This window comes from Sarcophilus harrisii, chromosome X (genome assembly GCF_902635505.1).
Source record: "Sarcophilus harrisii chromosome X, mSarHar1.11, whole genome shotgun sequence".
NCBI lineage: Eukaryota > Metazoa > Chordata > Mammalia > Dasyuromorphia > Dasyuridae > Sarcophilus > Sarcophilus harrisii.
In genome coordinates, this window is record NC_045432.1 from 25,691,816 (window position 1) to 25,763,904 (window position 72,089).

A 72,089-nucleotide genomic window follows, 5' to 3' on the forward strand; every position below is an offset into this window, starting at 1 on the left:
TCCTGATATTTTTTTAATACCTGAAGGTTCAAAACACTTGTATCACACGCACTGAAATCTAGAGGGGAAAATCGCCCCCATGTAACTCTCACCATGTCACAGAGGCTCCTAGATGAAGGACTCAGAGCCTAAGAAACCAGCTAGTCCCCTCCCCTTGTTTTTCAGAAGGGGAAACTGAGGTCCAGAGGAGGGAAGGGACTTGAGTCCACAAGTATTTATTAACAGACTAATAGTCTGTTAGTTAATGCTGGAGAATCAGAAACAAATAATGAAAGGATCCCTACTCAAAATGATCTTGTATGCTAATGGGTCAAGATCATAGAAAAATAGATGTTTATATATATTATATATATATATAAAGTGAATAAATGCTAATGTATACAGAGTAGTTATATACAAGCTTGTTTTGGGGGAAGGGCACTTGTAACTTAAGGTGTTTGAGCAAGATCTTGTGTAAAAAATGTTGTGGCGCAGCATAGACCACCGGCCCTGAAGTCAGGAGGGCCCAAGTTCAAATCTGGCTTCAGACACTTAACACTTCTTATCTGTGTAACTCTGGGCAAGTCACTTAACCCCAACTGCTTCAGAAAAAAAAAAAAAAAAAAGCTATGCCTTGTATTCAATGCAATGAGGTTACAGTGAGAAGGAAGTACGGATCAGACAAAGACAAGACATGGAGTATCACGTGAGAAGAACAGAGAGAAGACCAGGATTTCAGGGTACAGGACTAGGAATGATGTCTGGTGAAGCTAGAAAGAGAGGGTAGAATCAGATTGTCTTTGAACTTGTCTCCTCTGATTTCAAATAATTATCCTCACTGGAAAGAGGAGGCACATGATCAAATACAGCCCCCCCCCAAAAAAAAATATATATATATATATATATAATTATTATATTATATATATTCTATTATTTATTATATAATTATATTTAATCTGTTCATTAGATATTAAAATATATATTTAAAAATTTTGGAAGCTTTTGAAATGCTACATAAATGTTAGCTAATATGTACCCAAGCTTGCTCTTGGAGAACTTGACATTTAAAGCAACCCAGGGTACCTTTATTTAAAAAAAATAGCAAACCTGCAGTTTATGAATCTAATTGAACTTTACTCTTAAAAAATTAAACACAGCAGTGATGGCTGTGGGGGCCGGGCTGGAAGCAACACCAGAGTTCTGGAGGGCACTGGGATCACCAAAGCTCTTGGACTCTGAATCTATTACACAAATTAATTCTTATTTTATTTAACCATTCCCTTATTGTTGAATATTTAGACTGCTCTTAGTTTTTGTTTTTGCAATCACAAATCCCAGCTATTAAGATCTTTGAAGCGATAGCTTTTTTCCTTCTTGATAACTCTCTCATTTCCCACAAAGAATGTGATTATTTTTGCAGCCTTTACTAGGTACTTGCAGATAGCTTTGCAGAAAGAGGCTGTGAGCTGATAACTCCAGCCACAAGCAATGAATGAGTCTGCCATTTCTCCACAACTGCCACAGCATTGGGTTCCATTGGTTTTCATTATTTTTGCCAATTGGATGGCTATAAGATGGTACTCTCAAAATTGTTCTCATTCACATCTCTGATTATTAATGAAGTTAAGCATCGCATTAATAACTTGGGTTCCTTTTAAAAATTGTCTATTTATAACCTTTGCTTTTAATCCACTCGTGACCAGAAGGTTCTACCTTCAAGTTCTAACAATTCCTCAAACAGAACCTTTAGGGTTATGGAAATGCTGGATCCCTGTGGTTCTTCTGAGCAGCAGAAGACAAGAGACTTGGAAGCAACAGATGGTGATACTGGAGTCGGAAGTCCCTGCTGCCTTCCCCGTCCCCTCAGGCCATTACCAGTAGCTTAGCCGTAGGGGAGCTTTACTGTAGGGGAGCAGTGGTGGGAAGAAAAATGGTCCTTGACCATATTGGAATGATTTTTCCCCCGCAGGCACATTTTTACCCATGGGAGGGATTTTTCTGGTACTCAGTCATATGCATGATGCTATAAGCATCAGTAGACCTTCACCAGCTGGTATACCCAAGAACACCCCCCTCAGCTTTATGTTTTATTGTTTCTGGGGAGAGGGGATGAACACTACTTAGGGTTTCCCTGAATTGGCTTTTGGACACAAGCCTTTTTGTAAAGTGGGGACCACTGGTACAAGATACCCAACTCGGCACATTTCTGCGAGTTAAAGTTTAGTGGCCCCCCCCAAAAAAAATTATTTTGCTAAGTTAAATCAGTGGATTGCTGTTTTACCTTCATGGATATGTCATGTCAACTTAACCTTCCCCCCTCTTCCCAAACTAAGGCTACTCCACAGTATTACTGTGGACTCCCAATTGTACTTCAAGCCAACATGTCTGACCCTTTTCAGAGCTCATTTCTATGAGCCAGCATGTTGCTTCTGAACTGTTTAGTCTATACCAGGCACCCTAGAAACCTTCACTATGTTCCAAACATTCAGGGTAATTGTTTCACACAAAAGCATCTCTGATTACCTGGTTAGACAGGTTGATCATTTCTTTCTCACCTTTGTTCCAAGAGAGAAGCAGTCTTCTTGGCCACTTAGATTAATGTCGTTAATCCTTGCCCAATTCTTCCATTAAATCTTTTGAAACTACCTAGGACAAATCCTTGTAATCTCCCTGGCCCTCGGTTTCTTCTTCTGTAAAATGAGGGGTTTTGACTCAATCTAGGCCTCCAAGAGCTCTTCCATTCTAGATATAGAATGCTATGATCCAAGAAGGAAGGGGACACATTTGAGAGATGGGGAGGTGGGAATCGATTGGACTGGGCAAACAGCCAAAGATAGCTCCCGAGTCTTCGATTCTGGGTGACCAGTAAGATGGCGCCATCCATATGAACACAAGGGGACATCTGCTGGGGAGGGACAGACAGAAATTTTGAAGAGGTGGGACCTCCAAACAGTATTGTCCGGTTAATGGTTAGCGCTACTGGACTAGGATTCTAGAGAGAGATCCAAACATAGAAATTTTAGAATCTTCAATAAAGAGGTGGTGAGAGGGGATGACTGTTGAACTGAGAACCATGACATGAAGTCTGCTTGAGCTCTCTCAATTCAAGAGGCCTTGTTCCTGCCATACCACCACCACTCCCATAGGTCTCCCTCATCTTGAAACCCCCTCTTTTAAAAAAAAAACATTTATCCCCTCTATTTACCTATTTTATTTATATCCGTCCTTTTGGAGCCTAACTAGTTTCCAAAATTGCCAGCGCCTTGGCCATTAACTTCTTTGGCTCAGCTCAGTGGTTCAAACAGCTGAGTGGCCTTCCTTGAACCTCTGGCCCTTGTCATACGTTTCTTCCTACTCTCCCCATTTCCTGCCTATCTTTCTAACCTCTCCTTTTAAGATTATTTTATCCTCTTCCCTTTCTGGTACTTTCCCCCTTCCTCCAACCCTTTTGCACCTTTTTTAAGGACCAGTTGTGTATTTTCTTCCTTACAGTTAAGTATCACTACGTGGGCAAGCTGCTGAAGGAAGGGGAGGAGCCCACCGTCTACTCGGATGACGAAGAAGGTCCCCAGGATGCCAGGGAGCGAAAGAATGACTAGAGGCTACGTGGATGAGATCTATTTTTGTATGTCCCAGCATCATTTGTAATTTCCTCTCGTCTCACCCTAGTCGGCTTTAAGTCCAGCCTTAGCAAAGCTTTGGATGTGTTGTTAATTGTTTTTTAATCATATGAAATTCACTAGTTACCTTGATCACTTTAGCTCTCCCCATCTTAGACAATGCATGATAAACTTTAGAGAACCCCAAAGTAGAGCACTTACAGAAAGTGAAAAAAATGGTAATCCTGTTATATTGTTATTGTTGTTGTTGTTGTTGTTGTAATTGTTGAAACTCATAGCATAATGTAGACCGAAGAGCTTTTTAGTGCCAGGTGAGAATGTGCTTTTGAGGAGAGGTTGATACCAAAGCAACCAGAAGGACCCCTTGCAAAACAACTCTCACATACCCACCAGTAAGAGCCCCTTTCAAGCGTGATCTCGAGACAGCAAACATCCCATTTTCCAATTAGACAGACTGCACGATTTCGGTTTTCTCTACTTCCAAAGCCAATCTGCAGTGTTACAAAGGTTTTAATATTGCTCCGAGGTGGCCACCTAGGACCAGAAGGAAGCTTCAAAGCTTGGCTCTCCTTTCACTGTGCCATCCAGACTGAAAGGGAATCCATGTGAAATGTTGTTAATTAACTCTTAGTGGGGAGCAGGGATTACTCCTTAAGCTTCCTGTTTCTCTCCCTTTATTGGACCATTTTAAAGAATTCTTAAGAACAAATCTTAACATTCCCGTGCCCAGCAGAAGAGAATGGGACAAGTCCTTTCTTCAGCAACAAGTTCATTTAGAAACAGCTTGTTAGTGGCTTTCTAGACTCTCCCGGGCAAGCAGCTAACAAAGTCCCCACTCATGAATACTCAACAAAATGACAGGAATGGTTCCCTGAGCCCCGTTGCCACGGCCCATGTTCTCAGTCCACTTCTTTCTCAGCCTGGGAAAAAAAAAATACTCCTAGTAAAAGAGGCCAACCTTGAAGGTAGATTTCCTGCCTCTTCTTTTAAACAGAATAAGAAAAAAGTGGCTTTTTTCTGTAGTTTTAAGAAAAAAAATTAATTTTGAGTATGGTCCCTCATTGTCAGTCACACCATTTAGGATTGGATGCTCATTATCCACTTCAAAATGGTCACTCAGAAAACTCATTTTCAGATTTTGAATATTCATCGTGTCTCAAAAGCACTCATTTCACCAGGAAGACAAATCATCGAGTACACAGAGGTTAATAAAATGGAGAAGGAAAATTTAGGCAAGCTTTGGAGGGGAGGGAGAGGGAGCTTTTCAATATAATCTAGATTGTTGGGCTTTCATGAAGCAGTGAAGGAAAGTTTTTTGGGAGCCCTAATGGATGTTGAACTGAAGGCAATTGGAGGGATGGTACGCGCAGACCCTGAGCACTAAGAAACCCATGAGTTTTTTGGGAAAAAAAAAGTTTTTTGTTTTGTTTTTTTCTCCCCACACAATAAGGCCTCCAAGCACTTGTGCCCATGTGATCCTAGATCAGTCACTTAATCTCTTGATGCTGCAGGCAACCCTATAAGTATCAATTGCAAAGAAGGTATAGACCTGTATTGATAAAGAGGGGGTTTAGCCCCCAGTTTGGATGTTTCTTTTCTAAACTCGATGCCACAATTCCCCAAAGTAGAAAGCGAGCCCAAGCATTCTGCCCAGTGCTCCTGGAGTCTCCCTGCCCCTCGCCGCAGAGCGCTGCCTCTGATGGTAAATTCTCCTAAAATGCTGTCATCTTCTAGGTATTGGTGGGCCACTATCCTAACCGTGGTAGTGCCTCCAATGGGTGTCCAATGGAGACCTCCCTCCATGGATTAACCTTTTCCTTTTCAGTTTACTGCCCGTATTCACAAAGCCCCAGCCCTCTCAGGTGTCAGACACAAAGGAATTGGATTGTCATTTTAGAAACCATTGTGTCGTTCCAAATGCTACCACTTTCTTAGAGTATCAGCAGTGAATGAATTTGATGTTCTGGGGAAAACTATCATTTCTCTCACAGTGCCTTTTGGTCAAGGGTACCCTTAGACTGGATATAAGGAGGTTGGTTCATGCTTTCAGGAGTCCCAGAAAAAAATCAATTCTCTTACCCAAGGTCTCCCCCGTGAGTGAGGCAGAACTGGGACTCCAGCCCTACCAGTCTTTCAAGCCCCAGTCATCTGTTCTTCGCTCTGCAGGAAGTAGAGACATACCTTTCTGTTCATCACCCATGAGTAAGAGCACACACTACTAACCGGGACTTTAAAATACACTCTTTGGACTATACTTGTAGTTCTTTGATCACAGAAAAAGTACAGCCACTGGAAAAAAAATGAGAAAACAAAAACAAAAAACCCAGGTGTGGGGAGGAAAAAAAAAAGTTCTGGGGACAAAAGGCCTTCGGAAAAACATGTCACCTTACAGAGGCAGCCGGCCCGCCGGGGTGGGGGAGGGAATTTGCTCTAGTGGAGTTCTCGACACCGATCAAATCCCAGGTCTGGACCGAAAGCAAAGCACACACCTGAAGCGTGGGGAAGGGGCACTTGTCAAAGCATTGCATGAGCAGCTTCAAGTGACCGAAGCAAGCTGGTTTTCTTAAAGCCATTTACTTTTGTCAATTGTGTAATGGTTTTACCTCAAATCAGAATGAAGTGCTATTGTCATTAAATAAAATGGCTCGATGTGGTACTACAGCTCTTCAAACTGCTTTCCATGCCTTTTTTTTTTCATTAACTCTAAAGATGGTCTGGGCCTCCTTTGCACAAATAACATGGTAAATAGTTGAGTGAAAGTAAAGGTGGCATCCTCTCATGTCCACAGACCTCATGAGATCATCTGTGGTTAAGAATCGAGTTCAAGCCATTTTACAGAAGAGGAAACTGAGCCAAAGAAAAAATGACTTGCCCATGGTCATGAAAAAGCTTCTAGCTCTAGAGTTAGAACAGACCTCTGAGGCCATCTAGACCATGAGCCCCTAATCCTTTGAGGTCAAGGATCAAATCTTGGGCAGTCTGTCTGGAGAAGGAATACACAATTGGAGGATGGTAAACCTCAGTTCAGGGTTGGTGAAAAGAAAGAATATTTTTCCCATCAAGAGCCAGGTTAAGAACCCCTGCTCTAGCCCAACCCCCTCGTTTTGCAGAAGTGAGCCCCAGAGAGAGACAAGCTTGCCCCCAAGGTCACATACAAGTTCCTGGGGCTAGAAGGCACCTCTGAGGCCTTTTACTTCAGTCCCCTCTTTACAGAGAAAGTCACTGAGTCACAGGGAAAATTACTTCCCTACAGTCACCCAAAAGCTCCCAGCCCTCCAAGTTAGAAAGGATCTCTCAGACCTTGTATATCAGTCCCCTCTTTTTGCATAGAAACAAATTGAAACAGGAAAAATGACTTGCCCAAAGACACACAAAGCTAGCTCAAGAGCAAGAAGGGACCTATGAGGCCTTTTAGTTCAGTCCTTTGTTTTTACAGAGAAGGAAACTGAGACACAGGAAAATTACTTGCTAAAAAGACACAAAAACTCCAACCTCAAGAGCAAGGAACCTTTAGTTCAATCTCTATTTTAACAGGGGGAGAAATTGAGGTCCAGGAAAAAATTACTTACCCAAAGTCACACAGAAGCTCCATAGCTCTAGAGTTCCAAGGACCTCCAAGGAGTTCTACTTAAATCCCCTCTTTTTACAGAGAAGGAAACTGAGACGCAGGACAAATTACTTGCTCAAAGTAACACAAAAGCTCCTAGATCTAGAGTTACAAGGGACCCCGGAGACTGTAGTTCAATCCCATTTTCACAGAGGTGGAAACTGAGACACAGGAAAAATGACTTGCCCAAAGTTCAACCCCCTTTTTCTACAGAGAAAGAAACTGAGTCATAATTAAAATACCTTGCTTAAAGTCATACAAAAGATCCTAGCTCTAAAACTAGAAGGGACCTCTAAGACCTTTTAATTCAATCCTCTCTTTTTATAGAAAAGGAAACAGAGGCACAGGAAAAATTACTTACCCATAGTCACACAAAAGCTCCTAGCTCTGGAGCAACAAGGAACCTCTGAGGCCTTTTAGTGCAATACCTTCTTTTTTTACAGAAGAGGAAACTGAGACACTGGAAAAATGACTTGCCCAAAGTTCAATCCCTTCTTTTCACAGAGAAAAAACTGAATCATAGGAAACTTAACTTGCCCAAAGTGACACAAAAGCTCCTAGCCCTAGAACTAGAAGTGACCTCTGAGAACTTTTACTTCAATCCCCTCTTTTTACAGAAGAGAAAACTGAGACAACAAAAATTACCTGCCCAAGGTCACGAAAGCTCTTAGCTCCAGAGTGGAAGAGACCTCTAATTGCTTTTAGTTCAGTCCCTTCTTTTTACAGAGAAAGGAACTGAGTCACAGGAAAAAGGACTTACCCAGAGTCACCCAAAAGCTCCTTACGCTACAGCTACAAGGGACCTTTAGGACCTTTTAGTTCAATCCCCCTTTTTTTTACAGAGGAAACAACTGAGTCACAGGAAAAATTATTTAACCAAAGTCACCCAAAAGCTCCCAGCTCTAGAGCACCAAGGGACCTCTGAGGCCTTTTAGAGCAATTCCTTCTTTTTACACAGGAGGAAACAGACACAGGAAAAACGATTCCCAGGGTTCAATCCCCTCTTTTTACAGAGAAAGAAACTGAATCATAAGAAAAATGACTTAAAAGCTCCTGGCAGGACCTATGGGGCCTTTTAGTTCAATCTCCTTTTTACAGAGAAGGAAACTGAGACACAGGAAAAATGACTTGCCCAGTCACACAAAAGCTCCTGGCTCCAGAGCTAGAAGGGACCACTGAGGTCTTTTAGTTCAGTCCCCTGTTTTTACAGAGAAAGTTACTGAGTCACAGGAAAAATTACTTCCCTAAAGTCACCCAAAAGTTCCCAGCTCTAGAGCAAGAAAGGCTCTTTTATATCAGTCCCTTCTTTTTGCATAGAAACAAACTGAAAGGCAGGAAAAATTACTTGCCCAAAGAGACACAAAGCTAGCTCAACAGCTAGAAGGGACCTCTGAGGCCTTTTAGTTCAATCCTCTCTTTTAACAAGGGGAGAAATTGAGGCCCAGGAAAAATTACTTACTGTAAGAGTCCTTTAAATGGGCGGCCACAGGGCAGCAGGAGGTCTGAGGGGCCTGGAAGTAATTTTCTGTGGCTAGGGACTGCCCCATGGCTGGGATCCTGGCCATATCGAGGTGGTTTCTTCACGAAGAAAGCCCCCTCACTGGTTGCCTGTGTGTGAGATCTCCCAGGTCCTCTTTAAGCCCACTGCGGGCAGCAGGTCGCTCTCTTTGTCCTGGGGTAGCCGAGCCGAGTGCATGGATGGCCAAGAGAGGTAAGGAGCTTGATAGTGAACACGTGGGGTCTTCAGGCCAGGTGTTCACTGGGAAGTTAACAAGTCAGGGTGTTATGTGAGCAGCTATAATAAAGGCTTTAAGTTTGCACGTGGCTGTGCTTGAGCACGCTCTAGGTTATTAAACTACCATTCAAGAAATCGTGGCCAGAGGCCTCTGAAGAGGCCACTTGGTAGAATTAGTTGACACTGCAAAGGTCAATGGCCAGAGGTACCCTGCCGCCCTGGGGATTAGGAGAGACTGGTAATAGTAAATGCAACGATAGCATGTTACAACTTACCCCAGTGTCACCCAAAAACTCCTTGCTCAAGAGCTAGAAGGGACCTCAGAGGCCTTTTAGTTCAGTCCTCTTTTAATAGGGGGAGAAATTGAGGCCCAGGAAAAATTACTTACATAGTCACCCATTAGCTCCTAGCTCTAGAGCTACAATGGACTTGAGGACTTTTTGTTCAAGGCTCTCTTTTTACAGAGAAGGAAACTGAGACACAGGAAACAGGATTTCCCCAAAGTCACACAAAAGCTCTTAGCTCCAGGGTAGAAGGGACCTCTGAGGCCATCTTGGCCAGGAGCTCCTAACCCTTTGGGGGCATGGACCCCTTGGGCTATCTGTCTGGAGAAGGAATACACAACTGGAGGATGTGAAACCTCAGTTTAGCGTTGCTGAAAATAAAGAATATTTTCCCCATCAAGATTTGTGGACCCCCTGCCATCCGAGCCTGGGCCCCCTGCCAGTAGAGCCCAGGTTAAGTATCCCTGCTCTCTCCAACCCCTTCATTTTGCACAATAAGTAGTGAGCCCCAGAGAGGGGACATGCTGGGCCAGGGGCACGTACAGGCTTCTGGGGCTGGAAGGGACTCAGGGACCATGGAGGCCCATCTCCCCCCTTTAATAATGAGGAGGCCAGGGACCCCTGGATTATACGATGTGCCCGGTGGGCCCAAAAGGAGTCCCCTCCGATGGGCTGAGAGCCAGAGCCCAGCAGAAAAAGGAGAGTTCCTGCTTTGGGCAGGTGCCGGACTGTGGCAGGTGCCCCGGACTGTGGCACGTGGGAAGGTCACTGGGGGGGGCAAAAAAAAGAGCACCTGGGAGGTCAAGCAGCTTGCTCAAGGCCACATGGCAGGTAGTGGAAGAGCGGGATTAGAACTTTGAGTCCTACTGGCTCTGGAAGCCAGCTCTCTTACCACTAGACCATGCCACCTCCCACAGAAGCAGGCACCAAGACTGGCCTTTACTGCCGAGGCTGCTGATGCTGCCGATCGGCCCGGCCTGTGATTTGCTGAAGATGACATCAAGCCTTCCAGACCCGGGCCGGAGGGACCTGGGCAGGCAGCGAGGAGTCCTTGGATCCTTAACTCTCGGTGTGCCAACGCAGCTGGCACACGGGCCGCCCGGCCCCAAAGCCCCAGAGGGCCACAAGCCAAGGGCTGCCTGTACCGAGGGAGGGAGGATGGAGTGGAAAGCACAGGGTGTTCCCTTTGTTCCCCATTCAGGGTCACGGGCCTCCCAAGTCTCTTAAGAGGCCCTGCCTGATAGGAACCAGCACCAAGACTCTCTACCCCTTTGCTAGCCAGACTGCCATTTTGGACACCGGATCTTTTGCTCCCCAATGTACCATAAATTGTCTCTCATGAAAGCTCCTACAAGAGCTAGTGTTTCTATACCATGGTAAGGTTTCCCAAATGCTTTCACACTCAACTAATTTCTTATTATGCCCCTGGACCAAATATCCCCTGGAGTCACTACAAGAAGCCAACCTGGCAGGGGGCTCTTCCAACTCTGACCCTACTTCCATTAACTCTGATAGTTCTGAAACATCAAAGGCAAAACTCCAGGTTGCACAATCCGAGCAGCCCAGCTTCCCTCTCCCACCCCTCTGCCCTTGTTGTATTGAATGAAATACATGTTAACAGTCCAGAAAATAATATGGGAATCTTTATATTTTATTTAGGAAGATAAGGAGTCATATAAACAGCATTTATTACCCAGTCATTAATGTCTGGCCATGATAATGTTGGAATCGCAATGTTCTGAGCAATATAGAATACAACGTGGAACTGGATTCTCAGACCTCAATCAACTTTGCCGGACATCTTCCTTTTCGGCTTCCAGAATGCCTTTCTCTGAGTGAATTCTGATTCTGGGGGAAAGCCCTTAGGTTTAAAACCAGTAATTGAAGAGTTCCCCATACACGTTTCATATAAAGGAAGGATCCTTCAAATGACCTCCTAATATTTGTGACACAATCTCTTACATGGGAAGAGATCAGTTTGCTCCTTTTATATGTAAACAGAACTGGCAATTGGGAGGGGAAAAAAAACTCTCCAAAAACTTTATCCCCAAGTAGCCAGATCCCAGGCCTTCAGAAATGGGTTTGTTTCACTAGTTTTCTGTCACTAGGTATTACTTCAAGCTAATAAACTGGATTTAAATATTCTCAGAGCCAACAAATTCTTAAAAGTCCATTTATGTAAACAACCTTAAAAGGTGAGAATACATACAATCGGCAAGTGTTAATGAGCTCCAGGTAATTTTTTTTCCTTGGTGCCTTTCGCCAGTGGTTGAGAGGCAGTTTTTCTACTTGTATTGTGTGCAGACTTTAACTCCAAGTTTTTCCAGTATTCTTGGTTATATTCTTTAAAAATCAAAAAGCAGGATACTAAGAAAATGTTAACAATTTATATAATGGCTCAAAAAGGTGGCAGGAGCCATGCAATCACTGGAGTTCAAAGCCAGGCAGTTCTAGCATTATGTCATCTCAGAGAAGTGATTTCTTCTCTCAAGGCCCATTTCCTCATTCTTAAACCAAATTTATGATTGTCTAAATTCAACCTTGTCTGGATCCCTTTCCCTTTCTGTTCCTGGGAAATGATGGAGGTGGTAAGAGATGACCTCGGAGGTCCTTTCCATCTGGAAATCTATGATCCTCAGACTCAAGGTCTCTCTCAGCCTGAAAATCCTGTCATTCAAAGTAAATTACCATGAAAAAAAAACCACTCAGAATCACACTTGGTTTTAAAAGGGCAAAAACACAAACGTGCTAATATGGGGTTTTTTATTATATTTTATTTTTTTTTCAATTAACAAGCAATTTTATCTCCTTCCCCTCCCGCCCCAACCAAAGAATAACAAAAAGTTCCTGTAACAAATATGCATAGTCAAGCAAAACAAATTCCCATATTAAGCCCAAAAATATTCTGACAGTAGGGTCAATGTCCCTTACAAGTTCCCCAACCTAGGATTCTTTAACAGAAGATTTAAAACACTTCTACTATTTTGCAGGGAACCGGCAGGAACACATGTGAACGTGTTTCATAACGCTATTATCAACCAGAAGTTAACTTTTACAATTTCACTTGCTCCATTGGGGGGAAGGTATGATGGAATGGAAAGGGGCTGGACTTGAAGTCAGGATAAATCTGGGTCTAAATCCCTTAGAGGGATTTCACTAGCTGTGGCTCCGGGCACATCATTTCTCTCTGAGCCTCGGTTTCTCCATTGAAAAAAAAAAACGAGAGAGTTGGATTCAATGGCCTCTGAGACCTCTTCCAAGCTCAAAACCCGAATGGCTGATCACCACCCTTTTCTGACAGCACCATGGTCGGAAGGTCTTGGAAATCATAGACCTCGGGTTAAGGAACACATGTAAGCAAATCTGCAGTGGCCAAGATTATGCAAAGCCTAAGACAGGTATACTTCCTCGGCCAACTAGGCCATTTGTAATTATGCAAATTTGCTCCTTCCTCGCCAATCAAGTCCTTTGGCTATTCCAGGATTGTGGAGTACCTCCACCATGGGTTGAAAGGATAAAGTGACAAACCTAAAGCTTTGGGTGTCTAAGCACAAAAGAAGGGGATATTTAATAAATCCTTAAAAGAATGGGGAAAAACTCAAGAACTCGCTATGTACAAAGCACTTGTTGATTGACAATTCATGGGATTTTTATAACTGGTAAAATTATTCATTCTTTTTACTGATGGGAACCTTCATAAGACATCAAGTTAACAATTTATTAGAAATAGCCATAAGAAAGGTGCTACAGATACATTCTGGTTTTTCCGTCAGCACCCAGAGGTCACTTTTTTTTTCCTACCTGAGAAACTTGAGACGTGCAAAGCAAACTGAAAGCACGCTGACCCTATGGCGCTAAAGCTTTCAGTATCTTTCATAAAGAGTCACCATTATGACTGTCATATATTTAAGAGGTCAAACGGAAAAGCTAACATGGTGGTAATTCATTAGAGCAAGAGGCAGAAGGTGGAGCAATTCATTAACACTACAGAGGCTTTCCTAACCCACCACCAAGATGAAAAGATATCAAGAAACTCAACTGACAGTATTCTTAAGGTTCACGCCTCACTTTTGTGGAGCCATCGGATTTCTAAAGAACAGAATGTCAAAGAGTGAACCTTGTTTTGGTTTTTCTCTCTGCGCCGCATTCTAAATAGTTGACCTCAAACATAAGATAGAGGGAAGAGGAAGGAGCAGAATGGAGCAAGTACACAACACAAAACCAGTATTTTTACTTCTGTCTGGGCCCCACAAGTGCTTACAAATGGAGGGGGGGGGCGGTGTGTGTAAAAGAATGGGGGGAGGGAGGAAATGCTACAAATGAATACCTTAGCACCAATTCCATGATATTAAATCACTAGGCAAAAAGCCAAGGACTTCATGGGTGGGGTTTCATTGGAATGCCCTCCAACACAGCAGATCACTTCTCCATAACTTGAGAGAAGCAGGAGAGAATCGCCAATCTGGGGGCTCAAGAGGTGACTTAAGTGACTAGCCCTTGGTCATACAGCTAGTAAGGGGCAGAGGCCATATTTGAACCACCCAAGCTTTCCGGATTTCAGGTCCAGCATTTTTATCTTATCTTATCCTTTGTTGTGCTACACCTAGACTAAACTCCTTTTATACATATGCTACATTTGGAAAGAATGTAAGCTCTTCATTTCTGTCTGTATATCTAACACCAATACTCTGAAGCACATGGCCCAGCTTAAAAAATGTTTGTTGTTTGATTGCTATGGCAATTAAAGTTTCATTTCAGAAGCATTCAGTAGCAAATCTTTTTATACCCATAAACTTTGTATAGAAAAATACTCTGAACCAGATGACCAAAGAAACAACATATTATCACAATAAATGTAGCTGTTACAATCTCTTTAGCGCAACTGTACAAAAGATTGTAAATAAAAGCAGAAGCCAAAGAGGGTAGGTTTGACACTAATTCACACAAAGTCCCTTGACAAAAGACAAGCTGTATGAACTTTCCAAGGTATTATGAAAAATAGTAACTCCGTCTGAATGTTAGCAGTCATTCCTGAGCCTAGGAGAACATGGAAAGGCACTCGATACACAGGAGGGATTTGAAAATTTGACAACAGATCACATCCAGTTTGCTGAGTCATTCAACAAAAAGCCAAATTGTACACGAAGAGCAGCACGTTTTTCTCATCACAATCTTATTCAACAACACGATAAGCGCGTACATACATTACAACATATTCTCGGTTGAGTCCTTGTTGAGTCACATAGCTATACATTGAAATATTTTAAGCCACCACCATGTGGTTCTTAATGCAGAAAAGTTGGGGTATTTGGTAGTTTTGAAGGATTTCCTCCATGATGAGGTACCAGACATCACACAGGCCGCTCAAGAGAAGAGGATCCATCTCCATTTCCACCGCCCATCTCCCCATCGATCCCCAGAGAAGGCCCGGTTCAAGAGTCGGTCACATTTTGGGGTTCAAACAGTTCAGGCTACCGGGGGAAAGATGGGATCCTCGTACGCTTCAATTTAACCAATTTAGCAGATATTTCTTAAGCCCCTGCCACGTATGAGGCTTCATACACGAGGCTACTGAAATGAGGCAGACCTTGCTCTTAGGGAGCATGCAGCAAAATTGGCTGGGGGGATTTTACACACGAGAACACAATCTAATTGGCTGGGGTGGGAGGTCAAAGCACACCGAAATCTTACTGGGTGGATAGGATGGGAGCACGTATACACAATCTCATTGGCTGGAGGGGGAGCACTTTTAGAGAAATAATTATAATACAAGACAGAATATAGAAATTCAGGTAATGTGCTCTTATAGAAATTCACCAGAATTTTCAATCAGGCCTGTTTTAAAAATAAGTCCACTTTTTCAAACCTGGCTTGCTATGACTTCTGAGCATAGAATAGCATTTATGCTTCAGGTTGTCTCTGATCTAGTCTCTAGCCTCTGTAAAATAAATGGTCTCCGACCATTTATTTTCAATTGTTTAAGCCAAGTATGATTTTGTAGGAATTATTTTTATCTCCTATGCTTGGAGTACCCAACTTCAATATATCATATATATGCTGCAAAATTCTTAAAGTCATAACTATATGATTCTGGGGAAGGGTTCAACTTTAAGCAGCACCAAACATGTAATGCAATAAAAAAGTTCCCATTTTGAGCCTACAGATCCAAAAAATCTTAACATGTTTCCATCTAGAAAAACTCACCAAGGACTCAGACCCGGTCATGTTTTTCCATGACACCTCAGGATAACAAATGAGGAGGCCTTTAAAAAGCAAAGCCTGGGACACTGAATGATTTTTACAGATTTCATTCTCGACTCTAAGCAAAACAAGTATACAAACTTACAAAGTATTTTGCTCTTCTTACTCTTTCACTTCTCTGAGTCTTCCCCTCAATTTCTCAAAACAGCATTCGAGCTGCCCTTAGACCTCAGAATGGCTGAGTCCTCAGCCAGATTCAGGTCATCTAGGATCCAGTTGCTTAGTTCCCACTGCCAACTTCAATGCAATTTTGTTACCTGCCTTCACATTAAGACACGTCGCAAGCAGCAGATGCTACTGCCAGGTCCTCGGAGCTCTGTTGTCCCATTTAAACCTCCAAGCACATTAGTCTTCCTCCCTAGGAACTTAGTCCTTTGGTCTGATGTACTTCCCCGCCCCCCAACACACTGTTTTTGTGTTTGAGATGTTTCTGAACGTGTCATCTCTTCCCTGGGTCTGAACACTTAGCAGGTGGCACCCAGGAAAAAGCGGAAAAATTGGAAATGAAATGAATTGTCACATTCTTTTTCCACATGTTGTCCCCAAAGGAATGGTCCATTGATGACTGTGTGTTTGTTCTCTTCTGGTACCTGTCCATAAAATGTTCAAAATCATTTTTTCAAAATCACTATTCAAAGTGTGATTCTAGCTCTTTCTTTTTTTCATTTGACCATTCTCTGCCAAGAAGAAACACAAAAAGGTACCAGACGTTTTTAAGCTCTAGTTCTTAACCTGGGGTCCACAAATAGATTTTATAGAATCCATGAACTTGGATGAGGGGGAAAAAATCACATCTTGATTTTCCCTAATTTCTAATGGAAATTTAGCATTTCTTTTCAATTATGAAAAAAAAGTTAATGGGTTTCACCAGACTGCTATCAAATGGCTCCAAGACACACAAAAAGGCTAAGAACTCTGCCATATGCAAAGATCACGCTTCTTGATTCATAAATCATTTTTGACCAAATGGGAGAAAACAGAAAAAGATCCCCAAAATTCATAGCTGTTGTTTTGAGAAGAACAAAAAATAATGTGGTAAGGACACTTCCCTACTCGGCAAAGTTATATTTGCACTTTGTTGGACACTCTATTGAAGGTTCAATTAAACTATTGAACTGCTCACTCTTAGCTAGCAGTGATCTGCAAGTACATCTTAGAACTATCCCCAAGCCTTACTAATATATCTGCTTTCATCACAATAAATGAGCTATACTAGATGAAGGGTTAAACTGGTCACAACTAAAACTTTTAAGTGACATCTTGCCATCTAGCTGATGAATTCCTAAGATCTTGCTTTGTGTTTTGTTTTTCTCTTCTCAAGTCATTTACCATTATGAAAAAAATGGGTGATTGAGCCCAGCGGCTCTCAAAAATTCTTCGGTTTAAAGACTGAAGATTTCTTTTCGGAATCATTTTCAGAGGAAAGAAGATCTGGACTGTCACAACTGGTGGGACAATCACTGGAATTTGAGGTTCCTTCTTTCTGTTTAACACATCTGTTAGAGGCTCTTATGTCTTGATCAAACTTCAGCTCCCAAGGACTAACTGGAGGCTCACAAAAATTCTTGAGTAGGGGGATAGTAATGCTTTGTGAAGATGAAAATTTCATCTTGGGTTCCATCAATTTCTTCTCAGGTTTTCTGATAGGCCATAAGTCGAAGTGATCTGGTGCAAGGAGGTCGTCGTAAAAATCGTCTCCTACGAGTGACTTTCCCTTCATTTTTCGGGCGTTTCTCTCAATACCATTGGTTGCAAATTCATCTTTGGGCCCTGAGTATTTTAATTCATTCATGGACCTCTCTACTTTTTTCTTGAGCTTGGATCTGAAGGGCTTTTTTAAGCCACTAGACTTTGGGCACATGCCACACTGGCTACATCTGTTTTCTCGGTCAAAGGCAATAATTTCATCATAATTGTCTGAGCTCTCCTTCACCTTCATCAACTTGTCTCTATTTGGAAAAGGGCTTTGAGGCTCACTGTCTTCACTTACTGTTTCGTTAAAGCAATCAGAATTACTGCTAATCTCTTCTAAAAAGTCTGCTACCTCATAAGGAGTGCTAGTAAGAGTGATTTGAGAACTCTTTCTCTTAGCCCGATACTTGGGATCTTTGATGGAGCTAACATAGGAATTCTGCCACTGATATGGGTTTTCACCCACATCACATGCAAAATCTTCAATTTCACTGCTTGACTCTATGTAACGGCGTTTAAGTGCCCTTGTGAATCCTTCAGCATAGCTTGTGTCTGGATCCTCTCTTGGTCTGGGCCTTGACTCCTGATGGGCAAACTTCCACTGCTGATCATGCTCTGGAGTCCAACTGATCTTCTGCCCATTTTGCATGATGTTACTGTCTGACTGGTTCGAATTGATATTTAGCTCTGTTCCAACGTCACGGACCTCTCTTTGCCATCGAAATTTGCTTAAAGTATTCTTTGGGTCTTCATAAAAACGGGCATATTCTGAAGGTTGGTAGTAATTTAACAGGTAGTAAATAAATTCCTCAGTTTCGTAGATTTTCTCTTTTCTGTTACGTTTTTCTTTATAGACTTTAGGGTTAGAGGATGTATTCCATACCCGCCAATCTTCTTCATCATCTTCTTCTGTTTTAACAAACTGTATTACCTGGCTCGGGTCTTGTTTAATTGTGATCTGTAAAGAGTTTGAGTGAGAGATAAAACTGTGCTTGCCTACTTCAGATAACTGATCAGTGTCTTCTTCACTTGGCTCATTTAGAATCATTTTCCCCATCAGAAAAGAAGGAGATTCAAAGAGTTCATTCCTCTTCGTAGTTTGGGGAAATAGAGTATTTATATTCGTAAGAGACCTTTTTTCTAACATTCTCTTCTTTGTCTCTTGGAACAGGGAATTTAGAGGGTTTGTATTTTCTCTCTTCGATGTCTTCACCTCAGACTCCAGAATGTACACTTCTTCAGTTTTAGGGTTCTCCATCTTCTGACTGTTAACTTTTCCACTTTCCTTTGAATTAAAATGCTTTAAAAACAAGCAAAAAAAAAAAAAAACTCAGATGAAAACACAGCAAAAAAAAGTCTCAAATACAGTTTTAATTTCTTTTCATTGAGCTACTTGTTATCAGAGCTCTGACTACATTCAGCTCTGTAGATTATAGAGCCAATAAATAACGTTAACAAGACTTAAGTACTACAAGATTAAAGAGCTAGATACTTGGTACCTAAAAGAGAATTAATTACTCCTTGGCTATCATAAAGAAAGATGAAATCAAAGGTCATTTCAACTTTGTCAGAAAATATCTATGTCTGAGACTAGAGCCTATCAGTTGAGGAATGGCTGAACAAATCGTGTATGTTAATATAATTAAATGTTATTGCATTGAAAGAAATGACAAGTATGCAGAATTCCAAGAAACACAGGTTTACATGGTGTGATGTGCAGAAAACTAAACTAGAAGAATCATGTCCACATTAACCACAGCAATGTAAATAAGGCTAAAAGTCAGCTAAATTCAGACTAATTGCAGCAAAGACCAATCTTGGTCCTAGATAGTAAATACCACTTATACTTTCCTCGTCTCTATAGAGAGCTGGGATACCACTGTATGGCATGCCGTATATTCTGTCAAATGTGGTTAATTGTTTTTCTTTTTTAAACAGGGAAGAATTCAAGGAGGTATATCAGGAAATGACTGGCATGAAAACAAGGCATCAATAAAAACATTTTTAAACATTTTAAATGTTTTTTAATCATGTTTTGACCTTGTCTTTCCCTATCTGCAGCCCCGCCCCCCCTCCCCCCACTGGTTAGTAGGCTCCAGACTTCAAATATAAATGGAATTCTTAAGAGATGTTTTGGTGCAGTGGAAAGAGTACAAATTGTAACTGGGAGACCTTAGTTCAAATCCTGGACCTTCCACAAAACAGATGTGGAACCCGAGACAAGTCACTTCATCTATCCAAGCCTCAGTTTTCTCGTCTATACAATGAGGATAATAACTACTACACTACTTGCCACAGACCTGCTATGGGTCATTGCCCCATAAAGCTCTGGTTTCTAGATAGTGGCAGTAGCACTAATTAGCACTGCTAATGGTAATATCATCTGCTCTTGGGTAAGTCTCTCCCTTCCTTTGGCTCTCAGTTTCCTCCTCTGTAAAATCTGAAGGAATCTGGGTTGTGCTTATTTAATATCAGAATGATTAATTTTGCATAATTATTACTAATAACAGCTAGAATTTATATAGCTCATTAAGGTGTGCAAAGTACTTTTACAAATGTTATTTCATTTGCTCCTCAGAACAATCCTAGGAGATGGATGCTATTATTTATGGATGAGGAAACTGAGGCAGACAGAAGTGAAACGACTTTGCCTAGTGTCACACAGCTCATAAGTGTCTGCCTAACTCTAAGTCAGGCCCCCTATCCTAGCTGCTACTCAGCCAAATTTGGGATCTCTGAATGTCTTTCAAAGTCCATTGCTAGAAAGAAAAAAAAAAAACATAAATGGAACTTTGTAAAACAAACAGCTATATAGCAGGCAAAAGGTCAGTCTGATAAATGGAAACAGAGGCTCCATATCTGAACTCTTCACAGACTATAGTGCTGTTTCTCTTCTCTAGTATTGGGAGCAATAAGTGGAAACCCTAAAGAAACTCTTCTTGATGGGAGACCTCAGAAAATGCTGGGAGGGAAGATTATTTTCCATTTTAAATAAATACAGATTCTCATCCCATATTCCAGTTACTGTTTACATGAATTGAGTTGTCAGTAGCAGCTTAAAGAAAGCTTCACTGAATTCAGCATGGTCTTCAAATGGATCCTATTTGGAAGGGACCACCCAGGTTCAGTAAAAAGGGGTGTCCCATTCAGCACAAGGGCTTGCTGCCAAATCTAAAGACGGACTGTGAAATAATTCCACTTAGCAGCACCCTTAGCAGTAGAAGGGTCCCTTCATGCCTCAAGACCAGCAAATATTCTCTTGCTCCCCCCACCCCCCATTCATCATGGGAACCGGAATTAGGTACCTGAGTTTTAGCTTTCTTTTTGGGGCGCTTCTCCTCCTTTAGTTTCTGCTTCTGTTCTTTCCGTTTAAGCTTGCTTTTCCTCTTCTTTTCTCGAAGCTTCTTCTCATCATCTTTTCGTTTCCTAGGTAACAATTAAGATGAACAAGCCACAGGGTATTTCTCTAAGGGCTGGAACTGAGATATCTGGCATCAACAGACTATACTAACCAAGAAATGTCAGGTCCTGGCACTATCCGACTAGGATGAAGAATGTACACATGGAGGAATTTGTAGGGGGCTCTCAAAGCTCCATTCTCAAGAAATCCCTTTAAATCGTTCATGGGGGAAGCTATGCAATCATATCTGCTCATCTTTAGCTGCTTCTAATATTCAAATTCTCTTCTCTCACTGCATTTACATGTTCTTTTTCATTGATGCTTGTGAAAATATCTCTAGAAAAGAGGTTCTTAACTTGAGATCTATGAGTTTGGTTTTTTTTTAAATATTTTGATCCCTCTATTTCAACATAATTGGCTTTCTTTGTAATTCCATATGTTTCAGTTTATGCATTTAAAAATGTGAGGCTTTATCAGACTGCCCAAATGAGTCCGTGATCTCCCCAAAGGTCCAGAGAGTGCTGGGGGAGAAGTGATTCCTATTCTTTGGAATAGCCATTTTACAATTCCTTTGAGTTGGACACAAGATCCTCAGACCAAATTGAATGTCATATGGTTTTTTACCAATGGAAATGACAAGAAAGCAGATTGCATTAACCTTGGGCATTTGCTACTGCATTGTAAGGATCACTGGGCCTTCCCATCTTCAACTGAACCCTTCTATATGTGTTGCCTTCCCTATCAAAATGTGAGATCCTGGGGCAGCTGGGTGACACATTGGATAGAGCACCAGCCCGGAAGTCAGGAGGATCTGAGTTCAAATCTGGTCTCAGACACTTAACACTTCCTACCTGTGTCACGCTGGGCAAGTCACTTAACCCCAATTGCCTCAGAAAAAAAAAAATTAAACATTAAAAAAAGAACATGAGATCCTTCAGACCAGGGACTACCTAGTTGTTTTCCTATTCCTATCCCCCAGCACACAGCACAGGACTTGGGCAAGAGCAAGCACTCACTGTTTTTCATTCATTCTTTAACACCAAAGTCTCCCAGCAGCTCTACCTATGACCAATAGCTTGCCCAGCTAAATCAATAGTTTCTCCAACTAGATCAGCTCCTGTCCCTACCCCTCTTTTCAGGTAGGAGAGCTAGTCTTGAACAGTGCCACAGTGCTCCTTACTGTCATCTGTAGCAGCAGAGAACTGATGGCCTGGAGCTCCATAAAAGACATCCATTTTCCGACATGGCCAATGTATGGATCTGCTTTACTTGGTCATTTTTATTTGTTACAAGGAAGGGCTATCTAGGGGAGGAGAGGGACAGTGATGGCAAAAAAAAGAATAAGATCAAATCAATAAGATGTTTTTAAAAATACACAAAAGAAGGGAACATCAACCAGAATGATAGCATTGGAACCACTAGCTTAGATTTAATATATACTTTAAGACAAACTACTTGGAATAGAGATTCATAGATTTATATATGATCCTCTTTATATATGAACTGTTCATGGTTGCTAAGTTGATAATAATGAAAAAGGAAATTTATTTTCAAAAAAAGTTATTTAGGAGACTTTTTTTGGATATGGTCAATGCAGGAATTTTTGTTGTTTGATGCTACATCTTTGTGGCAAGGAAAAAATAGTTTATTTGTGCCTCACAAAGGAGCCATAGCACTTTCTAGTTAAGCACTACCTCAAACATTTTTTAAAATTTCATGAGACAAAATCACATTTCCATAGAGCAAAGCTGTTTTTATAAATAGTATTTTTTTCCATGCATCTTGTTTATACTCCTGCATGTTGATATTGTCTCCCCGATAGAATACAATGTGCTCTGGGAGCATAGGAAAGGCTTCTGTCTTTGTATCCCCCACATTTGGAGGAGTAATGGACACATAGTAGGTACTTACTGAATGCTGACTGAGTGAAAAAAAAGGTAAAACTATAGAAACAGAAAAATGAAGAAAAATCTTTACTATCCTTGATGAACAAGGAAATACACTCAACACATCAAGAATTTAAGGGTCATTGACTTTTCTTTAGCATTCAGTCAAAAGAGAATCCCAAGAGAAGTCTTTTGAGAAATCTGTCCAAACATTACTGTTTCTGTTCAAGTTCTTTTGACAAATTGAACTCTCCTGGGACATTATAGTCAACTAAATGACTGAGATAAAGTGTTTAAAACAGAAACCTCGGCAAAAATGGTGTGATATGTAAAAGGAAAATGATCTTCTAGCCTCCTCTTTCCTCCAGGCAAGGCCCACTGCAATCCAACTCTTATGCCAGGCCTGAAGTTTATGTGGATTTTTCAAAAATTTAAGATACCATCAAAGGTTCAGTTTGCTAATCCCCTCCCCTTCAAAAGCAGAAAATAAGTTACAAATATTGAGAGAGCCTAAAGAATGAGAATGACTCCTTAGTGCCAAATAGGGTACAAACAGAAGAACTGGCCTAGAATGTCATGAGTCTGTCTACTTCAGTCATCCAAAAATTAAGCCTGATTTTGCTCAAGACTCCAAAAAGATAAATCAACAATGTGACCAAGGCCTTGTTCAAAAGCCTGGCAAACTATGTTTAGTTGGAAACCCCTCTGGGCTGATCTTGAAGCTCCTTGTCTTGACTAGGTTTCTGGCAATATTTCTCTAAAACATCTTCATTTTGCAGCGACCCTAGGTGACTCATTATCCCATTAAGAAAAATAAGTAGAAAACAAAGAAGAAATGACAAGAAATTGTTGTAAAAGATTGAAAGAGATCAAGGGAGAAGGGATAAAGAGGTGAAAGAGCCTGATTCTATTCATATAAATCGTGGGAGAATAGATTTTCAGATTTCTGATATTTCAGACCTTCCTGACATGCTGTTGGGGAAAACCAATTCCCCTTCCTAAGGAACCTGGGTCCATGTGAAAAATACTGATAGGTTCAAGAAAGGAGAAAGGTTCTTGAACACCAAAAAAGTAGCCCAGACAACAAAAATGATCCCAACACAGAGGTGGCCAATAAGTCAATACTTGTGGGCCTTATGGGTCAATCTAATTCTAGTTGCCATTTGCCCAGCAAAAATCTTTCCCAGATCTATGGTAAACTTAGGTGAGTAAATCACTCAATAAGCATTTATTAAGCACTTACTATATATACCAGATGCCATACAAAGCTCTGGAGATACCAAAAAAGGTAAAAACATTGTGAGCTCCTTGCTCCCAAGAAACTCACAATCCAATAAAGGAGAACAAATACAAAAAATGAACATGCAAGAACTATACAGTGTAAAATGGTAGGTGACTTCAGAGGGAAGACACTAACTAGCACTGAAGGGACCTCTGATATTAGTTAACCTCACCCTCCCTATAATTCTAAGACTCTCAAGTTCTGCCATCATGACTAACATTCTGCACTTCTACACTCTGTCTTCGAACTCTCTGGATAAATGAATGAATTTGTATGGCTTGACTATTTGTTATAAGGGAGAGCTTTTAAGTGTGTGAAAAGGGAAGGGGAAGTGACAGATACAAAAAATAAACAATGATAATTAAACACTTTAAAATATACATAAGAAAGCAGAAAGAAGATCAGAAGCTTCAGAGGGAAACAGAACAATGGTGGGATCGTTGGATGAAAATTTTTTTATACATATATATGTTTGTACATATTTTGTATAAAAACACATATATATTAATTTTTTTAAGAAAAACATGATACTCATTGTTTCATTTACAATCCTCTTTTTCTGTTCTTCATCTACATGAAAATGTTCTTACTTGATGTCTGAGTTCATAATTTAAAAAAAAACAACAGGAAATTTGTGAAAGGGAACCTCTGGCCACATTCATTTTCATTTCACACCAACATAAATGGAACAACCAAGATGGAGACTTCCTGCATGAAACAAACAAACCAAGCAGGTACAGTTTTGGTTGTGTTTTTAAGCTTGGGCCAATATTGGCCCCGGCTTGTTCGACTCCTAATAATCAGGGCCCTCACAATCAAAGCCTGCTGCATGGATTTCACCCTGAAGTTGATAAAAAAAAAAAGTTAAGTTCACCTTTCTGCCTCTTCTCGCTTCTTTTCTCTTTTTCTCTCCTGTTCCAGCTCTTGCAATTTCAATCTTTCCTGGTTTCTCTTCCTTATAGCTCCTTCGCTGAAGTGTTGGGTTGTATCAAACATAACCTGTCCAAAGAGAAGGTGAAGGTTCAGTAAAAGGCCAAGTTCACTGACTTGGGGAAACCAAGGATTTACTGAGTCTGGCTAGCCATCCATGAAAACCAAATCCAAGGGCTCACAGTCAGCTGAAGAAATCCCTCATTATCCTGGCATATTCCCACTCCAATAGTGTCTAGCGGCTTCTCTGAACAAGAGGCCAGAATTTCCTCCAGCCATAATGTTGGAGAACAGGCCTTGTCGTATGAGTCATTAGATGTTCATTTGCACATTTCCATGTTAGTTAAGGAAGGTGATTTCAAGTGCCCTTCTTGGGGCACACTTGTACAAGCTGTCTACATATCACCTTGCTTACTACTTATCAAGACGAGCTCCATTAAGGGTTTTTGTATTCCTACAGTCAAAATTACCAACTATAAGGTATAAAACTGCCAGCCACAAAACCCATGGCATGAAATCTCTAAACTCAAAATATGGGGAATAAACAAGATAAAACTGAAAATCCTATCCTCAGCAAGAGAAATCTTACTTCAGAGGTATTGTTGAGATGTAATTTGAATTAGATTTATGATTTCAATAGGGCTCTGGAATATACTTTATTTGAAAGGAATAACATAGGTAAAAAATGTAGAACGGAAAAACAGTACATGGGGGTATTAAGAAGATATATTTATGCAAAGAAATCCAGGAATCAGAAAAGGAAATCATGACAGGGAACATTCGGGAAAAGAGCAATAGAGGCAGAAACAAGAAGTGAAATTATCATCAGAATATACTGCAGACCACCTAGGCAGAAAAAGTCAATAGATGAGTTCAGGAAACAAATCACAAGACTAGCTCTGAGGCATGAGAGAAGAATTCTGTTATCTGGATACTGCTGGACCTTTCTCTCTACTAAAAACAAAAAAGGTCCTAACTTCTTTACTTACCTTAATAGTAATTTCATCCTTCAAAAGGTAGAAGAACCAATAAAAGGAATTTTTACTCCCACTTGCAAAGGAGAACTGACTATGGAGGGTAAAAATGATAGGAGCCTAGTGGGGAGATGACCACCTATAAAATTTATGCTAGAGGGAGAGGAGAACTGGGAATAGTGTAGACATGTACCTTAGATTGGGGAGAATACATTTTAATGATTTTAAGGAAAGATAAGAGGGGATCCCATGCCCTGAAATTCTACCACCGAAAGAAGTCCAAGAGGGACTGGAAGTTCCCAAGAAAAAAGTTCTAAGAACATGACAAGCAATATTTTCAGTGAGGAAGAAAGAAAATGTTTAAAGATGTGAATGCACATGGGCCTCAACAACCCAGCTGATTGTTCAACATCAAGCAGAGAAGACAAAAGCAGGGGCACACAAGATGGGAGCAGGGGTGCACATAACAGAAGATGAATAACAACACCTAGCACATCCCAGAATGATGAGAATTAAGGCTATCAGAACAAGCCAACAATGATAAGGAAAGCTAAGGATGACAAAAATGAATTTTAGAGCAATAGTAGAGAAAATTGGAAGAGATGAAATGGAAGTAAAGGGATATAAGATAGAATTTAGTTATACTTACTGAGTTCAAGTCACACGAGACCCAGATGAATTCGTACTCGAGCTGATGAAAGACCTGGTGGAAGTGATTGCTAAACTGCTTAAACTAAGCTTTGAAATAATATGGAGTACAAGATGGTGGCTCCAGGACAAGAGAAAAGCAAATATTATCCCAATTTTCAAAAAAGGAAAGAGAATGGAGCCTACCAAGGGAATTTTCATTCATTTTTCTGCCTAAACTCTACATCGTGATCAGTGACCACTTGGGTAAGGAAGCAGTCAGAGATCACAAAGAAATGGTTGCTTCCCCAAGAACAGATCATGCCAAAGGAATTTCATTTCCTTTTTTTGACAAGGTTACCAAACTATCTTCCAGTTTTTCTTTCCTTTCTCGGTGGAATTGGGCTAAGGCTATAAATGCCAGTCTCTTATTTTCCCAAAGCCAAAGCTCCTATGATTTTCCTGGTAGTTTCTGTCAAGTCCTAATCTCTCAAATTTGTAAGTTTCTTAGCTTCAGAAATGTCCTTCAATGAATGCCAGCTCCATTAAAATTCAAATCAGAGATGTCCAAAAAAAAAAAAAAAAAACTAGCTCCATTAAAACCCAAATCAGAGATGTAAAAAAAAAAAACCTAAACCAAACCAAAATCAAAGACTTCCCAACTATAGTATAGAAAGTGAGAGACAATATAGCAAAGAAAACTGACTTTTGGATTAACAGGACTTGGATTCAAATACTACCTCTGTAATCTCAGGCAAGTTGCTTAATCTCTCCAGGCCTCAGTTTCCCCTCTGTAAAATGAGGGGCTTGTAACTAGACAGTCTCTAAGAACTTTTCCAGATGTGTGAACCTATCAATAATCAACTTGGGAGTAGGGTTCAAATCCTGCATCAAGATACCAATATCCTAAAAAAAAAAAACCCACATGCCCTGTCTTCTTCTTCCTATCCACTTCTAATAACCATCACTTCAAACACTAGCTGATGGCTTGCCTGGTAACAGAAGAAGAAAAGAAGACTTTCAAAAAGATTTCTCTCTAAAAGACTTCAATGTCATGACAACCGAGATCCAGATGCTAGTTGCCATTTGAAAGCCTAATGGGACCAGAGGCACAAGGTTGGTCTAGATGTTTTCATTTCGGCTCTGTCCCATCTGTAAATCCCAGCCAGGCCTGTTACCTTTATGTTGCAGGCCAGGGCTTTCCCATCTTCCCCCTTAAGCATCAGCTTCATTCCCCTCAAGGATTCCATGGCTTTGACAAAGTCAGCATACTCCTGATACTGGATGAAAGCTTCAAAAGTCTGAAGGCTGCCTAAGGTACAATGTTTGAAGGTGCCACTGGCCATCACTTCTTGGTAAGGATCAAGCATGGGAATGTCAATGTTCTTTATTTTCCCAAAACTTTCAAACACTACCCTGAGGATCTCTTCACATGGTTTTTCCCCACTGGAACCCTTGGATGCAAACCATTTGCAGGGCAACCCCTGAAAGTAAATGGAATCAAGACTCTCATTAAAGTTTTGGTTAAGAAGCTCATCACTTTCTGCCTTGTTTTTCTTGCAAGCCAATTCCCAGTCTTGCTGGGATGGGAAGTCTGGCCAGGCATCTGTGGCCACTACTTTCAAGCCGTTCTTCAAGCCGTTCAACCTAATGATCTTTCCATGCAGTTTCGCCTTTAGGATCTGAACTAGACTTCTGGTCTCTGCCTCGCCCTCAAACCGAATGAAGTCCTTGGTGCTCTTTGAGAGTCGAACAGTGCTAAACTGATCTGGGCAAATAAGATTCTTCAGATGGTCTAGTATCTCCCAGTTGGAAAATGATCTAGTATATGTGAGATCTTCGGGCAGCATCACATTGATGGTCAGTCTGGCTATAGGCTTCAGATACAGGTGCTGAGCTGCACACAGCTCCATGGCCTCTGAGTTATCGTAAACTATGCTGACAGTCATTGTGTCCTCAATGCTCCTTAAGGAGAAAAAAGATAAAATGATGTTAACACAAACAGGGAAATCAAGATCGAGTTTTGGACACCTCCCACTAGCACTGGCATATCAAAGTGAGATGTCAAAGTAAGTGTCTAGAATTAAAATTAGACCCTGACTGATTTGGGCTAAAACCCTAGGATTCCCAAAAGATCTTCGGCTTGGGAAAAGGGTTAAGGACTGGACCCTGTAACTGATGTGGTTTAGGAAAATCTCAAATGAGGAAAGTCTTTTTACCAATGCAGGTCAGCACCTGCACAGAAACTCACAGTCTTAGACAGCTGCACCTGTTGTCTGATGAAGAGGCTTCCTAGAATCACAAAGTTAGTATTAGAGGTAGGACTTGACCACAGGGCTTCTAGCTGTCAAGGCAAATTCTCAATCTACTAGGTCTCATCAACTCGCAAGTCTGAGATCCTATAAAGAATGACGTGTACTGCAAAATCTAGTTCTGTTAAGCAGCATTCATGAATTTAGGTACTCAGTGGACACATTTCATCTCTGAGCTTGAAAGAGTATTCCCCTACTAGTTTGGCTATTGGAAGACGATAAGCTCATCCTTTGAAACCAACAGCACTTAAAACACAAGGATCTTCCTAGCATTTTATCCAGCAAACCAACATGGTTCTTCTAAAGAATCTCTGATAGGTCTTCAGAGATCACACAGGCCAATTCATACAGCAGATTTCACAAGTGTTCAGCCAGCCTCTGATTGAAAAGTACTGGTGAGGGACAGCCTATTCTACTCTAGGACAGGCCTAACTATTAGGTGCTTTCTCGAAGCACCAAGCCCAGAACTGAGTCTGCAACTTCCTCTTAGGTCTGCCCTCTGGAGCCAAAAAGAACATATGACAGCCATTCCAGTGAAAGCCCTTCAAGTTCTTGAAGATACTTCTTTTCTACAAGCTAAACACCTCAAGTTCCTTTAACTCCTCTTATAACATGATCTTATAACATTTACTGATAATAAATTTCAAAATCCACACATTTAGTTAAGAAATCCCATATGAGGTAGCTACCCATAGTTTAAGAAGCTGGGATCTATATCACACCACCCTAATCCAGATCTTTTACATATAAACTGCTATCTAGTCATGGCTCCATCCTAAACTTGTGAGGCAGATATTTTAAATTAAAGCATTCAGCTCAACTGGAGAATGGTTGGGTAAATTGGGGGCATATGAATGTTACGGAATATTATTGTTCTGTAAGAAATGATGCAGGATGAATACAGAGAGGCTTGGCGAGACTTACAGGAACTGATGCTGAGTGAAATGAGCAGAACCAAGAGATCATGATATACCTCAACAACGATACTGTATGAGGATGTATTCTGATGGAAGTGGATTTCTTCAACAAAGAGAAGATCTAACTCGGTTCCAATTGATCAATGATGGACAGAAGCAGTTACACCCAGAGAAGGAACACTGGGAAATGAGTGTGAATGTGTGCATTTTTGTTTTTCTTCCCAGGTTATTTTTACCTTCTGAATCTAATTCTTCCTGTGCAACAAGAGAACTGTTCGGTTCTGCACACATATATTGTATCTAGGACATACTATAACATATTTAACATGTATAAGACTGCTTGCCATTTAAGGGAGGGAGTAGAAGGAGGGAGGGGAAAATTGGAACAGAAGTGAGTGCAAGGGATAATGTTGTAAAAAATTACCCAGGCATGGGTTCTGTCAATAAAAAGTTATAATAAAAAAATAAATAAAATAAAAATAAAACTGTATTTCAAAAAAAATTAAAGCATTCACATTTATCTCTATCAAAAAGCATCTTCTTTGATCTGCCTCAATAATCTAGTCTGTCAAGAAAGCTCTTTGGGATTCAGACTGGTCATCCAATATGTTAGCCACCCGATGGTGGCTTTGTGCCACTTGTAAATTCAATAAGCATGCCATTTATGTTTTTATCCAAGTGATGCACAAAAATATTAAAAGTAACAGAGGGTCAATCACCAATCTCTAAAGCATTCCACATGCTCCAGTTACATATCAAGCCAGCTGTTCAACTAGTTGCATATCTAACTGACCCTCATTTCTCCATCTTTGCAAAAAAAAATAGCATGATGATCCCTAGAACTGAACATTTTTAAGAGGATTCCTAAAATGGAAAATTGAAAATTAATATTTCTTCTTGCCCATCTTAAACAGAAGGTAACAATAGAGATTTTTAAAGAAATGGTTTTGTAAAGAGACTATAAACTGTGCAAGTTCTATCCTCTCATAATCCCACCCTGAGGTCTGATAACTAAGACATATAAATAATGAACACCAATATATTTGGTGGGGGGGAGAGTTTGTGAGACAATGTGGTTAAATGACTTGCCTAGTGTAAAAGAGTGAGTGTTAAGTGTCTGAGGACCATATTTGAACTCAGGTCCTCAGAGACCTTAGGGCCAGTGCTCTATTCACTGTGCCATCTAGCTGCCCCCCACCATTTGTGGTCAAAAGGACATGAACAAACTGTTTACAAAATAATTACAAACCATTAACAATCATGTGAAAGATTTCCCCAAATCTCAGTTTTATCTCATTCCAACAAATTGATTCAAAGGAATAAAGACTGAAATGGTCAATGCTGAAGAGGCTGTGGGAAGTCAGGCACATTGTTACACTGTCAATGGGCCAAACATAATGAAAAATAATTGAAACTATGCTTTTTAAAAAAGTAACTAAAAGATCCATACTTTTGGATGCAAAGAACCTATATCTAGACATATACCTGAAAGAGGTTAAAAGACAAAAAAAGCCCCATTTGTTTTGGGGTTTTTGTGAGACAATGGGGTTAAGTGACTTGCCCAGTGTCACAGAGTTACTGTTGTGTCATCTTGGGCCTCAAGTGATCCCAGGGCCAGTTTTCTATACACTGTGCCATCTGGCTACCCCCACCATTTGAAATGAGAAGATTTATATGAACTGATACATAGAGAAGTAAATAGAAGCAGAAAAAACAATACATACAATGACAGCAACAATCATGCAAACAGAAAGAACAAAAATAACAATCACCGTGAATGCAGTTTAATTATAAGACCTAAGCTTGGTCCCTGGGAAGAGCTAGGAAAATATACCTCTCCCTTCTTAGCAGAGGACAGAAAATGTTGCGTGTACTATCTGATGTGGATAATGTATTGATTGGTTTTGCCGAACCTTTTTTTTTCCTTTTTTCCTTTTCCTTTCTTTGTTACAAAGAGTCTCACTGGGTAAGAGAAGGGAAAGGATATATTCAGAAATGATGATATAAAAGCAAAAATAATTAATTATTTAAAATCACTTCCCCCATAAATTCCTATCACTTTTGGCTTGCATTAGAAAAAAAAAAAACAAACAGTGTATGCTATGTTTCACATAAGGCAATTATAGTTCTCTAAACATTGATCATCTAGGACCAAAGACATTTCCTAGCATTACACAATTCAATAAAATTCCAAAAAACAGACTCCCTTTTGACAGTATATCCTGTATTCTACATTTGTAGTTCTCTCTACTACATGTAGTCTCCAAGACCAATGGACACTGTTCATCATTATTCCTCCAAATTTGCTTTTAATTGTTATTATTTAAATTATCGCAGCCACTGTATAAATTCCTCTCTGGGTTTTGCCTTTTTCACTCTGCATCATTTCATACACATCTTCCCATGTTTCTCTGAATTCCTCATATTTATTACCTTATAGTACACCTAACATACCATTACATTCGTGTACCACCATTCCTTTAGCCATTCCCCAACAGATGGATACACATTATTTCCATTTTTTTTTTATTATCACAGAGAATACTGCTATGAATATTTTATTATACATAAAACTTTTCTTTCCTGAAGATAATTTGCCTAATAATGAGATTGTGGGGCAAAGTTCAATGTTTTAGTTTCCTCACATAATTCTAAAATTATTTCCAAGACTTCTGGACCAAGTCAATACTCCATTAATTGTGTCTCAGTGTGCCTACCGTCCCACAGAGCCACCAACACTAACTGTTTTTAGCATTTTTATAATGTTTGCCAACTACATGGGTTATAAAATTTCAGAGCTGCATTACTTTGTTTTAATCCCATCACTGCAGATCTGAAGATGGTTTCTTCTTTTGAAAAAATGCATACCCTTGTGAGATGGTATTTTATTAATAATACTAGCTAGCATTTATATAGTGCTTTAAGGTAAAGCGAAACACTTTACATATAAGAAATACAATGGCTTAAACACTTTCCTAGCTAGATTCTTTAAGCTCTCTCACTAAAACTAAAACTCACAGATTTCACTTTTTTTAGAGACAGTCTTTTTATCCTTGACTTGATCCTGCCAGGACAATGATAAAATTTAAAAAAAGAAAGAAAGAAAGAAAGAAAGACCAAACACAAACCCACACAGGGTAAAAGAGAAGACCCTGAAAACAACTGACATGAGCTGACTTCATAACAATTAGTGTTATCTAGATGTGAAATGAACTGCCATGGGAGATAAAAGAGCTACTGATAAGACACAATCCTTGTCCTCAGGAAGGGCATCTAAACACAGAGATAACTAAAATACATAATATTGCAAGCTCAGTGCCTTAGTACATTCAAAAATAAAGTACAACTGGGGGGGGGGGGGAGCTCAGAAGGTGATCAGCAAGATTCCCAGAAAAGATGGTTCTTTTTAAGTTGGACTTTTAAAAGGTAGGAGAATTCAACAAGTGAAGAAGGGGAATGAAAGCAGAAGGCAGCAGAGGCAATGTCATGAAGGTAGGAAATGCATTCAGGGACCACCAAGCAGCCCAATTCACCTGAAACAGTATAAAACTGGAAGAACGAGGTAATATCCCATCATGAAGGTCCTTGAATACCAGCCTGTAGGGTTGGCCTAAATTTCAGAATACGCAATAGGATATTGCTAAAGAATGTTGAGAAGAGAATTGATCTGATTTTGCCAGATTCTGGAAAGCATTCACCACAGCCAGCCCGTCATCTTTATGCCAAGCCACAACATATAGAGTCACCTCCTCTACCTCTGAGCACACCAATCTCTGAGTCAACACTAGCATTCAGAGAAGGATCTCATAAGTCTCCTTATGACTCTCTTCCTTCCCCCCCCCATCATCAATCTCCCACGTGGGTGGTCCTTTCCTATTTCCAAACTCCTTGACAGCAAGGCCTTTCTGACTTTTAATATTTCTACTCCTAGAACCCAGTACAATGCTTGGCACATAGGATATCATGTCTAATAAATGGTTTTCATTCATTCATATGATAGTCTCTCATGATCCATGTGAACATGGAGGACCATATGTCAGATAATGGTAGAATTCGGCAGTCACAGGTAGATGTTGGCTGATAGACTCTGGTGGCAAGCTAGAAGTTTCCCTGTACTTGGCCCCATCTCACTGAATGCTTCTACTAGTGACTTAGATGAAAACATAAAAGGCAGTCTTAACAAAATCTCAGAAGAGATGAAATGAAGATAGATAGCTAATGTGGTTTTATGAATCTAGATTCAAAAACCATCTTGATGGGTCTAAACCAGTAAGATTAAACTTAAGAGCAATACATTTGAATTCTCGCATTTAGGTTTACCAAAAACTATAAAAGTATAGGATGAAGGAAAGGTAATTAGTAATTCATACAGGAAAAAAGAATCTGAGGATTTTAACTAATGGTAAATTTATTCTAAGTCAAGAATATGATGATGCAATCATCTAGAAAGTTAATAAAAATTTAGATGGCATTAATTAGTAAATTAACTGGAACAAGGGAAAGCATCAATCAGCCTGTTCTCTTTTAGTCCTGGTCAGATGATCTCTGGAATATTGTGTTCACCTCTGGGATCAGCATTTTAAGAGCATGTACAAACTGGAACATGGCCAAATCCACAGAGTAGGGAAGTACAGTAAAGGATTCTAAAAACAAGCCACATGCACAACAGTTCAAGGACCTGGGAATGGTTAGCCTAGTGTAGTCAAGTCTTTTGCTGTTGTTGAAGGGTAAGGAAGATCATTAGGTCCTCTTCAAACATGTAGAATGCTGTCTTAAAGAAGAGGGATCACATTTAATTCTGTGTAGTTCCAAGGAAAGGGAGAAATAAGCAGCTCAAAGTTACAGGGAAGTCAATTTCAGTTCAATAAGAAGGAAAAATTGTTTAATACATATAGCCATCCAAAAAGAAGAATGAGCTGAATCTGTTTTGCTATGCTGTTTAAAGTACATATTTGAAACCCTGAGCTGATGTTACATAACATGAAAAAGCAATGAATTAAATAAGCATTGTTGATGGGAGTTCAAATGGATTTGGAGTAAGGGGACCAGGTTCTGCTGCTTACTCCTTGTGTGACGTAATCTAAGTAGATGAGCAAAGTGTAGGAGTCTACTACTTCTATTTGCAGGCAACATGATTGTTTACCCAGAAAAACTCAAGACAGCCCAAAAAGTAATGGAGGTAAATTGCTTTAGTAACCAGTAGAAGGACATAAGATAAACCCATAGCAATTATCTCCATATTTGGACCAACACCAAAAATCAAAAGAAGTGCAAAGAGGACTGTGCTTTACATTACCAGGAAAGCATATCACATATTTGGTCATTAACTTATCAACGTATACAAAAGGCCTATGTAAAGGCAAGCTGAACATTTCTGATTTTGATAGAAAGGAAGATATCCCCTGCTCACAGCTAGATAGCAAAAATGTCAATTTTTTTAAACCAAAGCAATCTACAGATTTAATACAATAACAATGAAAGTACTAGTAAGTTATTTAATAGAATGAATTGTAACAAAACTCATACAGAAAATGAGAAGGACAAGAACATCCAGATCTATAAGAGAGAAAACTAGCAGAAGGAAGGATATAAAATAGACCCTAATGAATAAGGTCAGTATTTGATAAGTCCATGTAGAAAACACACTGGGAAATGGAATCACTTTTCAATAAAAACTGTTAGGAAAGCAGGATAGCTAGTTACAGAGCAAAAACTGAGTTTGGACTCATACTTCATACTTTGCCCTACAAATTCTTACTGGACATCCATACAAGGATAAAACAACACTTTTTTCAAACTGGAAAACAGAGTTTTTCTCAACTATGCAGAGAGGGGCTCTTTTTCCTAAATCAACTAGAAAAAAATCTCAAAAGGTTTTATTATACAGAGACAAAAAGAACTTGCCCTTAAAAAAGCAGTCTCTACAACTAAAAGAAAAACATGAGGAAAACTAGTTACATGAAATATAACAGAACTAAATTTGACATCCAAAAGCCACAAGGTGTTACCAATACACACTTATCAATAGAAAAAAGTTTTAAAAAAATCCTGGGATAGACAATTTTGCAAAGAGTAAATACACACCATTAATAGTGACTCATTCAAAATTGTGGTATATGAATATTATGGAATATTACTGTTCTGTAAGAAATGATCAACAGGATGATTTCAGAAAGGCCTGGAGAGACTTACACGAACTGATGCTGAGTGAAATGAGCAGGACCAGGAGATCATTATATACTTCAACAACAATACTAGATGATGACCAGTTCTGATGGACCAGGCCATCCTCAGCAACGAGATCAACCAAATCATTTCCAATGGAGCAGTAATGAACTGAACCAGCTACACCCAGAAAAAGAACTCTGGGAGATGACTAAAAACCATTACATTGAATTCCCAATCCCTATATTTATGCCCACCTGCATTTTTGATTTCCTTCACAAGCTAATTGTACAATATTTCAGAGTCTGATTCTTTTTGTACAGCAAAATAACGTTTTGGTCATGTATACTTATTGTGTATCTAATTTATATTTTAATATATTTAACCTCTACTGGTCATCCTGCCATCTAGGGGAGGGGGTGGGGGGGTAAGAGGTGAAAAATTGGAACAAGAGGTTTGGCAATTGTTAATGCTGTAAAGTTACCCATGCATATATCCTGTATAAAAGGCTATTAAATAAAAAAAAAAATAGTGACTCATTCAATTCAAACATTTATTAAGTATCTGCTATATGCCAGGAACCATGTCAAGTACTGGAGACACAGAGGCAAAAATCAAATTCCCTGCCCTCTGGGAGATTATTGGAGGGAATGAATCTATAAACACATAAAGCTGTTGTTGTAGTTTGTCCTTTGTTCTAGAAGAGGACCATGACACCAGAGCCAAGACATGCAAGTGAGTGGACCTGGATCCAGTGGGAGACCTTGGCTTTTTTAAACCAGTCTTTGACAGGTCTCAGTTTGACTTGAGGTAATGCCCATTCAGTAATTAAGGCTAGGTAGCAATTGAGGCAAAGAATGGCCTCTTTAATCTAGTAGATAGATAGATAGATAGACAGACAGATAGAGACAGGTAGATGAAGACAGATAAATAGAGGTAGGCCGATTGATTGATATAAATAAATAAATCTGAGAAAAGAAGACTCTTAGAGTTCCTGGCCATTTGCATTCACTCTGAGTCTATAAGAACCAAAACAACGACCAATTGGGGCTTGGCTTGGGAAAATGCTAATACAAAGTCATTTGGGGGTAGGGTGAGATTTATAATGGAAAGAGATTGGGAAAGGACTGAGGTATATTTGTATAGCAGGGGTTCTTAATGTGGGGTCCTTGAACTTATTTTAAAAATATTTAGATAACTGTATTTTAATATTATCTGCAACCTTGATAACCTTACAGATTTTATGTGTTTAAAATCATCAGTCTGGGAAGGAGGATATATGCTTTACCAGTCTGCCAAAGAGGTCCAGGACACAAAAATGGTTAAGAACCCTTAGCAGAGAGAAAAACAGCCAGAGCTATGAGGGGCCTTAATGACCATACGATACAATCCTCTGGTTTCACCAGATCTCACAATTGAGATCTAATTTTCTTGCAACAGGTAGAAGGTCAAACTAATTGAGGGATTCTTAACCTTTTGGGGATCACAGATCCTTTGACAATCTGGCGAAACCCACTGACCTCTTTTCAAAATAATGTCTCTAAATAATTGAAGGAAATTCAAAATTTCAGTTAAAATTAATGAAAATAAAAATGGCTGGATTTTTTCCCCATCTAAGTTCAAAAATCCCCTTAAATCCATCCATAGACTCCTTAGAGGGCTCTACGGACTACAAGTTAAGATCAGGTGAAGAACTCCTCTATTTAATGATACTAACCCTTCCAACTTTAAGACTGATTTGGGAGAGTAAAAATCTGTTCTATTTCTAACAAAGCAGAAGCTAGCCATTTCATCAGCACTCGACAGGACCAAGAGCAAGAGATGTAAATAGAACCAATTCCCAGGAAATGACTTTGTCAATCAATGTTCATTCATTGTAATCTTCCAATTGAGGTCCTCCTTTGTTGCCTCCTGGAGATGTGGAGGTGACCTTGGGACACCAAAGGCTCTCCAAGATGGAAAGGCTTGAAGCATAGACCTAGTAATCTACCAAACGTCTAAATTTAGCCCAGCTAAATAAATGCCTAGCTCATCACCCCCTTGGCCAAAGGGGTTGAAATTTCTGGCTATGACAACACTTTAAGACCTTCTACTAAGTCATGGAGGGTTATGATCACTGTGGTCAAAGAAATGCTTTAAATATCAAAGTTTACTGCAAGACATTTCAGAAAACTCAGAAAATCTCTACATTTACTCAATATCCCAGTTTTAATGTTATTCTTTTAAAAAATAATAAATGGTCCATGGTATTGTATGCTTGAATACCAACAGTCTCTATAATATTCCTGACAAATGACCATTCATCCTTTTCTTAAAGACTTCAGTTGAGGGGAAACTTACTACCTCCCCCCAAGGCTGCTCATTCCATTTTGAATAGCTCTAATTCAGAGAATTCTTAACCATTTCTGTGCCTGTATCCATTTTGCAGTATATGGCAACCAACAGACATCTTCTCAGAATCATTTTTTATTTTCAAATGCATAGAAGACACTGCGTTACCAAGGAAACCAGTTCTATTAAAATATTAAAAGGGCAAATTCACAGATCCTTAGAAATAAATCCATGAATCTCTTTTAGGAGTTCACGGACAACAATCTTATTCTTAATTAAAATGAGATGGTGCATCAACAGCCAGCCAGAATATGCCAGTCTGAAACCTAGTGAAAGCTGACTTAGGACATGCTGCTATGAGTGGTTCCTGAAGTCTATACAAGATGGTTCTCAAACAAATCCTATTTGGAATGTAAACAAAGCTGGCAGAATCCCCACCCTTCTCTGGCTAGGTTCAAAAATTGGCCTTCAGAAACAACCAAATTCTTTGAGAAATTTTTATTTTACCAAACTCTCAACTGAGAGCAAGGACAGAATTTACTAGCAATTTCTCTCTGCTAGCAAGTCTCACTGCTGTAAAGAAGAGCTTGATGAAGGCCTAATTGCTCTTTTTCATGTCATTTTTATGACATGGAATTAAGTTTTAAAAAAACACCTTTCCCATGTTATTTTGGAGTCTTTTGAGTTTTTCAATCAAAAGTAACACTGTTGAATCAATCTGTTTTCCATTTTATTTTTACAGGCGAATGAGAGCTCCTTTAACCTTGGGAAAAGTCACAGTAACATAATGTTTGGACAGTGCATTCCAGTAATATCTTGTGAACATACTTTGATGCTGGAATTTTAAAAGCCTCCACACACTTCTTTTATGGAAGGGAAATTGTGGATGAAGCCTCAAGACAACCTGAGCTGCTTTCTTTAGTCATCCAGTCTTCTTGTCTGTGAGTAAGGGAACAGTGAGCTGCTTTCATGAAAATTCTGTACCCCTTTTTTAAATGACCACAACCGACAACTTCCTTAATTTCACCTTCTGAGGAATGGACAAAGGCATTAATGCCAACTCCTCCTAAACCTGACTGTTAAGAGGAGGAAATGGGAGGCAGCAGGGGGCAGTGAAAACTCCATTGCCTCTACAGGCAAAGGGCTGGGTCATTATAACAGCAAATGATTTCCCTTCCCTCGGTCTCAGTTTCCTCATATATAAAACAAGAGGGCTGGCCCCAGAGGGTCCTTCCAGCTACAAGTCCAGGATGCCAGACATATTCAATAGGATTTCTTTGCCTTTTCTCTTTACCAGACATTTAAACTTTAAAGCTGCAGTCCTTCTGCAAATGACATTTAAGATGGTAATAATTAAACCTGACATTTCTCCAAGTCAGAGGGTCAGCCACATTTATTTATTTGGTATAAATCAACCAGCCAACTTCTTCCTTGTTTTCGGTAGCAGAATTCCGACAGTTCGCGTGACAAAAATCAAAATCAAAATCAATCGACAGGTGTTCATTAAGCTGCTTTCCATGTGCCAGGCACTGTGCTGGCTGTTGGAGTTATAGAGACCGAAATGAAGACCTTATATGCTACCAAAGGGAACAAAACTATCTTCTTGCTTTTTCACAAAGGCCTCGTGAATGAGCAATATCCTGTTACAACTGGCACTTCATTAAGATGAACAAAATAAATTTGGCTATATGTTAAACTGTATGTTAGTTAAAACCAAAGCTACTTAAGCTATGACTTGCAACCCCACATGGGATCACATAATTGACTGTGGGGATCACAAAATTATCATTTATTATCAGTAAATGTTTGGTTTGTATACCTTTTTATATACCTATATACTCAGGGTCACATCAAAATTTCTCAGGCTAAAAGGAGTCAAAATGGAAAAAATTTTAAGAACTCCTTCCTGGCTTTAACCTCTCCAATAAGACATGAAGGAGGAATGACATGTGTTTGAATGTGCCTAATGTGTTTTTCACCTCAAAACCATCAATTTCCAAAATCATACTAGTCAGAGGAGCAGAGAACTAGAGAAGGAAGGGACCCCTAAGGTGAAGAGGCTTACTTAAGATCACACATAGGACCCTAGAACTAGAGGGGCCATTTAATATAACACCTTCTTTGTACAGTGGAGAAAACTGAGGCACAGAAAGTGGCCCCAGTGAACTGCCCAAGGTCAGGCAGGAAAACAGTGGGTCTTCCATGGCCTTTGGATACTGGACATTTTTGGGCACAGGAAAAAGGTTTCCTAGAAATCAGTAACCATAAGGCAATGCTGAAACCTGAACAACGAAGTCTAAATCTCACAAAGCATCCATAGGTTTTGCCAGGCTTCAGTCTTTAAACTTTATTTTTTCTTCAAAAAAATCAACCTAAAGGATCATTGCAAATTGATCATTGGATCAATTGGGTGCAAAGAAAAAATACTAGTTTGGGAATTAAGGAACCCAAGTATGTGGGTTCACTACAGCTTGTTATACCACAAACTAACTTCTTAGTGTCTGCTTCCCATGTTAAGAAAAGGAATAACATCCTACTTCTTTCTCCATGAGAATGTAATGCAATAGCAAAGTAAGATGGAAAAGCACCATGTGGACACAGTAGAATGGGTAGTGGTGGTCTGTGTCAGAGGATCTAATTCTGCTCCCTCTGAGCAGTTCATAACTTCTCTGGGTCTCAGTTTCTTCATCTATAAAATGAGAGGAGTGAGAAAGAAGACCTCAAAAGTCCCTTCAAGCCCAAAGGCCACGGTCTTATGTCCCAGGCCTCAGAGGGTTATATTTTACCACAGGCTTGGAACCCCTCAACACTTTCAATTTATCACAACAATATCTGTGTACAACGGGGAACAAAACTGTAGAGACTCAATCAGTAAGCATTTATTAAGTGCTGACTAGTTGAAAGGCACTGTGCTAGGTGCTGGGGAAATCAAAATCAAAAGAACCATTCCTACTCTCAAATAAAAAACACACATTTAGAAATCATTCAAAGGTAGTCGGCCCACCCCCAAGTCTAGGCCTACCTTGCAGACCCCTATAACCACCCCTGCTAGCCATGTAGCTATTTCTCTCTCGGTTTCTTCATCTAGAAAACAAGGATAGTAAAGAGAGCCACCTCCGTGGGAGGAAGCAAAACTGGCTAGTGGAAGGTACCATCGAATATTACTGAAAAATAAAAATAAGAAAAATAAAGTATCGCCGAGACAAATGTGTGTGACAAGGCCGAATCTGGAACGTGGAATTAAAAATACAAAGAAGGCTTTGTGTTTGAGGCTCGTCCTAGCAGGGCCACTGACAAGAGCCAGTTGTGTTTGGGTGGTCAGTATGTTACTGCTAAATATTCCACAGACTCTTCCCTCAGGCAGCTACTCAGCAAGGTCTCTCTCTTGATGTGTGACAAGGAGCCAAATACTAGCAAGCCCATCAAGCCCCTCTTTCACAGCCACTGATTTAACCCGTGATCAGGCTTTATACCTCTGCCTCTTTACATCATCATTAACAACATGAGGGCAAACAGCTCAAACAACTCAACTCAGCGTCTCAGTTGAATAGCTAACCATTCAGTGAAAGAAACACACTCATCTAAGAAGAGTTGCCAATCTTTTTTCTTTTGAAACTAATTTTATTTTCACAATTTGAAATGAGGTAACAGTATTCCTATTGGTGAGTCGCCACCTGCAGGGGAAACACACACATTAAATGAAGCATGGCCCCACATTCCTACCAGTATTTTACAACAGAATTTCCCAACATTCCCATGCCATGGCCACATTCTTGTCAACTTGCCTGGATGCCCAGTGTAAGAGATTAAGCACAAGGCCCTCAGATGAAAATTAAAGGGAAGGGCCGCTGGGCACACCAATATGGCCACTATTTTTGGAAGAGTTACCTCAAAGAAAGAGGCAAAGGAAACCCAAAGCTCAAACAAATGTCACTCAAGAAAAGCCTTTCCAAAGGGATGGCAAGAACATTGAATCAATCGGGTGGTTTGATGTAAAGAGTGTCAAACTCAGGTGACCCAGGTCCTACTTCTGACTGTTCCACTAACTCGATGACATTGGCCAAGCCCCTAATCTCTCTGGATCTCAATTTCTGCAATCAAACAATCACAAAACAATTATGAGCTAGGCACTATACTAGGTTCTGAGACTATACAGACAAAAATGCAACAGGCCCTGCCCACATGGAGCTTACAAATCTATCAGGTGAGATAATATGCATACATAATTTTATTTTGGACTGGAGGTATGATTCATTAGTATTGGGAATACCTAGAGAGGAAATTCCTTCTAGGAAGGCAATCGGGACTTCCTCAGCATCTTATCATTATAGAGACTTGTCCAGGATACTGAGAGGTTAGGTGACTTGCCTAGGGTCATACAAATAATACCTGTCAAAGTCAGGACTTGAACCCTAATATGATTTGGCAGTCAGCTATGTTATACTACCTTATCTTATATACAGAGATACACACACACACACACACACACACACACACACACATATATATAATACACACATAAGTATAAATATAAATATTTGATGGGGGAAGCACTAGTAGCAAAGGGGGTTAAGGTAAGTGAAAACCAGGAAGGGGAATGTAGGAAGTGACACCTGAGCTGTGAAGAAAGTTAGGGTGAGAAGGGAGTATATTAAAGGCATGGGAGACATCTGTGCCTTTAAAAACAGGGAGACAAAAGAAGAGTCTTTCACAAAGGAATAGCAAGAAGCTCTATGTGGCTAGATGCCTGAGTACATGAAAGGGAGTAACACATAATCAACCTGAAAAAGTTTGCTTTTGACCCTAGATAACAGAGAGCCACTGAAGGTTATTGAGCAGAGGAATGATGTGATCAGAAATGTGCTTTAGAAATATCACTTTGGCTACTGCAGGGAATATGTATAGGAGAAGGAGGCAAGAAACTGGAAGTAGGAACACAATTAGGAGGTTATTTCAGTAATTTAGGTGAGAGGTCTAAACTATAGTAGTCTCTGTGTAAATGGAGAGAAAGGGGCAGATTTGAAAGATATTGTAGAAGTAGAATCTACAAAACACATATGTATGTATGTGTGTGTGTATATATGTGTGTATGTGTACATATGTGGAAGAAGGGAAAATAGGATGGAGGGAGAGAGAAAGAGGGAGAGAGAGGGAGAAAGACAGTGGGACAGACAGAGAGGGACAGGGAGACAGAGAGGAGGAGGGAGAGGGAAGATTTAAAGATGACTCTGAAGTTGTGATCCAGGGGGACTTGGAGGATAAAGGTACCCTGGGAGAAAAAAATGAGTTTAGATTGGGATCGGTTAGGTTTGAAATGCCCACAGGACTCCCAGATCCAAATGTAAAGATGGCAGTTGGGAGTTATAGGGACAGAGCTCAGGAGAGCATCCAGCACTGGGGCAATATAGATAATTAAACTGATGGCATTACCAAGTGAGACTGTACAGGTAAATAACTGTCAAATCTGTGAAAAAGCATTTTCTAAAAATCTGCGCAAAAGAAAAAGAAAAAACCATAGAGAAGAAAATCCAGGCTGGAGCGCCAGGGATTCTGACAGTTAGGCGATGAGAAATGGATCCTCCATCAAAAGAGATTAAGAAGCCATAGACTTGATGGGTAAAAGGAGAAGCGAAAGAGAAGAGAGTCCCCGAAAGACAAAAGGTTGAGCAACAGCATCAAATAAAGCAGAGAGGTCAAGAATGAGAATTGACAAAAGGCACAACCACTAAGAAGAGATCAGAAGGAATTTGGGAGAGAGAAGCTTCAGTTAAGTGATGAATTTGAAGATGAAGGCAGTGAGTTTGGACCTTTTTCTAGGGGTTTGGCTGTAAAAGAGAAGAAAGATACAGGATGACAGCTTGATGGTAGGATCAAGTGAGATTTTTAAGGATAGAGGAAACCTGAGCATGTGAGTAGGTAGCAGAGAAGGCAGAGAGAGAGAGAGAGAGAGAGAGAGAGAATGAATGATGATTACCAGGACAAAACACTAGAGGACAAGGGATCAAGAATACATATAGAGGGGAGTAGCCTTGATAAGAAGGGCTATTTCATTATGACAAATTGAGGGAAAAGAATAAAGAGTGGGGGATGATGTCAAGGGATTTGGTATGAAGAAAAAGGGGAAGAGGGAGCTCAGGAAAAAAATGGCTTCCACTTTCACAGAAAAGAGGAAAGGTCCTCAGCTTGGAGAATGGGAGGAAGAGGAAAGAGACTTGAATTCAGAAGGCAAGGTCTGGAACAGTCATTGTGATGAATGGATAAATTGTAGGGCTTCTTAAACTACTTCCACCCTTTTCATCCAAGAAATTTTTACATGACCCTAAGTATATGTGTATATAAAATAAGCATAAAAATCAAACATTTACTGATAATAAATCATAATTTCACAACTCTACATTCAGTTATAAGCCCCCATGTGAGGAGTTTAAGAAGCTGGGGAATAGAGAAGCAATTGGGAAGGAATGGGAATATCTTGTAATGGTGAAAGCCACGTCAAGATTGGATAAAACTTTGTAGTACACCACATGAGTAGGGAATATGGATGGTGAGGATTAAGGCAGGTTGGGGTTGGAGAGATACGAGAGGACTAGAAGGCAAGGATTCAAGAATAGAGAACAGTGTAATAGGGAACTAGCTAGCTCCAAGATCAAGAATGGGAAGTAGTTGGAGCAAGGAGAATGGGCTTGGGGTGGGGAGGAAGGTGAGGAAAGGAAAAAGGAACATGTGATCATTGAAGTGTAACATTTGGTAAAAATGAAAGGAGTAGCCCAGATCAAGAGAAAAAGAGGTCATGGGAGTGGAAAAGATGGAAGAACTGAGAAATCCAGGTATTTGAAGGCCCATCACCCAGTAACATGTATGTTGAAGGTCTCTCACATAATGGCAGAGAGGAAGACTGTAAATCAAGTTAATTAACTCCTCATGGATATGACACAGGCTTGTGTTCTTCTAAGGGTCCATCACAGCTTTGAAGATTAGATTCATAAAGATTTTCAAGAGGCAGCAATGACTAATGAACTAGGAATAGTGCTAATAGTAGTAGTAAAAATAATAAGAGATTTTTACAATTTTTATCTCATTTGATCCTCACAATAATTCTGCAAGGAAGAATGCATCCCCATTTTACAGATGGGGAAGCTGAGGCAAACAGAAATTATGAGTGTCTCAGGATCACACTTCTAAGAATTAAGCTTTTGGGGTTTGATTCAACTCTATGTTCTGTGGTGCCTCCTAGAGGCCTCTGCTATCATATTCCTCTCTCCACTCCACCCAAAAAAATATTGGATTAAAAGTCAGAGAACTTGGGTTTGAATACCAGTTCTGTCACTATCTATTTAACCTTGGGCAAGTCCCTTATCTTCTCAAGTCCTATTTATCTCTAAGCTTGGAGCCTAGGAAGTGACTGATTAAAAGCTGTTCTTTAACAAGTTTTAGGCCTTCACAGATTTACTAACAACAGATGACTCTCTTTATAAACATATTCATACACCCACCCTAACATCCAAATTGTGACAAATATCTCAATACTGTACAAGCAAGTCTACATAACAATGTGTTGCAACAAGAGCAGAGTTTGGTATCACCATATTTCTTGATTTAAAATAGATATGACAAAATTCTTCAAACTCCCACTTTAAAACATTAGGCTCACACCAAAATCAATCCAGTGACTCTGAAAAACAAACAGGGTTACAGGGGGGGACCCAAGGGAGAAAGTGGAGTAACCTGATAGTTGTTTTATAAAATAAGTTAGTCATTCAAATCAAAAAGGTTTTATTTCACACCCACTGTGTGCCAGGCACTGTGCTAAGGGGATGGGGTTACAAAGACAATAAGGAGACAGTTTGACAAAGGGAATACAGCATATTCATAGATAATATTCAGTATTTATATAGCACTTATCACAAGCTAGATGCTGTGCTAAGCACTTTTAAATTATTCCTTTATTAAATTATATCCAAATAACAATCCTGGGAGGTAGGTGTTATTATCCCCCATTTTACAGTTGAGGAAACTGAGGCAAATGGGGGAAATTACTTTCCCATGATCACACATCTAGAAAGTATATGAGACAGGATATGTAGTCAGTCTTCCTGACTCCAGGCCCAGGACTTTGATCCATTATATCACCTCGCTGTTAAATATGTACATACAAGATATGTACCAAATAAATACACTTATTTGGAGGGGGGAGAGAAAGGAATATTAACAACTAGGGGAATTGAGAAAGGTCTTCTGAAGAATGCATCACTTGAGATAAATGTTGAAGAGAACTAGGGGTTCAAAAGAAAGAAGTTAAGTGAACATTCAAGGCATCAGGGACAGCCTATGCAAGGCATGGAGATAGAAGAGAATGTCCTGTAAAAAGGCTGATTGTGAGGTTTTTGGAGGGTTGAGGGCAGAAATAGAAAACTGGTCAAGAAAGATAGATATTGATCAGATTGTGAAGGGTATTATATGTCCAGAAGACTTTGTGTTTTACCCAAAGGGAGATGGAGATTGACTGAAACTTCAGCAGAAGAGTGAAAATGTCAGTCAAACACTTTAGGAATGTCTATTTGGCAATTATGGGGAAGATGGACTAGAAAGGGGAGAGAACAGAGATGCGGGGAGTGGTCAAGTCCTGCTACAGAAAGCGTCGGAGCAAGAGCTCCAGTGTGACTAAAGAAAACAGATCTGAGAGGTTGAAGTGGATAAGACTTGACAAATGATTAGACATAGGGGAGAGTGAAGAGTTAAGAATGACCCCTAAATCACAAATCTCAGTGATGCCTGAAAGAAGGGTAGGGCCTCCACAGAGGGAAATTTGGAAGTGAGGTGGGAAGATGATAAGTTCAGATTGGGAAATGTTGATTTTGAAACGTCTATGGGGACACCCTCAGTTGGATCTGTGGACCTAGAGCTCAGGAGAGAGATTAGGGCTGGACATGAAGATTTGACAACTACCTACAGAGAAATGACATTTAAATCTATGGGAGCTGATCAGAGAGCTGAGAGAATAAAGAAACTGAAAAGGAGAAAGCACAAGACCTTCACCTCCTGGTCTCAGGTCTCAGAGAAGACAAGATAGTCATGAAGAAACTGCAGTTAACAAAGCACTGTGTAGAGTCTCTGCCACAAGAAACATACATTCTCCTGAGGCATTCTGTATTCTGTATACAGAAGTATATAGGAGATGATCTGTAGGGTGAAAAGCACTAGTAGTTGGCAAGAGGAGAAAAACATTCCAGAAAGGAGCCATGTAAATGATAGGGTTTTAAGCTGAACTTGAAAAGAAATTAAGGGTCCTAAGAAGTGATGAAGGAGAAATACAAAGAGACTAAGGGAGAGACAGGCAGAAATAGGACCATAACATGAATATCATAAAAACTCAAAGAGGAATAGGCAAGTACCCCTCTACCAAATAGTTGCCTAAACTGTTTTAGAGCACGGCTTCTTAAACTTTTCCCACTCCCAACCCCTTTTCACCCAAGAAATTTTTATATGATCCTAGGTAAATACGTATATAAAATAAGTATATAAATCAAACATTTATTGATAATAAATCATAATTTTGTAACCCCCACATTCAATTCATGACCCCATGGAAGTCTCAACACACAGTTTAAAAAGCTTTGTTTTAAGAGTCAGCTAAGGGGACAGCAATGGATGCAGTACTGGGCCTGGAGTCAAGAAGACTTGAATTCAAATCTAGTCTCAGAGTCTCACTAGCTATGTGATCCTGAGCAAGTCATTTAACCTGTTTGTCTCATTTTACTCAGATGTAAAATGGAAATGATATCAGCATCTACCTCGCAGGATTGTCATGAGAATCAAATGAGATTTTTAAAAGCTCTTAGCACAATACCCAGCACATAGTAGGCACTTCATAAATGCTAGCTATATTATCATTGTTGTTGCTGTTCAATATATATTTCTTTTTAAAAATTTATTTTATTTATTTAATATTTTCCCCAGTTACATTGAAAACAATTTTTTTTACATTTGTTTTCAAAAGTTTTGAATTCTAGGTTCTCTCCCTTAACCCCATCCACAACTAAGAAACCACATGTCAAGTTATGAAAACATTTCCATAAAAGTTAAGTTGTAAAAGAAAACATAGATCTCCCACTTTAATGAAAACAAAAACCTTCAAGGAAAATTAAGTTAAAAAGAGAGAGAAAGAGAAAATGCTTCAATCTGTATTCAGACACAATCAGTTCCTTCTCTGGGTATGGAAAGGATTTTTCATCATAAATCCTTGAGAGTAGTAGCCAAGTCATTCATAGCTGGTCACCCCAGAGCATTGCTATTACTCTGTACACAATACTTTTCATTTGGCTTGAGTTCATAGAGGACTTTCCAGGTGTTTTGTTTTTTTTTTTGTTTTTTTTTTTTTGCCCTGAGAGCATCCTGCTCATCATTTCCCATAGAACAATAATATTTCTTTACAAGTACATACCGCAGTTTAATTAAGCCATTCCCCAATTGATGGGCATCCCCTCAATTTCCAATTTTTTTTGTCTTGAGAAGAGCTGTTAAACTTATTTTTGGTACATATGGGTTTAAAATATATTTTTCTTAAAAGCAACCTCTAATTTCTTTCTGGACTACTGGTTTCTCCTTAAGATGTTTTCACTAAGGAATTTCCCTAAAGCCTAGTAGATAAGAATGGAATTTGGAAGACTTGAATTTGAATCTCAGACACTTACTAGTCATATGAACCTTGGCAAGTCACTTAATTCATGTCAGCCTCAGTTTCTTCATCTGTAAAAGTGAGGATGATAAAGCACCTACCTTTCAGGGTTACTGTGAGGAACAAATGAGATAAGTAAATCACTTTGCACACCTTACCATGCTATATAAATGCTATCTATTATTATTTTTAAAATCCTAGTATGTGGAATTTTTAGAGAAGGCAAGTGTATATAAATAAAATCCTCATGAAATTTCAGCAATCAATAATCATAAGAAAAAATACTCTAAATGACTAATAATTTTTTAAAATGTAAACTAAAGCAACTCTGAGGTTCCAATTCATACTAGACAAAGATGATAAAACATGGACATGACAAAGGATTAGTGAAAAAGAAGTACACTTGGGCATTATGAGTCAAAGGAAATGAACAGGAAGAAATCTGAGCTATCAACCATTTGAAAAAAAAAATGCTCGAAATCCCTAATACAGCAGACTGGCCAAGATGACAAAAGAAGCAAATGACAAATTTTCCTTTTTGGAAAGAGCTGTGGGAAAACAGGTATACTCAAGGTGCAGCTGGGAATTGATTCAGCCATTGTAAAAAGCAAATTGGAACCCTGCCCAGAGAGTTCCCAAATTGTATAAAATTTGACCCTTTGACCCAGGAATACTACTATTAGGTCTACACCCCCAAAGAAATGGAAGGAAAAGGATCTGAATATACAAAAATAATTATGGCAGTGCTTTTCATAGTTGTCAAAAACTGGATCCTTAGAGGGATTTCTTCGCACTTGAGAAGAGCTAAACCGACTGGGACTATACGGATATGATGGAATCTTATTGTACCCTAAGAAATAACAAAATGGAGAACTTCCGAGGAAGTTGGGAATACCTCTAGGATTCGATGCAGAGAGAAGTGAGCAAAAGTAGACTGATTTATACAATGATAAAAGAAAAAATAAAGGAAAATACCTTTGAAAGACTTTCAAACTCTGATCAATGCAATGCTAAAACAGGAGTCTAAAAGACAGAAGATGAAACACACCATTCACTTCCTGACAGATAATTAACTTAAAATAAAGGGATCTAAGTTTTCAGCCCTAATTAATGTGGGAATTTATTTTGTTGGCTTCTGTGTATATGTATTGGGTTTTTTTAATTGATTTGATTGAAGAGGAGGGGGAATTGAAAGGCTTAGATTAATTTTTTTAAGTACTATTAAAAAAAAGGTAGCCATATGTAGCATTTTAATTAAAAATGTTAAAAGTTGTTCATGTTTAGATTTTTTGAGTCACTGTTTTCCTCACATACCGCAGGCCACTGCCCTAAAAACCCAAGACACAAAAATGGTGAAGAATGCCATTTTTGTGTCCTGGGTCTTTCTGACAGCTCATGAAAGCCTGGGGACCCCTGCTCAGAATCATGTTTGTTAATCGCTAAGATAAAAACACTGAGGATGGTAAAGAAAACTCAGTTACACTGAAACAGAGCTATCCAAATATTTTTTCAAAACAAATTCATGGTCCCTAGGTTAAGAATTCCCTGCCCTAAACTGTGAGTAAACAGCAAAAAGATGAAAGAGGACTGACCGCTCAGCCTAGAACTCTAATATTTACTGAGTCTGCCATGAGAAAATAAATGTTAGAAATATCAATTCTGACTTATGGTCAGAGGAAGAATATTGAACTCAGAATCCTAACAGAGTGGAAAAGTAGAAAAGCATTGACCAAAAAATCAGAGGACTTAGGTCTTATCTCACCTCTGTATCTAACAAGTAAGCCCCTTCTCTTCCTTGGACCTCAGTTCCTCTGTAAAATGAAGGACTTGGATTAAGTGGCCTCTAAGGTCCCTTCCAGGTCTAGATCAAGGATCCTCTCTGTGACCTTCCGATCCCTGGACCTCAGTTTCCCCCTCTATAGGATTAGACTAGATGGCCTCTGAGGTCCCTGATGGCTCTAAATCTGTAACATAAGAGTAGAGTCAGGAAGACCGGAGTTCAAATCTGGCCTCAGATGCTTACTAGCTATGAGACCCCAGGCATATCACTTAACTTCTGTTTGCCTCAGTTTCCTCATCTGTAAAATGGGGATCATAACAGCACCTACCTCCTAAGGTTGTTGTGAAAATTAAATGAGATAATAATTATAAAGGACCTTGCACAGTACCTGGCACATCTTAAGTGCTATACAAATGTTAGCTATTATTATTAATCTTATGATCATCATTCATGTGTGAGATTGGGAACAAGTCTTTTACCTCTCTACAACTCAACATTCTCCACGTATTCAAATCAGGAGCATGGTTCTTGCATCATCTTCTTTCCAGTGTTTTGAAATGGAAGAATCTTTGTAAACCTGAAAATCCTAGAGAGTTAGTAGTCAGCCCACAAACAGCTGCTCCATTCAAAAAATGATTTTCACACCATCAATTTGAATTTAACACGTTATTATCACCTCTGATCTCTCTCTCTCTTTCTATATCTATTTATAGATATAGAAGTAGAGACAGATAGTTATAGCTATCATCTGCCCTAACCTCTCTCTTGAACTCCATTCCCACACAGTCAACTGCCTTTTGAATATTTTGAATTTGATGTCCCACAGGCAACTCAAACTCCACATGTCCAGGATGGAATTCATTATATTTCTCCCCGAAATCCGCCCTTCCTCTCAAATTCTATATTGTTCTATAGGCTACCATTATCCTCCCAGTCTCCTAGGTCTACAAGTCCTGTCAATTCAACTTCAGCATCATTCACATACATCCCTTTCTGTCTACTCACACAGCCATTGTGTTCAGATTCATGCTTGTCACCTAGACTACTTCTATTGCCCTCTAATAGGGCTTCAAGTCTCTCCCCTTTTCAATTCCTCTTCCATTCCACTTCCAAAGGGATTTTCTTAAAGTACAGATCTGCCCATATAGACATAGGTCTGGCCATCTCCCTACTCAAATGCTCCCTATGACCTTTAGAACCAAACAAAACTATGTCTGAGGCCTTCCTGTATTTCCAGTTTTATTAATCACCACTCCCCTCCATATACTCTATGATGTAGGTATACTAGGCTTCTTAGAATGCCTCATGCCACACTCCATCTGCTATCCTGTGTCTTGTTCCCCGTCTTCACCTCCACCTCTTGGAATCAGTGGCTTCCCTCAAGACTCAGTTTAAGTGGCAGTTTCCACTGCAGAACTTGCCCTGGTTCTCTCCTGCTCCCCTCATTGTCCCTCCCTCCCCCTGCCCCGAACGGAGCATTCTTTTTAAGGTAGCCTTGAATCTACTCTGTATACATCATTTGTTGCTGTTCAATTATTTTTCACTTGGGTCTGATTCTTTATCATCCCATTTGGGGTTTTCTTGGCCAAGATCCTAGGATTCCCCAGCTCATTTTACAGATAAGGAAACCAAGGCAAACAGGGTTAAGTGTCTTGCCCATGGTCACATAGCTAGTATGTGTCCAAAGCAGCATTTGAACTCAGGTCTTCCTAACTGAAGACCCAGTCCTTTATCTACTGCCAGGGAAACAGTATACAGCAAGAAAAATAACAACAAAACTGAAAGCCATGAACTATAATCACCAAATTTGGTGGCAGAGAAGAGTTGAGATGAGGTGCCTCTGCATAGGTTGGGGACAAAAGTTATGGAATGTCGCCTGGGGTGGCAGGGCAGAGCCTGGTTATCGGCACCATCTAGTTGCCATAGGATGCACATGTCTAGGAGTATTTTCACTTTTATGCCTAGTGTTTAATAGCTGCTCATTGATTATTCTAGGAGAAACTGGCATTTGGGCAAGGTTCTTAGGGAACACAGGGAAGAGAATGGAGGGCTATCAATATTGGATATTAAATTATATTATGTAATTATTTAATATTATTAAAATATTATATTATCAAATGTTATTTGACTGCTTTCATTACACTGATGAAAAAATTAAACCCTCCAGTTACTCCTTATTTCCTACCATAATAAATCTAAACTCCACTTTAAGACCCTCAATAATCTCCCCAACCCACCTGCCCCACCTGATTTTCCATCCCCAGCCCATACCCTATAGTGTAGTTTAAAAGTTCTACAAAGACACTATTTCCCATTTCTGCCTTCAATGTGTGACCCTTGTCCTAATGCCTGAAACGTCCCCCTTTCTGTTTATCCAAACCCTACACATCCTTCTATACTCTTCTTTGTCCTCCCTCAGTTCTGATCTATTATAATATCAGACTGGAAAAAGAATACATCACTAGTGGAGCTATGAGATTATACAACCATACACACATATGTGTGTGTGTTCAATATATTATTTATTTATATAAATATTTATATATTTAATATATTATTTATTAATAACAATAATGAATGTTTTAATATTATTGTTTCATATTTAATAGGTATAATCAGCCCAACCATCCTGGAAAGCAATTTGGAATTATTCTTTAAAAAGTGACTAACATATTCATACCCTTGAACCCAGATATGGCCCACACAAAAAGATCTCACATATATCCAAAGTATCGCAGTACCACTGTGGTAGCAAAGAACTAGAGACAATGTTAGTTCCCGTCAACTGGGGAACAGGTAAGCCAATTATGCTCCAAGAACAAATGAAATATCACCATGCCAATAGAAACTAGGAAAGAGAAGAATCTGGAAATGCATTGAGAAGACTCATAAGAAGTTGGACAACATGAAACATATACAACCACAAAAATAAAAGCAGAACAAAGAAACAAAGCCACAAAACCATAAGCACCAAGTTTGGCACCAGAGAAGACTTAAGATAATGTCTCCTTGCAGAGGTGGGAGGGATGCATTACAGAGTATCACCTACAGTGGCAAATTCTGTGTATTGGTTGCATTTGCTGGATGCTTTTGTTTTTCTTTTCTAATCTTTGTTAAGAAATGGCTCACATCTGCACCCAGAGAGGACTGTGGATCACAACATAGTATTTTCATTCTTTTTGTTGTTCTTTGCTTGAGTTTTGTTTTCTTTCTCATTGTTTCCCTTTTTGATCTGATTTTTCTTGTGCAGCATGATAATTGTGGAAATATGTGTAGAAGAACTGCACATGTTTAATATAAATTGGATTTCTTGCTGTCTGGGGAGAGGGTAGGGGAAACGGAAGGAAAAAAAATAGAACACAAGGTTTTGTAAGGGTGAATGTTGAAAATTATGTATGCATATGTTTTGAAAATAAAAAGCTTTAATAAAAAAAATAAAGGATCACTCAGTGGATAGGGAGAGAGACATATTCAGAAATTAAGATGATAGAAAAACAAGTACCTTTGTGTATTGCAGGCCAAAGAGTTGAACAAAAAATTTTCAAAGAAATCTGATGTTAAAAGACATCAGAAGAAAAATAAAAATTTAAAAAAGAAATGTCATGTAGTATTTATGTAGTATTATATAAAAATCTCTACAACATAATTTGAGTACCTGATTTTGTCAATGTTCTTGCCTTTCCAACTAGACTAGAAATGCCTTGATTGTGGGGACCACATGCTTCCCAACGATTAATGTAAGGCTGAGTGAGTAGTGGGTGCTCAATACTCAACAATAAACTAATTTTGGGTTTTTTTGTTTTTTTTTTTGCTTTATACTCCTTTAGAGAGCATGCACTAGGTTATTTCCAAGATAACACCAGTGGGATCCTATCAAAGCAAGTGAGACCCTACACCAAAACATAGGAAAGGAGAGGAAGAGAGCTGATCAGCAATCTGGCTTAATTTGACCCCTTCTCCTCACCTCCCACATTCCCTTCCCAGTAAGGTAAGGGATAATAATGGTAAGGTACAGGCAGCATGTCCCCAAAGGAGCTTTTTTGTTTGGGGTTGGTATTTTTGGTCCTTGTATACAGGAACAGATGGGGCTAGACTACAGAAGCAAGCTTTTGCTTTTGCAAAATGGTCCATAAGAAGTTGGCAAATTGTTGCATAAGTCAGTACTCAGATTGCTAGGACAAAAGGGGGGAAATAAGGGAGAGAAAGAAAAGGACTTTTGGTGTATAAATGAACATTTTGGTATATAAATGAACATTTTCAATGCTACTATTCTCCAAGGCATTTGGAGATGTCAAATCATATCCACTCCAGCAAAACCTCAAAGTTTCAGGATGGCACACATGAAAAGCAATTTTTGAACTCTGCCTAGGGTACATAAATACCTAATTTCTATCTGACTAGATGCAATGGGTCCCCACTGCCTTAACTGTAGTTTCAAGCTACTAAGAACCTCAAACTGGGGCAACTAGATAGCTAAGTGGATAAAGCATTAACCTGGGAATCTCAGGAAGATCTAAGTTCAAATCCTGCCTCAGATATTTAACACTCACTAGCTGGGTGACCCAGGGCAAGTCACTTAATTCCACTTGCCTCTCAAAAATGCTCAAAGAAAACAAAAAACCCAAACCAAAATAAAAATAATGTTTTTTAAAAATCTCCCTCAAACTGCACTAAGACTTTGGAGACACCTTGTATAATGCCTCTCCTGGTTCAAATCTGTAAAAACTTAAATAGACAACCTCACAAATCAGCTCCATGTGCATAGCCTTTAATTACAGGAATCTCTGGGATGAAGTAAATGTCACCTTGTCCTTTAGTCACATGTCCAAACAAGAGCCTTAAATTAAAAAAAACAAAACAATACTTTTAGGAAGGTTACCCACACTTGAAGAACAATAGGATTCCACTTGTAAAAAGGAAGGAAATGAGAGCTCAGAACTTTCTAATCACTTTTTAAAGAGAAACATTATTTTTCTGCCAACATATGTTCCCAAAGGAATCTTCTCTCAACATGAAAAACTCATATCAAAGATGCTTCACAGAAATCACACTGGAAAAGAAACACCAAAAAATAAGAAATAAAAACAAGCCCCTTTAATAGCATGGGCCTTGAGCTAGAGATCAGTAGATGATACATTTCTCATTTGAGAAATAATCTGAAAAAGAGACCAAAATGCTCATTATATCTCAAGACCTGCTACCTAGCTGGGAATGAAAATCCACAAAGGCAAAATAATGCAACAAAACCAAAGCTATTCTATGCTGGAGCCACAAGTTATCAAGCAGAGGTCCCTGTAATAGGTTTAAAGATATACATATATCTTTATATATGATCGATATGTCTAGGTGTGTGTGTGTACACACACAGACATACAAATAGAGAGAATAAATAGGAAGAAAGTAAATACAAGGGGGAAAGGGATAAGAACAAAAGTACCTCATTACAAGTCTTGGATAAAGATTTTGTTCAGCTTCCTCTCTGTGGATTCTCCTCCCTCAAATGAGACTGTATAATGAAATGGAAAAGTAGCTTAGACTTAACCATGAGATCTCGTGTGACCTTACTGGGTCTCAGTTCATTCGATTGTAAAGGAAGAGGGTCAGATTAGACAGACTCCAAGATCCCTTCCAGTTCTAGCTCTAGGGATCCTATGATTCTCTCAAGTTTACAATCAGAGAGGAAAAGCATGGAGCAATACTCAAGTTTTCTCCAGCTGGGGTACAAGATGTCTTATAACCAAAGCTGGAAATAGGTTCAATTTGGGCAAAAAAGAGGGAAAGAAACTGAGAGCTTACATGAGAGCCTCAAAGACCAAGGAAAAGAATTCTGCAGAGGGCCACACCAGCCTCATGCCTTGCAAACTTTAACTAGATGCTAGACAAACAGGGACCGGGCAAGGGCACCCACGTGCCAGAGGATGGGGAATCTATCTAGTGCAACTTCTGGGAGCCACTAAGTCCAGGAAAGCAATGACGTTTATGTCTGTCTGGGGCGGTTACGGAGACCCCAAAACAAGTGCAAATGAATATCCCTTGTCAGAGAGGGCGCCCCTGGAGCCAGACCTTGAGAGCAGCACCTGCTAGGAGGCTGGCTCTCTTCATGGAGCCCGCAGCCGCAGCCTCGGGGCTCGCCCCCTAGGGGCCGTCAAAGAGCCCAAGAGACTAAACCATCCACCATCCACCGCCCCCCCCTCCCCACCCCCGTCCCCACCGCCAGGACGCTCCTCACCAGAGCCGTCCTACCCACAGAAGTCCGAGGCTCGAGGACCGCGGGGACCAGGGACTGGCTGCGAGTGGGGCGTTACCGCTGGCTCCCGGCTCCGCCAAGGCCAAGGGCAGGCGCCCTTGGGGCTCCCGCTCCCGCAGTCTAGCGCCCCCGAACGCCACCGCGTCGGTGGCAGCGGCAGTGGCGGCGGCAGCGACTGCGGCGGCGGCGGCAGCGGCGGTGGCGATAGCGGCGGCGGTGGCGGTAGCGGCGGTGGCGATAGCGGCGGCGGTGGCGGTAGCGGCGGCGGCAGAGGCAGCAGCAGTAGCGGCAGCAGCGGCGGCGGCGGCGGCGGCGGCAGCGGCGGCGGCAGCAGCAACAGCGCCGGCGAGCAGCGGCGGGAGTACCACGGCTAACGCCTGAAGGCCACGCCCCCCTGCCCCCTGGCGCTCACCTTCCACCCTCACTGCGCAAGCGCGCGCCTCTCTCCCACTCTCCTCATCCACCTCAATCTCTCAGCCAACCGCCCGCCAGCTTCTTCTAGTAGCCAGTCTCGTCCAATAGCCTCTCTCTCCCGATCCCCGCGCCGCCCACTCTGAGCCCCGTCTCGGCGCAGCCGCCGGCTTGGTCTTATAGTAATCGGTGGAGGCCGAGGACAAATCCCGCCTCCCAGACAAACCCCGGGCCAATGACCTCTTCCCATTGGAAATCTCAAATAGCTCTGCTCCGGCTGGAGGCAAAGTTTTGCCCGCGCTCCTTTCTTCTTTTTGCAAAGGGGCATGAAATATTGGCACTGTATATGACAGATAACATTTGCAAACATTAACGCAGCTGCACGTGAGAGCCTTCTGCTAATGAGCAAAGGTCTGAGTCCCCAGAGTTCTAGCCCTGGTGTGAATCCCCAACTTTCACTCCTTAAACCGAGAAAGGCATAAGCAATATTTCAAAGGGAGCTGAAGTATTTCTTGCATAATCTTAGAACAGGGATCTAGATCTGCTAGGAACCTCAGGAAGTCCTACACCCTCATTTGACAAAGGAGGAAACAGGCCCACACGGGACAAGGAACCTGACCGAAGTCCCACGATAAGAAGTACAGCCAAAATTCGAATGCACATGCCAAAGCACAGTTCTTTCCATTGTACCATGCTGCCTGCAGTGGGGGGAAGGGGGAGAATGACCTATGATAACCCTACGATAAGCTCCTGGAAATCCTTGGAGACCGAAGTGATTGAAGGAAAAAGGAATAGCAGTTTGGGTTTATCAAGGACAACTGTAGAGCTAGCAATACCCCTAAATCTCTCCCTCCGCACTCCATCAAATCAAAATAAAAACAAATCCTCATTAGTTGGCTCTCTCCCAGCAAAGCTCCTTGATAATATATCATTAACAGGATATATTTTTTTAGAGAACTAATTTTTTTTTCTAATTATACCTGGAATTTTACTGATACACTAACCTCCCAACGAACAAATTCCTTCCAATGACGCTCAGTTCTGCAATTTGGAATTTTAGAGAATCCCTGGGGCTCTGAGACATCAAATGCCTTGGCAGGAATCTCTTAGGTACTAGCTAGCAGAGGAATGACTTGAACCCCAGTCTTACAGATTCTGAGGTCCAGCTGTTAGTCCATTCCTCTTCTTTTTTGCTAAATTATACATAGAAACAAATGCTGTTCTCAATAGATACCGGAGAGATTTTATAACATCTTCATCTGTATGAATTTAGAAAAATGTTTAAATAATTTTATTTCTACAAGCTGATACGATAGAAATTGCTGAGAGGCAATTTAAACTCACAGGAAAAAAAATGCTCTAAAACACTATTGATTAGAGAAATGCAAATTAAGACATTTCTGAAGTGCCACTTCACACTCCTAGCCTTCCCTAAGATGATGAGAAAAGATAATGATAAATGCTGGAGGGGATGTGGGAGAACTAGGACAAAAATGCCTTTTTGATGGACCTGTGAAATGATCCAGCCATCCTGGAGCGCAATTTGGGCTAAACTGTGCGTACCCTTTGAGCCAGCAGTGCCACTACGGAGTCTGCATCCCAAAGAGATCATAAAAGAGGGGAAAAAAGGTTTGTAGCAGATCTTTTTGTTGTGGCAAAAAAAATTGGAAAGTGGGTGGAAACCCATCAGCTGGGGAATGACTGAATAAGATATGGTATATGAAAGTAATGGAATATTATTGTTCTATAAGAAATGATGAGGGGCAGCTAGGTGAGGCAATGGATAGAGCAGCAGCCCTGGAGTCAGGAGGAGCTGAATTCAAATCTGATCTCAGACACTTAACACTTTCTAGCTGTGTGATGCGGGGCAAGTCACTTAACCCCAATTGTCTCAGGAAAAAAAAAAAGAAATGATTTGCACTAGGGTTTTTCCCTTTTCTGAATTTTCTCTCCCAACATGATGCATATGGAAACATTGAAAATGAATGTAATATGTGTAACAAAAAAATGTTTTTACATGTAACTGGAGAAATTAAAATAATAATAAAAATTTAACTTAATTTAAAATAAAATATTTTTAAATTTTTTTAAAGTAAAAAGAAATGATGAGCAGGCTGATTTCAGAAAATCAAGACTGATGCTGAGTGAAGTGAACAAAATCAAGAGAACTTTGTACGTAGTAACAGCAAGATTATGTGATGATCAACTGTGATGGACTTGGTTTTTCTCAGCAATGTGGTCATTTAAGACAATTCTAAAAGACTTGAGATAAAAAATACCAATCCAGAGAGAGAACCATGGAGGCTGAATGTGGATCAAAGCATAGGATTTTGACCTTTGTTTGCTTGTTTGCTTGCTTTTTTCTTTCCCGTGATTTTTTTTTCCTTTTGGTCTAATTTTTCTTACACAAGATGACAAATATGGAAATATGTTTAAAAGGATTTTACATGTTTAATCTATATCAGATTGCTTGGTGTCTTGGGAAGAAGGAAAATGTGTCTCATCACTTTTTAAATATAAGTATTATTTTTCTACCAACATGTTCCTAAAGAAATCTTCTCTCAACATGAAAAACATAAAAGATCCTTCATAGGAATCACACTGGAAAACAAGCAAAAGCAAATAAAAACAAGCCCCTTTAATAGTGTGGGCTTTGAGCTGAAGACTAGTACATGATATAGTTCTCATTTGAGAAATAATCTGAAAAGGAAACCAAAATGCTCATTATATCTTAAGACCTGCTACCTAGCTGGGAATGAAAATTCACAAAGGCAAAATAATGCAACAAAACCCAAGCTACTCTATGCTGTAGCTACAAGGTACCAAGCAGAGGTCCCTGTAACAGGTTTAAAGTTATACATATGTGTCTATGTGTATATATCTATATACGCAAATAAAGAGATACACACAGAGACAAAGTGGGGGAGGAGGGAGAGAGATAACAGGAAGAGAGTAATGTCTATGTGTATGTATATATATACACAAATAAAGAGATACACACAGAGACAAAGTGGGGGAGGAGGGAGAGAGATAATAGGAAGAGAGTAAATACAAGGGGGAAAGGGACAAAAACAAGAGCAAGTACTTCATTATAAGCCTTGGATAAAGGAGGGAGAACAAATTGGAACACAAAAATCTTACAAAAATGAATGATGAAAACTATCTTTACCTGCATTTAGAAAAATAAAATATTATTGAGGAAAAAAGAAATGGAGACACAATGTAAGCATATTGGATAGAGAGCTGGCCTTAGGGTCAGACAAAACAGGGTTTAAGGCCCACCTCTGAAACAAACCAACTGCAGCACAGCAAAGTTGGTCTAGCATGACCTGATCTTAATTAAGCTGTGTTTATTCATTGCTTCATTCTCTAATGCCAAAGTGATAATGTTGGAAGCCAGATGGTAAAGAGTTGAAAAGTGAGAATAGGAAGTGGTGGCAGTGAGTACTAGACTGGTGTTTTCTGTGAGTTTGGCTATGGAAAGCATCCTTTTAGTTAATTATTAAGGCTAACTAGATGCTAGTCAGGTCACACTGTGAAAGAGAGAATGGTCCCACATCCTTCTCTATCTGCTTGTCTCTCTCTTCTCTATCACCACTATTCTTGCCAAGTGTAGGCCAGATTTCTTTTTGAGCAGATGCCAGGGAGTTTTCCTAAATGCAGATATGGTCATTACTTCCCTACTCAATACATCCAGTGGCTCCCTATTGCCTTTATGATAAGTAGAAATTCCTCTGTTTGAAAGCCCTTCACACATTGATTGCTCCCCAACGTATCTCTTTGGTCCAGCTAGAATGGCTTTTCTGTTCCTCACAGGTGGTATTCTATTTCCCTCTTTTCTACCTTTGCAGTCACAAACTGGCTCTGGGATGTGTTACCACTTCATTTCTCTCTTAGAATCCCTCATTTCCCTTAAAACTCAGCTCACGCATCACCTAACTAAAGCCCTTCCTTAACCACCCAGTGCCTCTCCCCTTACCTAAAAATCACCATGTATTTATTTCATACACTTTATATGAATTTATTTATATATGTCATCCCTTCCATAGAATGTAAGTTTCATAAGGTTGGGGATTGTCTCGTTTTTTCTGTTTCCCCAGTTCCTGGCACAGTGCCTGGCACACAGAGATACCTAATAAAAGTTTCTTGGTTGACTGATTGATGTTTACTAACTATTTATAAAATGTTCCATAATTTTTCCAAAGGTTGAAGTCAAGCTCAATTCTCTATAGTGTGGGAGTTTGATTTCCTTTCATCTTTTGGAAAAGAGAATATTTGGCCTTCTCAAGACCTGTGACACCTCTTTTATCCTCCATAATCTTTCAAATGTTACTGATAGTGGCTCACCAATAATCTTCAAGGATTTTACTTCACAATGTTTCTTAAGACAGTAAAAACTCCCAGGAATATTAAAGCCCAACCCCAGCTCTCCCCAATAAAAGAGAAAATACTTCTCATAACTACAAAGTAACAATTCAAATATTGAGGAGCCACATTCAGGATCACAAAATATTTAGCAGCAACTATATTAAGGGATTGGAAGGCTTGGAATATGATATTTCAGAGGGCAAAGAAGGTAGGATTACAACCTCCCCAACAAAACTGAATATTCTTCAGTTGATAAAATGGATATTCAATGAAATAGAGAACTTTCAAGCATTCCTAATGAAAAGAGCAGAGCTGAACAGAAAATCTGACTTTCAAATACAAGGTACAAAAGAAGCATAAAAAGTTCATAAGAGATTTGATAATGTTAAACTGTTTATATGCTTACATGGGAAAATGATATTTATACATCCTAAGAACATTATTAGGACAGTTAGAAGGAGTATACATAGATAGAAAGCAGAGGTGTGAGTTGAATGTGATGATATGATTATCTTAAAAAGTAAAATTAAGGGATGAGAAAGAAGAAGACACTGTGAGTAGAATGGAATAAATTAGGTGCATAAAAGAAGCCTGGGAGAGATTTTACAGTGGAAAGGAAAATGGGAAAGATGAGGAGGGGAACACATAAACCTTACTTTCACCAGAACTGGCTCAAAGAGGGAATAATATATGCACTCAGTCGGTGTACAAAGTTATCTTACCATATCAGAAAGTAGGAAGGATTGGGGAAATGGAGCTGATAGAAGGGAAGGCAGCTCGGGGAGGTAAAAGTCAGAAGGAAAACACTTTTAAGAATGGACAGGTTAAAAGGAGAGAGGGAATAGGATAAACAGCGGGGAAAGGATGAAGGGAAATATATAATTGGTAATCATTACTGGGAAAAAATTTTTTAAATTTCTCTGATAAGTTATTTCTCAAACATACAAAAACAGAGTCAAGTTTATAAAAATAAGATCTGTTCCCCAAATGATAGTCAAAGGATATGAACAGGTAGTTTTCAGACAAAGTAATCAAAGCTATCTATTCATATAAAAATGCTCTAAATCCCAGCTTCTTAACTGTGGGACACGATCCATTACTGGGTCTCATAATTGAATACAGAGGCTGCAAAATTATGAACTATTATCAGTAAATGATTGATTTGTATTCCTATTTTATATACCCATATGCTCAGGATCATGTAAAAAATTCTTGGGTGAAAAGGAGTTCCAAGTGGAAAAAGTTTAGGAAGTCCTACTATTGATGAGGGAAATACAAATTAAAACAAACTCTGAGCTACTACCTCACATTGGTCAGAGTGGCTAATATGACAGAAAAGAAAAATGGCAAATGTTGGAGGGATGTGGGGAAATTAAAACACTAATATATTATTGATGAAGTTGTATACTGATTCTGGGGAGCAATTTGGAACTATACCCAAAGAGCTATATAACACCATGCAAACTCTTTGACCCATCAAAATCACTACTAGATCTGCATCCCAAAGAGATTTTAAAAAAAGGAAAAGGAAAAGGACCTATGTGCTCAAAAATGTTTATAGCAGCTCTTTTAGTGGCAGCAAAGAACTGGAAATTGAGATGTTCATCAATTAGAGAATAGTTAAACAAGTTGTTGTATATGATTGTGACAAAATACTATTATACTTTTTAAAAAACAATGAGCAGAATGTTCTCAGCAAAACATGAAAAGATTTACATAAACTGAGGCAAAATGAAATGAGCAGAACGAGAACATTCTACAAAGTAATAGCAATATTATATGATGACCTACTAAGAATAAGTTAGCTATTCTCAACAATACAATGATCCAAGACATTTCTGAAGAACTTATGATGAAAGGTTCTGTCCATCTCCAGAGAAAGAATTGGTAGAGCCTGAATGAAGATAATTTTCATTTACTTTCTTTACTTTTGGGGATATCTGGTTTTTTTTCACAGAATGACATACATGTAAATGTGTTTCTCATGGCTGTACATGTAAAACTGTCAGATTGCTTGCCTTCTCAATGGTAGAGAGAGGGAGAGAATTTGGAACTCAAAATCTGAAAAAAAAAATGATGTTAAAATTGTTTTACATGTAATTGGGAAAAATAAAGTATTAAATAAAATTAAAGATTTAAGAAAATGTGTAATTATTATGTCATTTACAAGAGAAAGTTAAATGTAAAGGTTGGAACAGTATTACTATGTTTCAGATAAACTAAAAGAAAAACCATCATCACCAATTGGAGGGAGCAAGGTAGGAGATATCTATTGCAACTCCTGATGGGGAAGAGTTCTTGACCAAACGAGGAATGGAGAGTACCAAAAAAGATAAAATGGACAATTTTGATTAGTTAGGATTAGAAGAGAAATCGTTAACTGGTGGAAGGAGGGAGGACAGGAACCCTATAGCAAATTTCTCCGATAAAGCTTTAATATCCAAAATATGTAGAGAAATGATATAAATACATGAGGGCAAGAGTCATCCTCCACACAGGAAATTCTCAGAAAATATGAGATAAAGAATCATTTGAAAACATGCTCCAGTCATTAATAACAAGAAAGATAAAAATGAAAACCACTTTGAATTTTCACCTCATAACTTATCAGATTGGCAAAGATGACAAAAATGGAAAAGAACCATTAGTGAAGCAGCTATGAGAGGATAGACACATCAATAAAATGTTAGAGCGCTGGGAAGCAGCCCAGACGTTCTGGGCAGCAATTTTGGAACTAAACCCCAAGTAACCAAATGACAGCTAGTGGATAGAGTACCGGACCTAGAGTCAGGAAGATTTAGTTCAAATCTGAACTCAGATGCTCACTAGCTGTGTGACCCTGGTAAAGTTACTTAACCTCTGTTTGCCTCAGTTTCCTCATCTATAAAATAAGCTGAAGAAGGAAATATCAGGGATCTTTGTTAAGAAAACCCCAAATGGGATCACAAAGAGTCAGAACTAAACAACAGCAAAATGCCCTTTAATGCAGCAATACCACTAGAAGGTATACCTCCAAAGAAATCAAATAAAGCCAGAAAATAGCCATATGTACAAAAATATTTGAGCAGTATTTTTGTCATAGCAAAGAACTGGAACCAAGGGGTGCCCATCAATTGAGGAATAGCTGAACAAAGTTTGGTACATGGAGGTAAAGGGATATTATTGTGCTTTAAGCAACAATGAAAGGGATATTTTCTGAAAACCCGAAGAAATTTTGTATGAAATGATGCTGGGAGACCAAGTTATACAATGAATTCATTATAAAGGAAAACAACTGTAAAAGATTGTAATCAAGTCTGTAATCAAGAAAATGGTCAGTTTTACCTCTAGAAGACCAATGATGGACACCTCTTGACAAAAATGTGATACACTAGAAGTGAATAACGAGACATACATTTTCAGACATGGCCATATGGGCATTTGTTTGATCATAATTATTTCTTACAAGGGAAGAAGGGAGAGCTATGGGGAGGAAAGGTGGTAAAGATAATGATACTTAAAAAGAAAAAGAAGAAAAGAGTGTTCATGAGTCATTTAAAAATAAATAGAAGAAAGCTGAAGGAAGTTCAGAAAGGTCCACAGAGAACCAGGATACTGGAGAATTACTGTATTTAATTTGAAATACACCCCCCAAAAAAAAAAAAAAACACATGTAGTAGAGACTCCCAGCTTTGGATACAGTTCTCTTTTCTATCCTTTGCACAAAGAAGTGTTCATGTTTATTGATGTTCAACAAATGTATAAAGAATAAAAAAGACATTTTGAAAAAAATTTTAATTGTGTTAAAAAGTCTCATGAAGAAATCTGATGTTGTACCCTCCTCCCTCCTTGGGTAGGAAATTCAAGTCCATTTATGCAATTGCAAAGGGCCTAATAAAATAGCCCCTGATGATTCACTGAGAAAATTGGAAGAAGAATGACTCAGAGCTAATCTAATAACCTTGTATTTGCTTTATCTGCCTAAGATCTAATATAAAAAAAGACTTAAGCAGCAAGGTGAGAGGCAGAGCTCTTTAAACTGGTTGCCCAAGAAACATAAGCTAATTCCTTACACAACCAGTCTACTTAATAAGCTCACTACAGGATAATGTTTTTTTAAATAATTGAAGGAAATGCAAAATGTCAGTTAGAGATCAGAACCCCTAAAGAAGTAATTTTTTCCCACCCACATTCACAGATAACCTGAACTCTATCCATAAACCCCTTGTTCATGGACCCTACTTCTTGTCAAAATCCCAATTAAGATCCTCTTTTCTTGTCCAAGTCTCAGAGAAAGAAATTCATAAACTCCAGAGAACCCAGGTTCCCAGCTCATCTAGAACTCAGGTCTCCCAGCTCTCACTCCGGTACTCACGCCATAAAATCTAAATTGTACAACTGTGGACCTGTATGTATTTTAGGATATTAACTTTGAACTTGGGTTCCTAGATTTTTTTAAGCATCCTTCTTCAGTGGAGTAGCCTAAGTTGCTTCTGTTCCCCTCACAAACATGAACCTAAGGAAGTGAGTGACTGCTAGAAGAGGGAGGGTAGTGTAGTGAGAAGAGTCTTGGGTTTAAAAGCCTTGGGTAGGAGTCATATGGAGTAGAAATGGTATATATTCAATGGGATAATGTATATAAAGCATTTTCCAAACTTGAATTACTATATAATTGTTATAATGACCATCTTTAATTCAAACAATGGCTAAGTAATCACCAAAGGTATGAATATGAATAATACAAATTATTTTAAGATAATTACTCCAAGTTAGCTATATAAAATAGAAGTATAAAGATTACCCTCTTTTTGAATACAGCCTATTTAAACATTTACTCACATCTTCTTTAGCTTACTAATTGGCTGAATTACTCACATTTTGTTTGAGAATATTCAGTATGGGCATCTAAGAAAGCTAAATACTAATTCATTCCTTGCCTTTTAATAACTCAGGATATAACAAGAAGACAGGACAAAGTCAAATAGCAAAGTCTAAAGAATATATTAAAGGAAATAAATAGATGAATATTGATGAACAGAACAGCTAGGTAACCCAACTGATAAGAGGTCTGGGCCTGGAGGCAAGAAGATTCATCTTCCCGAGTTCAAATTCAGCCTCAGACAATTCCTACCTATGCCCACTTGACCATATTTATCTGTTTCCTCATCTGTAAAATGAGCTGGAAAAGGAAATGGTAAACTACTCCAGTATCTGTCAAAAAATCCCCAAATGGGGTCTGAAATAACTGAACAACAACAATAAACAGATGAATAATTGTGCTGTGATAGAGTTGTAAAGATAAAGATCTGTGAGCTGAAGTGAAATAAAAATTGATTACTTATAGTTAGGTTTAGTCTAAGAAGGCTTTAAGGGAGGGTCAGGATGGACAGCCCTAAGCACACTAGACACACTAGCAAGTAGTTTGGGGTTCTAGTCCTAACTGACTACAACTGAATGTGACATTGGATCAGTCACTGAAACTCTTATGGGTTAATCATAGACTATTAAGATCTGGAAACTAGAACTAGAAATCATCTGTTTTAATCCCCTGGTTTTACAAAGGCATTTTCTCATCTGAATAATGAACATAGTAATATTTGAACTACTTAAAGGACTTTTGTGTTGACCAAATTAAGAAGGCATTTGGAAGTACCATCGGATATCATTGTAATCTATCGTCCTGATGTGCCAGTCTAGTCTGGCTAGTTTGAATCTACAGCTACCTGAATTTCCCAAGGCTCTCACTACTTGTTAAAAGGAAATCATCAAAATTCAATCTCGGGAGTCCTGAAGGTAGTCTTTTAATGTGAGAGGAAAAAATAGAAAGAGGGAACTACCAAAAACCAAAGCCTAGGTCAACAACCAAAAATGTTGGAAACCTGACCTGCTCTATCTTGCTTCAACCCACCTTGTTCAAGAGTAAATTTAATTAAGAACTTGGTAAGGTTAATGAATTCCTAAGAGCTCAATGTAAGCTGGGGGATAAAAGCAGACCTGACTGTGGGCCTGGAAACCCACCAGCTTCTTACTGTGTGCTCATGTTTTTTTTTTTCCTACCCACAAATATACTCCCTAGAACAAGTCCTATATCCTATTTCAGGAATGCCAAGGTCATTGTTCTTAACCCTTTTGGGGTCAGAGACCCCTCTGGCAGTCTAGAGAAATAAATGTATCCCTTCTCAGAATGATGTTTTTAAATGTGCAAAATAAAATACACAGGATTATAAAGGAAACCAAAGGTCAGTGAAAAAATTCTTTTCCCATACAAGTTCATGTAGACCCTGAAATCTATTCAAGATCCTCTTGAATGTCCGAATTTCAGATTATGAAATTCTTGATGCCTCAACTTGTAAGATTGCAATCATCAGGCCAAGTCCCTCTCTTTTCCCATCTTCTTATTTGAAAAGAAGGAGGTGACAACAAAGAGATGAAAGAGAATAGAATGGAGGAAAACACACAATTAGCAATAACTATGAACACGAATGGTTTTGAATTCACCAGAAAACTGATTCCAACAATATACTATTTACAAAAAGTATGCATGAAACACAGCTTGACATGGAATTAAATGAGGAGCTAAAGCAAAATCTGTTACATTTTAGTTGAATTTATAAAAAGAGATAAGCAGGGAAATTATATTCTGCTTAAAGGCACTATAAATAATGAATCAATAATAATACTTAATATGCATTCGTATACCTAATAGCATAACATCTAAATATTTAATAGAAAAATTCATCTGAATTGAAAGAAAAATAGATAGCTAAACTAACAGAGACGGGATTTAATGTGCCCCTTTCAGACCAAGATAAATAATCAAGAAAGGATTTAAAGGCAATAATAGAATATTAGAAAATTAGTAAGGATGATATTCTGTTGATTGGTGAATAGAAATAGAAAGGAATTTACATTCTTCTCATTTATATATGGCACTATTACAAAAATTGACCAAAAGGGCATAAAGACCTCACCAAAAATGTAGAAAAGCAGAAATACTAAACACATCATTCACTGATCACAACGCAATAAAATTATCTTCATTAAAAGGTCCTTAAAGAAAGGATTAAAAAGCAATTAGAGACAAACAATTCTAAAAAAAAAAACCTGGCATGTCATAAAACAAATTATGGAAACTACAGAAAATTTGATCAAAGCAAGACAACAGATATAATATATGAATGTAGTGGAATATCATTGTTCTATAAGAATTGATGAGCAGGCTGATTGCAGAAAAGCCTAGAAAGACTTATGTGAACTGATGCTAAGAGAAGTGAGTAGAATGAAGAGAACATTGTACACAGCAACAACATGAATAGGTGATGATCAATTCTTATGGACTTGGCTCTTTTCAACAATGAGGTGACTCAAGCCAATTCCAATAGACTTGTGGTAAAAGAGCCATTTCCAGAGAGAGAGCTATGGTGACTGAATGGGGATCAATCAAAGCATAGGATTTTCACCTTTTTGTTGTTGTTTGTTTGTTTACTTAGGGTTTTTTTCTTCATTTTTTTTCTTTCACCTTTTGATCTGATTTTTCTTGTGCAACAAGACGAATATAGAAATATATACATTCTCTCTATATATAATATACAAATATATATATTATTCTATACAGAAGAATTTTTTTTAAAAAAGAAAGACAGCATACCAAACTTATGAGATACAGCTAAAGAAGTTATTGGGGGGTTATTTATCTCGAGAAGCTTTTGTCAAAAAATAAGGAACAAAGCAATAAATTGATTGCACCATTAAAAAAAGAAAAACCATGAACAGCAATAAAGAAAAATCTCCAACTAAGTAACAAAGTCAAAAATTGATAAAGAGATTAGCAACATTGAAAGCAAAGGATCACTGAATCGATAAATAAAACTAGAAGCTGGGTTTGTGAGGGGAGAAATAATAAAATAAACAAGTAAAAAGGGAGAGAGAAAAATCAAACGATTTGTATCAATAAAGAAAATTCCTACAAATCGAAGAGGAAATAAAAGAAACTATCAGAAATTATTTTGTTCAGTTGTATACTAACAAAACTGGTAACTTAGAAGAAATGAATGAATAATTATAAATATATAAAATACCCAGATTAACAAAAGAAGAAATAGGACATTTAAACAGCCCAAAAATCACAGGGGCAACTTGGCTCACTGAACAGACCAGCGGCCCTGGGGTCAGGAGGACCTAAATTATTTCCACCTTAAAACTCTTAACACTTAGTAGCTGTGTGAAGTTGGGCAAGTCACTTAATCCTAATTGCTTTGCCAAAATAAATGAATAAATAAATAGCCTTTTATCAGAAAAAGAAATTAAACAAATCATAAATGAATTCCCAAGGGAAAAAACCTCCAGAACCAGATGGATTTACAAATGAATTCTAGCAAACATTCAAAGAACAATTATCATAACATGCCTTAAATCTTTCTGTGATATAAATGCAGTTTTGATACCTAAACCAAAAAGAGAAAAGACAAAGAAATAAAACTACAAACAAATATCTCCAATGAAAATTGGTGCAAAAATTTTAAATAAATCTTAGGAAGCAAGATACAACAAAATATTAGAAAGAGTTACAGGTTGAATTTATGCCAGGAATGCAAGGTTAATTCTACAAAAGAAAAGCTATCAATATAATAGACAATGTTAATAATATAAATAATAGAGGGAGCAGGGGAGAGAAAGGGATTAAACTTTTATTAGGTGCTAAATACTTTATAAACATTAGCCCATTTATGTTATGTAATATAATTTATCAATAGATTATGCTTTGGATAAAATCTAACATTTTCTTTCTGGGTAAAACTTTTGAAATCATAGTAGCAAATGGGTATTTTCTTAACCTAGTAAAAAATAATCTTCATCCAAACATTAAATGTAATAGAGAAAAGTTCTTTCCAACAACATCAGAAGAAAAGCAAGGATCATTATTATCACTATTATTTAACATAATGCTAAAAATGCCAGCTATAGCAATCAGAACAGGAAAAGGAAAATTAAGGACAGTCAAAAAGAAAATGAATTTATATCACTTTTTATAGATGACATGATAGCATAGAGAACCCTAGAGAACTAACTGAAAATTAATCAAAATAATAAGCTTCAGCAAATTGCAGAATATAAACTAAATCCTAATAAGTCATCAGCATTCCCATACATAATAAAAAAAAAAAAACCCAGAAGGAAAAGCTAAAAAGAGAAATTCTATCCAAAATAACTATAGAAGCTATTGTGGAATACATCTACAAAGATTTATCCAGAGAGTATAGTAATCCAATTATAATTAATCCAATCTTTGCAAAAATAAAGACAAACTTAAATAATTGAAGAAATATTAATTGTTCATGAGAAGATTTAGTCAGTATAATAAAATGGTAATACCAGTTAAATTAATTTACTTTTCAAAAAGCACACCAATTTCAAACTCCCCAAAAAATATTTTATGGACCCAGAAAAAATAACAAAATTCACATGTAAGAACAAAAGGTCAAAATCTCAAGGTAATGATGAAAAAAGTGGAAGAAAAACTAGGACTATCTGTACCAGCTTTCAAACTATATTTCAAAGCAGTATTCATTAAAATGACTTGAAAAAAAAAGGTCAATCAATGGAATGAATTGGGTACAGAACATACAGAAGCAGAGTCACATAATGCTTGATAAAACCCAAAGACCTCAGTTACTTGAGGAAACACTCATTATTTAACAAAAAGATCTGGGAAAATTGGACAGTAATGTGGCATATTCTCATATGTATTCTTCAAATGTATTCACGACCTAGATATAAAAAGTTGCATCATAAGCAAAATGAAAGTGCAAGGAAAATATTACCTTTCAGATCTATGGATGGGTAAGAGTACATTACTACCCAAGCGATAGAGAGGATTCTTTAAGATAAAATGAACAATTTTAACTATACAAAATAGAAAAGGTTTTGCAAAAAGAGACCTAACATAGTAAAAATTAGAAGAGAAATAGGAAACCGGGGGGGGGGGAAATATCTTCGCAATAAATTTCTGTGATAAAGATCTCATATTTGTGATATATAAGGAACTGATTCAGATTTATGACTGTGAGCCATTTCCTAAGTAAATAAATGGTCAAAGGATGGGAACAAGGAGTTTTCAAAGGAAGAACTCCAAATTATCAATAAACATAAAGGAAAAAAATGTTCCAAATCACTAATAAATCAGACTGACCAAGAGACAAAAGAAGAAAATGACTTTTCCTTTTTTGAAAAGACTGTGGAAAAATGTGTGTATTGTTGATAGAGTTGGTCCAGCCATTATGGAAAACAAATATCCAAAAAGTTATCAAAATTATTTCTTGTGTGATCCAGGTTTACCACTACTAGACCTATATATTCCAAAGATATTTTTTAAGATAATATAGTGTTACAAGATTTGCAAAGCACTTTACAAATATTATCACATTTGATCTTCACTACAATACTGGGAAGTAGGTGCTAGCAATACCCACATTTTATAGATGAGGAAACTAAAGTTAAGTGACTTGAGGGCTGTATCCACTATGTCCCTAAGCTGCCTACATGTACAAAATATTTATAGCTCTTTCTGTAAATAGTCTAAAACTGGAAACTAAGGATGTCCCCTCCTGCTGAGTAATGGCTAAACAAG

The 72,089-nt window shown here is 38.9% G+C and overlaps 2 protein-coding genes across 2 annotated transcripts in view; one reads left to right on the forward strand and one right to left on the reverse strand.

Annotated features, from left to right (window-relative positions):
* Positions 1-6,270, forward strand: part of PGRMC1 (progesterone receptor membrane component 1) — a 13,910-nt gene extending 7,640 nt beyond the window's left edge. The window contains exon 3 of the mRNA XM_031945212.1: positions 3,472-6,270. Within this exon, the coding sequence (XP_031801072.1) occupies positions 3,472-3,578 (107 nt within the window). The 3' untranslated portion in view covers positions 3,579-6,270. The remainder of the gene's footprint in view (positions 1-3,471) is intronic.
* A 4,579-nt stretch (positions 6,271-10,849) lies between these two features.
* LOC100934912 (A-kinase anchor protein 17B) lies at positions 10,850-56,902 on the reverse strand. The gene is made up of 5 exons (XM_031945172.1): positions 56,687-56,902; positions 27,456-28,242; positions 24,621-24,745; positions 20,484-20,604; positions 10,850-18,478 (listed from the first exon to the last, which is right to left on the reverse strand). The coding sequence occupies exons 2-5, from the start codon at positions 28,224-28,226 to the stop codon at positions 16,853-16,855; spliced, it is 2,643 nt and encodes an 880-aa protein (XP_031801032.1). The 5' UTR covers positions 28,227-28,242; positions 56,687-56,902; the 3' UTR covers positions 10,850-16,852.
* Positions 56,903-72,089: the final 15,187 nt, after the last annotated feature.

Excerpts from the sequence above, each read along its gene's own strand:
- LOC100934912 (XM_031945172.1), bottom strand. The coding sequence starts at position 28,226 with ATGACTGTCAGCATAGTTTACGATAACTCAGAGGCCATGGAGCTGTGT. Across the intron at positions 20,605-24,620 it reads AAGCGAGAAGAGGCAGAAAG|GAAACGAAAAGATGATGAGA; the intron begins GTGAACTTAACT and ends ATTGTTACCTAG. Across the intron at positions 18,479-20,483 it reads AAAAGAAAGCTAAAACTCAG|CATTTTAATTCAAAGGAAAG; the intron begins GTACCTAATTCC and ends TTGTTTTTAAAG.